The sequence below is a fragment of the Balaenoptera musculus genome, chromosome 2 (assembly GCF_009873245.2).
Source record: "Balaenoptera musculus isolate JJ_BM4_2016_0621 chromosome 2, mBalMus1.pri.v3, whole genome shotgun sequence".
Taxonomy (NCBI): domain Eukaryota; kingdom Metazoa; phylum Chordata; class Mammalia; order Artiodactyla; family Balaenopteridae; genus Balaenoptera; species Balaenoptera musculus.
The window spans coordinates 12255337-12327425 of record NC_045786.1 but is presented as its reverse complement, the minus strand read 5'-3'; the positions used below and the strand labels follow the sequence as shown (position 1 = coordinate 12327425).

The 72089-nt window shown below is 40.2% G+C and overlaps 1 protein-coding gene and 1 long non-coding RNA gene across 3 annotated transcripts; both read left to right on the top strand.

Annotated features, from left to right (window-relative positions):
- The first annotated feature begins 38590 nt into the window (after positions 1-38590).
- Positions 38591-41544, top strand: OTUD1 (OTU deubiquitinase 1). The gene has a single exon (XM_036844314.1). The coding sequence runs from the start codon at positions 38830-38832 to the stop codon at positions 40285-40287; it is 1458 nt and encodes a 485-aa protein (XP_036700209.1). The 5' UTR covers positions 38591-38829; the 3' UTR covers positions 40288-41544.
- Positions 41545-42399: 855 nt separating this feature from the next.
- Positions 42400-52320, top strand: LOC118891290. Of its 2 annotated transcripts, XR_005018930.1 has the most exons (4): positions 42400-42561; positions 42970-43102; positions 50165-50274; positions 52018-52320. It is a non-coding gene; the product is annotated as an uncharacterized LOC118891290 (long non-coding RNA). The 2 variants fall into 2 exon arrangements; XR_005018929.1 differs by having other exon boundaries at positions 42400-43102.
- Positions 52321-72089: the final 19769 nt, after the last annotated feature.

Below are 72089 nucleotides of genomic sequence, written 5' to 3'. Positions count from 1 at the left end.
GGTGACTCAAGAAGGTTTTCGTGGGGCTTCCCTGGTGGCGCAGTGGTTGAGAATCTGCCTGCCAATGCAGGGGACACGGGTTCAAGCCCTGGTCTGGGAAGATCCCACATGCCGCGGAGCAACTGGGCCCGTGAGCCACAACTACTGAGCCTGCGCGTCTGGAGCCTGTGCTCCGCAACAAGGGAGGCCGCGATAGTGAGAGGCCCGCGCACCGCGATGAAGAGTGGCCCCCGCTTGCCGCAACTAGAGAAAGCCCTCGCACAGAAACGAAGACCCAACACAGCCAAAAATAAAATGAATAAATAAATAAATTAAAAAAAAATACATCACTGCTTCTTCTGATTAGGGATTTTAAAAAGAAAAAAAAAAGAAGGCTTTTGTGGATTGTCTGGGGCCAGTTATAGTAATTCTAGGGGACTCGTTGGGACGCAGAAAAAGGTCTCCTGCAAAACCACATGGGGGATGGAGGACAAGGTGGGAAGGTGAGGAAGGAGCTATTTGGTTGTTTACATCTTTTTCAGGAAGCATGCCTGAACTCCACAAGGAAACAAGGCAGAGGATTCAGGGCTGACACTCGGAAAACCCCTCAGGACCAGGGGGCCTGAGCTGTTGGCAGTGCCTTCTCTTAGAATTCCAGCCCAAAGGTTTTCAAAAGACACTTTAGAAGATAGGATTAAATAGATGACAACCTATTTTTAAGAAGGTAGATAAAAAAATCTTTCCTCCAGAGGCATTCCATGTGAGTCCACTTGGATCACAAGATGAGTCACTTCTGAACATTTCCTGCAGCCTCCGAAATTCAGTAGCCAATTACTTCCACAGAGAACAAAGCTCAAGAGTGAAGGGAAGAATGGAAGAGCTTTGAAGGGCCATTTCCACTTGCTCGTAAACACTCTGAATGAAATGTAAGCTGTTCCAAGTGGTACCAGATTGATTGTATATTGCTCCATCTTTATCTTGGCTCTCCAGACAACACATTTTACTTGGGATTTAATTGTCCTTTACTTCCTCATACCTTCTCCTCCCAATCAATTAATAATCAGTAAGCCTTTAATTAAGCATTCTTTTTTTTTTTTAAATTTATTTATTAATTTATTTATTTTTGGCTGTATTGGGTCTTCGTTTCTGTGCGAGGGCTTTCTCTAGTTGCGGCGAGCGGGGGCCACTCTTCATCGCGGTGCGCGGGCCTCTCACTATCGCGGCCTCTCTTGTTGCGGAGCACAGGCTCCAGACGCGCAGGCTCAGTAATTGTGGCTCACGGGCCTAGTTGCTCCGCAGCATGTGGGATCTTCCCAGACCAGGGCTCGAACCCGTGTCCCCTGCATTGGCAGGCAGATTCTCAACCACTGCGCCACCAGGGAAGCCCAAGCATTCTTATATACAGCGTGTAAGACCCTTTGATAAAGACACTTGAATAAAATGTAACAAGGGGATGCACATTCCATTTGGGAACATATGTTTACTGTGACTCCTGAGTCGTTCTTTTTTTTTTTTTTTTTTCTTTACATTTTCCTGAGTTCTTAATCCGCTAATGTCAAAATGACCCATGGGGGGAAATGGTGCCCAACTGATGAACTGTTCCCTGCAACGTTTCAATGCAATTCCCAAACCCTATATACTCAAGAGTGGACCTTTCTGTGCAAACTTGTTATTGTTATTCTTCAAATCTGATCTATCTATGCCATATTACATAACAAATAATTGGCTACAAATGTATCCATGGTACAAACCTTGATTTCACCAAGAAAGAAAGTACATCATAATTACTAGGTTTCTCTTTGGTGATTAATCAGAGAACTTTGAACTTGCCTTCCACACAACATAGAGGAATATTCCCATGCCATTGCAGAACATTTGGTATCTCACTGCAAGAATGGGTTGCATCCTCCCCGAAATATTTTAGAAACTTCTGACTCTGTCAAATTGTTTAATACCTACAGGATAACACAAAATAATTTGAATAGTGTTTCAATTATAAATGCTTCAGAAGAAATCTAGTGATGTGAATATTACAAGGAAAAAAAATCCACGGTCCATTTATTGAACTCGCTGTGAAATAAGCACACTGCAAACAGTTGCTCTGATTCATGCCTCAAGGCTGTTCTACTTAAGCAGGCTCTCAAGATCCAACAAGTCATCTGGTGACTCAGGCAACTGCTGAGCAGAAAACAAAATTGCTCCGTCCAACATGTGTTTCTGAAGCATTTACTGGGTGTAGCTTTTATGATCCAGCTGAGTCCTTTTTTTGCAAGACTTGCAACAAATTATTGAATCAACAAAGCGAAACAAGTCCGTAGCATTCCAGAAGGATCCCCTAATCTAAATAAAAAATATACAAGTTACAACTAATCTGCACAAATGCGCATAGGGAGGATTGTGCTAGACCAATTTAATAAAAAGGCTAATGCTGGCAAAGCGCATTTAATTTGGTACAGTTTCATCAATTAGTTATACTTGACAAAATCAGAACATAAAAATATTTTAAAATTTGACAGTTTGGATTAATGAGATCAACTCAATGGACAATCTGCTTAAACAAATCTTATGCACTATTAAGGTTATTAAGAAAATTATAAGCTATGGTCTATAGTCTGACATCTTAAAGAATAGGAACTCAAAGCATTTTTATAATTACACCCTGAAACTTTATTCACCTTTTCACTGTTGGATATGATCACACGGGCAAACACAGATGGGATTTCTGAAAACTCAGGAATAAAAAGAATTGTGAATCATGAGAAAATGGCTCTACATTTTAACTTTTATAGTACTTATTTTCCCCCAGTTTTATTGAGATATAATTGACACAGAGCTCTGTATAAATTTAAGGTATCCCACATAATGACTTGACATATCTATCTATATATATTGCAAAATGATTTAGTACTTTTTTTGCATTTAATTTCTGTAGAACTTAATTTCTTAGCTTTGGAAATTTTTGTACTTAAAGCAAATACTTCTTGAAAGGCAATTATTAAATCGAGAATAAGAGAGTCTACAAGAAAATAATGACACAAAAAGAAGTTCACTTCCATTTTTATGTCAAATATTGAAACTATATTGGTGCTTAACTGTATATTGGGGTTTGTTAACTGCACTATTCTGAAACACTTCCATGCCTCCCCCGCAATTTTTATTTTGAAAACAAATAAACCAACAGCAACAACAAAAAAACTATAGAAAAGTTGATAGTACAATGAAGACATATATTCTTTACCTAAATTCACCACTTTTTAATATTTTATCACATTTGCCTCACATATTTATCTATCTATGCACATATTCATACAAATATATATATGAAATATTTTGACTTGATTAAATTCTTTGCTATTCATATATATACACACATACACACATATGGAAGGAAAGAGAGAAAGGGAGAATTGTTTAAGAACAAGGATATCTTTTCTAATTTTACTCTTTTTGCCTTTTTTTTTTGGCCGTGCCGAGCAGCATGTGGGATCTTAGTTCCCCGCACAGGGGTCAAACCTGCGCCCCCTGCACTGGAAGCGCTGAGAAAGATATCTTTTCTATAACCTATCCCAGTATAATGATCATACTTACGAAAATTAACATTAGTTATATAATACCATTTAATATACAGTCCGTATTTGAATTTCCTCTGTTGTTCCAAAAAATGTCTCATAGCTGGGTTTTTTGTTTTCCTAATCTGGGTTCCAACCAAGATTGCACTTGATTATTCTTCTTTAGTTCTAAATTTAGAGCAATTTCCCTGCCTTGAAAAACAAAATTCTACATCAATGACTTTTCTTCCCCAAGAATCTTGAACAATGTCCCACATTTTGGATTCCTCTAACATGTTTCTTCATTATTAGATTTAGATTAATCAAATTTGGTGGATATGCTTATGTTGCTGGAAAGCAGTATTTAAAAACAAATCTTGAAATTTCTTTTCTTGATATTATTGCTCCCCTAAATTTCTGGTGTATCAATAAACAAGTTTTGTTTTAAAAAATTATTCTATATAATAAACAGCATGGTCCTACTAGCAAATAGAACATGTGTTTCTTTAGTATATGTAGTTTTTGTGAGGCCAGAAGATGTGTCTCACAGACTTTCATTTTAAACCTTCCTGGGACTGCCCTGGTGGTCCAGGGGTTAAGACTCTGCCCTTCCAATGTAGGGGCTGTGGGTTCAATCCCTGGTTGGGGAGCTAAGATCCCACATGTGGGCGGCACAGCTGAAAAAAAATTAAAAAAAAGAAATAAAGAAAATAAACCTTCCTAATACCAAGCAAATGCCTGGTATACATAGTTCTTTACTCTCACTCATGCAGTGAGCACTCGTGGGCACGTGCACACAACTCATCATCTGAACCTTAATGAGTTTGCACAGTTGTTGAGAACACACAACATGAAAATAAACATCAAGTAAACAACACTACAGATAAAGGTACATGTTGGCTTATGACATTCTGATCTTTAACAATTTTTCTTTTTTTTAAGTAAATTTATCTATTTATTTATTTGGCTGTGTTGGGTCTTCGTTTCTGTGCGAGGGCTTTCTCTAGTTGCGGCGAGCGGCGGGCGGGGGCCACTCTTCATGGCGGTGCGCAGGCCAATCTTCATTGCGGTGCGCGGGCCTCTTACTGTCGTGGCCTCTCTTGTTGCGGAGCACAAGCCCCAGACGCGCAGGCTCAGTAGTTGTGGCTCACGGGCCCAGTTACTCCGCGGCATGTGGGATCTTCCCAGACAAGGACTCGAACCCGTGTCCCCTGCATTGGCAGGCAGATTCTCAACCACCACCAGGGAAGCCCAACAATTTTTCTTGTTATTAAAATTGCCATATGCCTTTGAGTTACTGGCTGTCACAATTAAACCTATACAATAAGCACAATTCCCTATGATTACCCCCAAACTGACTAGAGTTTTCAATGAAGCAAGGTTGCAATAGGGGAGATTAAATCTTCTAATAATTAATGAATTGGTCTAAACATCAACAAAAGTGGATTCTTGTCTCCATCAGTATTGTCACGATCATTATTGAATCACATTTCCTGGGTTACCACAAGGTTTATTACTCATCCAGATTATTAGGATCTGATGGAGATCTTTGACTTAACTTTGAGGTTGGGATCTCACCAGCTAATTTAACATTAGCCGTTCACTTACAGAAAGAAAGAATCCTAGAATCGTGAAACTGATAGAAATTTCAAAAGGACATTGTATACATTTCTTATCATTAGGTCAAAACTCTCCTATCTGGCAGCTGAATATCTACCCTATTTGTAACAATCCTTTGCATAGCTGTTTTCTATGGCCTTTTGGGTAAAGTACTCCATTGTGAGGATATTTTATATTTACCTTTAATTCTTTCTATATGTAACCGAGCAGTACCCCATGGGGGCCTTCCTGGGACAGGCTTTCCCCCATTATCTTCTGCTTTAGCTCCTCTCTGAAATACCTAGATAATAGTATTTGATGCACATTACCTGAGTTGTTTTGCAGATGTAAAAAAAAAAAACCCTCTCCAACAAATGGAAGATGTTAACTTCTTGATGACCATGAGCACCACAGCCCCCAGGCCTCCTGGAGCCTAAGGACTGATGATGTTAACCCCTGTGACACCGCCCCGCTACCTCACCGTCAGCCAATCAGAGAGTGGTGCACAAGCTGATCACACCCCCTGCGACCCCCCCCCCCCATTCCCCTGGCCCCGACTTACCTGGCTTTTTTTTTTTTTTTTAATTGTTAATGATTTATTTATATATTGCTCACAAGGGCTCTCTTTTGGTCAGTTTAATAATAAACTGTCTCCAATATTTATGAAAATCTTATGCTCAATCTTTGGGGTTTTTTTCTTGTATTATCTACAGAGATAGAAATCTTATATGGGCAATAAGAGTTACAAAGAATTTCCTTGCCATGGAGTGAGTTGTATATAACAAATTGAGTTCAAAATGTACCTAAGTGAAATAAATTGGATTAGAATGAATCTATTTAGAAACTTTATTTCATTTGAATTCAGATTCACTATGAAGTCAGAACAGTGCTGGCTTGATCTATTATGGCTTCTAAGACCACACCATCCTGTGGTCCCTCATGAGCTCAATGCCATGGCTTGGGGCTCAGTTGGGGCTGTCTCCCCTACACCCACCCCCACTGTCCCCTGCAGTCTGTGGCAAATGACATCCACAGTTCTTTCAATTCAGTTCAACCAACCTTTATGGAGCGTTAGGCTCTATGCTTAGTGGGTTTGGGGATTTTTGTTTGTTTGTTTGTTTTGTTTTGTTTTTTATTTTTTTAAATATCTTTATTGGAGTATAATTGCTTTACAATGGTGTGTTAGTTTCTGCTGTTATATTAAAGTGAATCAGCTATACATATACATATATCCCCATATCTCTTCCCTCTTGCGTCTCCCTCCCTCCCACCCCTCTAGGTGGTCACAAAGCACCGAGCTGATCTCCCTGTGCTATGTTACCTGGCTTTTAAAAGTGCTTTGCCAAAACCCTTCAGGGAGTTCGGGGCTTTTAGGCCATGAGCCACCCGTCTCCTTGCATGGCCTTGTAATAAACCTTTCTCTGCTCCAAACTCTGACCTTTCAGTTTGTTTGGCCTCACTGTGTGTCGGGCACACGAACTTGCATTAGCATATATGGTAGCTTAGAGACAATAGCTATCCTTAAGTTGAAAGTTTTTTCTCAAGTTTGGACTCACTCTCGTGGCTGCAGACAGAATAAACAACGTCTCGTTAGCCTTTCCTCATGGGTCTTGTTTCCCAAACCTTTAATCATTTTTATGGTTTTCCTTTAAACTCTCTCCAAGTTTTCTGTCCCCTTTTAGATACAAAGCCGAGAATTAAATATAGTATTTGCAAGGATATGATTAGTACCAAATTTAGAGGGCAATTACTGCACAGTTCTTACATTCTGTGCTCTAAGATTTGTTAATTGTTTTCAAAAATTGTCCGACTTTCCGTAAAAAACAACCAAGATCCCGAGGAGCAGTCTTGAATACTATATGGTCATGTTTTAAAACTCATATGACCTTCGTCCACTTTAGTGGGACGAAAGCCGTCAAAGCCCACCTAAGGGACTTCCCTGGTGGTGCAGTGGTTAAGAATCTGCCTGCCCACGCAAGGCGCACAGTTCGAGCCCTGGCCGGGGAAGATCCCACATGCCACAGAGCAACTAAGCCCGTGTGCCACAACTACTGAGCCTGAGCTCTAGAGCCTTCGAGCCACAACTACTGAGCCTGAGTGCCGCAACTACTGAAGCCCGTGCGCCTAGAGCCCACGCTCTGCAACAAGAGAACACCACAATGAGAAACCCGCGCACTGCAATGAAGAGTAGCCCCTGCTCGCCACAACTAGAGAAAGCTCGTGCACAGTAACAAAGACCCACCACAGCCAAAAATAAAAATAAATAAACAAATAAATAAATAAATAAATTTATTAAAAAAAAAAAAAGCCCACCTAAGTCTCACTTTCAGTGAAAAAGTTACTCAAAACTGCAGAAACATCTCAGAAAGAATTATAAGGATAATTCCTTTGAGCCACAATGCATTCATGTCTTAAGGTCTAGTTACTGCAAAATTACAGGCCCAGAAGAGCTGATGCAGATTTACATTACTGCTTACTCTGGAGTTAACCAACCAATGCACAACTGCTACACGCGTTCTGAGGAAGCTACACCAAAGTATTTTATATTTAAAAGGAAGATGACCCAACATTAAAAATCACAATGAACTCAAAACTCTGTTGATCATGACCTGATAACATGGTAACTTTCTGGAAAATTGCGGAAATTTTAATCATGTGCGAGTATGGGTTTGCAGTGAGAGCCTTTGCATCATTGCCACGCATTTCGTAACAGGGAAAGCTCCTGGTAGATAACTGAGGACTGTCTTTGGGAAACTCTAGCAATATGTTAATTTTCCTTGCTAGTAATATTAGCCAAGCTATCATTTACTGAGTGCTTACTATATGTCGGACACTTTATTACACCCTCTGTACCCATTTTGTCCTTTGAATCATATCAGCTTTGTGAGGGACATGTTATTAGTATAGCCTATTTATATATGAGCCAATTGAGGCCCAAATATACATGGTTAGTGAATGTCAGAAAGAGGATTCAGACCCAAGTATTTCCAACCCAGTATAACTATTGTTATACTGTCTGCGCATATTAAATTTCAGTAATTTAATAGTTTACTAAAAGCAGAACTCATTCTTATTTTAAAATGAAGTTCTCTGAAGATGTACAGCATTCATGTGTAAAATCAGAACAAAGGACTAGCATTTTTAGATGGGTTCCTGGTCCCAGAAGAATGTTTTAAAACCACTGCTCTACAGCACTTACGCATAAAATAGATAACAAGGATTTACTGTATAGCACTGGGAACTATATTCAGTATCTTGTAATAACCTATAATTTGGAAAAAAAAATGTATATAACTGAATCACTTTGCTGTATACCTGAAACGAATACAATATTGTAAACCAACTATACTTCTATATAAATAAATAAATAAATAAATAAGAATTACTGCTGGGATTTCTGTACTGGATGACCTTTATTTTTTGTAATTTTTAAAATTTTTGGCCATGCCGTGTGGCTTCAGGACCCAGACCAGGGATTGAACCCGGCCCCCCTGCAGTGGAAGGGAGGAGTCCTAACTACTGGACCACCAGGGAATTCCCTGGATGACTTTTAATGTTTTAGAACCTAGGCAAGGTTAAAAGACTGGAATTCATTTTAAAAGGCAATGTTGGCTGTTTGAAGGATGCTTCTCTGAAAGTGGCTTTGAGGACCACAGGCAGTACCTCCTGCCCATAAGCCCCAGAAGGAGGGACCCTATGCATGGGAGACCTCGCTCTGCTGTTCTCCAGCTGTAACCTCTAGGTGAGGAGATGGGGCCAAAGAGATGTGTCTGCCCAACACCCATGCCTTCTCCTTCTAGATTATGCTCCAAAGTACTCGGGACCCAGCTTTTCCTATCCACATGGCCTCAGGTTGATTTACAGGGTTTGTCCTGACTTCATTTGGGGTCTCTTTCCCCAGCAGCAGATTGTGCAGCCAGGACCCTGGTGGGTGATGCTTAGTCCAGAGCTCTGATCCACTAGAAGCACAAGAGCCTTCACTGCGTGGGAAGAGGAGGGCCAGCGAGGTACCTGTGCGGCCACCCTTGGCTTCTAATGCCAAGGAGTCAGAGACACCTCTGAGATGGAAGTCTCGCCTTCCAGGTCGTCACAAAGGTATGTTCATCAAAGAACACAGACTGAACGCAATCTGTTTAACAATGTGCTAGCTTGGTGTATAGTCAAATATTTAGTCATATGGCATGTGGGCTGCCATTTTTACTCACGCCCTGCCCTGCAGATAACGGGGGCAACCATGCGCTTGACTGCATAAAACAGTGTCTCTCCCAGAATCATTATGACTGTTGTCAAACCCAAGTTCCTGTGCCCACAGTGAGGCCAAACAAACTGAAATGTTGGAGCTGGAGCAGAGAAAGGTTAGTATAGCAAGGGTCAAGTAAGGAGAACAGGAAGCTCATGCCCCCAAAATCCAGAGTCCCCAGTGGTTTTCGGGGAAGAGATTTTATAGCCAAACTTTGGGCGGAGTGTTGCAGGGTGACTTTCTTCTGATTGGTTGGCAGTGAGGTTTGTGCTCCAAGAATCTTGCGCTCAGCCTGAAGTTACCACCCTCCAGCTTGGCGGGGGGCCTTAGTTCCTGGAGAAGAACTCAAAGGTGTATTGTTATGTATATTCCTTGAGGAGGAACTAGGCCTCTGTTTTCTCACTGCGCTATTGTTTCTTGACTGCTTTTCCTTTGTTTCTGCATTCTCTCCCTTCCCTGATTAGAAACTGTTTGAATCTGCCCTTTGGAACTCAGGGAAGGTCTAGGAGGCTGAAGCCTTTTTCTACAAACTAGAAACGGGGGACAAGGTAAGGCTTTTGTATCAGGGAGGACCCCTCAGGGTGCTGCTTGATTTCAATTACGCTTATAACAAAGGCACAAATGTTAGAGTGCTAATTTTCTGATGCACTTCATCAGCATAAAAATCCATTTTTGGAAGCAGTGGAGTCTGGACTGCCAGACCCTATTTGAACTCCCACTGTCGCATCCTTTACCCACTTGACCTTGGGGAAGCTTCTTTTGTAAGCCTGTCTGGAAACTGGCTGACCCAGGATTAAATGGGAACAGCCATGAAGTACTTTTGGCACCTGCTACATAGCAGTACTCACTGCAAGTGCTGGGACTAGTGGCTTGTAAATCCACAATTTTTGTCTTTGACCTGTTTTCACATTACCATTCACATTTAGGGCCGAAGACTGTAGAATAATTAAGCTGAAAGAATATGTAGTCGTTTTGTAGAACATAATATTTAGGAGAACAAACTTTGGGCTCAAAGAGACCTGAGTTCTGGTCTCCCTCTATCCCCTGCCAGGTGTATAAGTCACTGAACCTCTGTGAGACTCAGAGTCCTCAATTATAAAATGACATTAATAAGAGTAACTAAGTCATTGCACTATCATAAGGATTCAATGAGAAAAATTTGCAGAAACGCTTGTCACACAGAAAGTTGATTATCTTCTTTAAGTGTTATACTTCAAACCTATATTGAATTGCATTCAATATAATATTCATATTATATTGAATATATATATTGAATATAGAATATTCAATATTCTATTGAATTTTATTCAATAGACAATTTCTCTAATTTACTGGGATATTCTGAATATTGGTGAGGTCTACCAAATGAAGATCAAATTTGTGTGTAATTATTTGGCAAATGCAGGACAGATACTTTTTCTAAATGTTGTTGTTGTTATGTGGCTGGTTTTGTTTTCACTGGAGAATTGTATTATCCTCTGCTTTTGATTCCATTTATACTGCTGACAGAACCTTGTCTTTCATACTTGGACCTTCAAATGAAAGATAATTATCACCCAAACAAAATCATAAAATACGGTGTCATTTCCAGCCCTTTTAAAAGTCTAAGAAAATAGCAATCATATTTGAAGTCAAAGTAAAATGTGACAGAAGAGCTGAGAAAAAGAGAGGTATGTGCTTTTTTGAAGTCTTTGGAACTTTCCTTGACAGTCACATGCATGTCTTCCTTTCTTCCTTGTGAGCACTTTGTGAAGAGCCGTGACCTTGAATTCACTCAGAGGGACACAGAGACCCATGGAGCTTGGCTCAGTGCATGGGAATTCCGCAGACACACAAAGACCAAGAACTAGGGCTGCTCGGACACGGGCTGACACTACATTTGGATTGTGACTAGTACAGTTTGGAGAGATAAAGCGCCAGCGACTCGGATTCACTTTTCCTTTTCTCCTTCCTCTTCCAAAGAGATTACTTAATAGTCTGTTTACACACCTAGCACTTGCTCACTCTAATAATAGCCCCTGCGCCTGAATCCTCCAGCGTCATTGCCTGTCATACAGCGTCCTCAGCTGTTTCCACGACTTGCGTGGCTGGCTCAGTGCTATCTGGAAACCTCCAGGAATGTGCAGGGTAATGGGTGATTTTAATTTTAACCATGCATGACATGAGGGATCTTCTATTTATCTCCAGTGACCTGTCTTTAAAATACAGAGTGTAAGGATGAAAGAAAATCAGGAGAAAACTTTGGTGTGGACCCCTGTGCAATGATATATGTGGGTACATACAAATGTATTTTAAATATATTCATACAAAACGCACATTACTACTATTACTACAACATGTAGTAGTATCAATTTGCTTACACAATTGGGACAAATACCTGTATAGATTAAAACTGTTATTCAGTGGGCTTCTGGGGTGCTGAGAGTGTCCAGTTTCTTGATCCTGTGCTAGTTACATGAGTGATTTCAGTTTGTGAAAATCCACTGAACAAAAGACTTACTGTGTGTGCATTTTTCTGTATTACATTTCAAAAAACAGTTTTATTTATTTATTAATTTACTTGGCCACACCCTGCTGGCATGCAGGGTCTCCCCCTCCCCCCCCCCCCCCCCCCACCGACCAGGGATCGAATCTGAGCCCCCTGTAGTGGAAGGGCAGAGTCTTAACCACTGGACTGCCAGGGAAGTCCTCAACAAACAGTTTTAAACATTTACTATTTAATCTCAGTTTTTTGAGGAAAAATGTGATCAATTGCAACAGCACACCATATACACAAGACAATACATATCTGAACTGTATCGAAGACCAAATAAAGTTTGAAAATTTTACGAAGTCCAATAGACCTAAATCTCTCATTTAAAGGGGGTTCTATTTTATCTTTTAGAAATTTCCCTTCCCAAAACCAAAATAACATTTCTTATCTCCTCACAATTATAGCGATGTAATGAATTGAATTTTAAAATAACTCCTCCCTTTGGTCTAACGTATTTTTGATGTAAAAAAATCTTACAAACTAAACTGGTACATATTCTCTGCAGGGCAATATCTATAAAAATACAAGATGTTCATGAATTCAATGAAGAAACTTTGCTTTAGGAATTATTCTAGAAATACTCTGCGAAGTCTGTGGCAGTTTTGATATTTAGTCATTCATACACTCAACATGCAACTGACATATTTATTGAGTATCTACTCCATAGTAGGTGTGGGGCTGGGTTCTGGGGATACATTAGTGAACAAGACAGCTGTAGTCCAGCTTTTTTTTTTTTTCAAATTTATTAGTAACTTATTATATTATAGAGTATATGCTCCAAGTAAAAGAAAAGGATTTTAAGATTGGATAGTAAATACTTAGGTATTTTAAAACTTCACATAGTGTCTGTGTATAAGGAGACATTGAAAAAGTAAGGGTAGTATAAGATTGAGAAATTAAGGAAAAGCAAGCTGATATAACTACTGATACACTTACTGATGAGCCTCATTAAGAAGTTGGACAGTAGGGACCCTTGTTACCTCTTCTTGTCCCAAACATGGGCAAACGTCTAGGGGAAGAGCTTTCATTACTGCACTGCAGATGCGTTTCTGTCTTTCCATCCAGCCTGGCCACTACTGTTCTGCCTCTTCCAGGAAGCCACTTCTCCATCACCAAAACTGTTGGACCTGTGATTCAATAATTCCCTTCTTAGCCTGTTTGTATTGGTTCCCTTTGTCCCCGAGTCTCTCAGGGGTGACACAGAGGGTCCACGTGGAGTCTGCACATAGGTTGGGCTGTCTTTGTAGTCCAGCTTTGTTGGAGGACTCCCACAAATTTTATATGCTGGAAGAGAACACAGATGTCAAACAAGTCACATAATTCATGATTTGGTTACACATTTCATTTAAAATTACACACACACACAAAAGCCCCACAACATCTAAAACATGACAAATTATTCAAATTATATTTAATCAAATATTATTTAATCCCAAATGAAGGAGAAGTACAGACCATTATGATTATGAAAACATGCAATTAAAAGATGTGGACCAGTCTGGAGAAGCGAAATAGGAAAAAAAAATTTGGAACAAACTAAAGATCATGAAAGGTTAAAAGTTTTAAACCATTTTGACAAATCTGTAAATAGAATCATATACAGCTGTCTTAAAGAATTAGCTGAAAAGCGTGTAAATATGTCCAAGATAAATTATAAATTTGAGAAAGCAAGTTGCAAAATAGTATGTGCTGTGGTGTTGTACTATACTTGTAAATGAAACTAGTTATAACGTACAGTTTTATGTATCTAATACATAATGAAAATATAAAATATGAATATTTGTGTGTGTGTGTGTTTGCTTGTGGCTGGATGTTCACCATAATCTGCTTTTAACTTTTGCCTAGGCATCTGTGTAGACATTTCCCAGCTTTCTTTGCAGTGAGGTGTGGTCAAGTGACTACAATCTCACAATAGAATATGGCTTGGAGTAGTGGGTGGGTCTAGGGTCTTGCACTCTACATTCTCTTCTTCCTTTCCACCAACTGGAACCTGGACTTGATGGTGGCCTATCTCTAACTATGACAATATCATGGGGATGGCAGAGCAATGACTTGGAAGGAACCTGGGTCCTTAAATGACCATATGGAGTAGAATTTCCCTAACAGCTGGAAATTTCCCTAACAGGTGGAATTTTCACCTTAACATTTTTTTTTAAAATTAATTTATTTATATATTTATTTTTAGCTGTGTTGGGTCTTCGTTTCTGTGCAAGGGCTTTCTCTAGTTGCGACGAGCAGGGGCCACTCTTCATTACGGTGTGCGGGCCTCTCACTATCACAGCCTCTCTTGTTGCGGAACACAGGCTCCAGACACGCAGTCTCAGTAGTTGTGGCTCACTGGCCCAGTTGCTCCGAGGCATGTGAGATCTTCCCAGACCAGGGCTCGAACCCATGTCCCCTGCATTGGCAGGCAGATTCTCAACCAGTGCGCCACCAGGGAAGCCCACCTTAACATTTTTAAAAAGACTTTACTTTCTTGAGCAATTTTAGGTTTACAGAAAAATTGAAGAGAAAGTCTGTACTCATCATCCCCCCAAACTCCCTCTCAGTTTCTCCTATTATCAACATCACGCATTAATGTGGTATATTTGTTTCAGGGGATGATTATTATTAACTAAAGTTCATAATATTCATTAGGGTTCGCTCTTTGTGTCGTAGACTCTATAAGTTTTGACAGATGTAAAATGACAAGTATCTACCATTACAATACCATGCAGAGTAGCTTCATTTCCCTAAAAATGCCCCGTGCTCCACCTATTCATCCTTTCCCTGCCCCCCTCCTCAACCCCACAACCCCTGGTAACCACTGGCCTTGTCTCTGTTTCCATAGTTTTGCCTTTTCCAGAATGTTATACGTAGTTGGAGTCATGCGGTATATAGCCTTTTCTCACATCAACATTTTTAGGTGAGAGAAAAATAAATGTGTTTTTAAAGTCATTTATTCCCTTTGTAATAACAGCTTAATCTTTATCCTAATGAAGTTGGTAAAGGCGTAGAACAAATTTAGAAGACTGTATACTACATTAATAGAGACTTTGTCCCTAGGTGGGGTTTTGGGAAATTATCACTTTAGGATATTTATTTTACTTGTGACAGGGGCTCTCCCTGACTTAACTTGAATTGGACTCCTAAGCCTGATCTTGGGTTTCCCTCTCTGTCCTTGCGGAATCCAGTTTGAGCCTGAACACTGCTAAATCAGTTTAAAGAAAATACCCGACCCTTGGTATCTGATCAAATTCCTCATTCCCCACCCTCCACATTTTACCATTCTGGCCTGCCTTCAGCAAGAATTCTGTTGGGTCTAGTAAGAATTCCTTACAGTCGATGTTTCCTCTTAGTAATTTTTTGTCCACTGCCACCCCAGCCTGCTCCTTGCATGTGAATTCCCACTTGTTGTCGTTGGAGTGGAGTCTCTCCTTCTACGAAGCCCTGTTGTTGTAGCCCCTCCCCACCCCTTGAAAAAAGTCTGCCTTACCATCTTTAACAAGTGTCATGAATCATTTTTTAACGCTGTAATGTTTGAATTTTTAATGATTACTTATGATTTTGTGACTGGAAAAATAATATATACACATGTAGATTTAAAATTTGTCTTAAATTCAGAGGGATCCAAAGTAATCACGATATTAATATGAGTTTAATCTACCTACAGTGCTGTTATAACCGATTGACAGGTGTTATACAACTGACGCCAAAACATGCAAATATGACTCCACCCATGTGCAGGTAACAGCGCAGGGGAGTAATACAAAGAGAAGACTGCTTTTAAAGAAACTACACTGTAAGATAAAGATACAGAGCAAAAGCTGGAGGGCCTGGCAGCTAAACATTCATTGACCAGAGGCAAATTAGCTTGGAAAGGCTTAGATCTGGGACACTATCACATAGAGTGATTTTTTTTCGATGGCTGTGCAGAAGCTATTTTACCCCGGAACGCAGGGCTGAATAATCCCACTGGTAAGGGTTAGTGGTATGAACCAGTAAGCTTTAGGAGAAGGATGTAAAATGGTTTCAAGATAGTTTAAGAAATGTGAATACGCACCACTATTCTGCAAATACTTTGTATCAAGACTTTCTTACTTTTGCCTAAAAGTTTTGTTTGATTGTTTATGTATTTTTAATTCAACACACCTGGCTGACTGTGCCTTAAAGACACTTTAAAAGGAAAGTTGCCTTTCAAGGTTGTTATTGATATTTGTTCATGTTTACTGGTTGCTTTTGATGGGTCCAGTACAGTACTAAGCAAGTCTATGCCTATGGTCTCATGTCATCCGCACAACATCTGAGGTAGATACTAATATTAAACTCATGTCAGCTCTCCCAACAACCCTATGAGGCGGTTTCTATTATTATAAGATCCACTTCACAAATAAAGACCCTTCCCAAGGACGCATAGCAAGTAAGTGGGCAGAGCCAGTGTTTGAAGTCAGGTTTGTTTCCATTCCAGGCTTGAACTCTTACTCACGCTGCTTTGCCTAAGAAGAAATACAGGGGAAACGTTCTTGGGAGGATGGCCTCAAGAAGGAAAACCCCCTAATCGCAGACGCAGGAAGCTGGTGGACCTTCACTGTCCAGATGGGGAGGCTAAGTCATGTGGCTCTCATTCACGTGCTTGGTGGCTGAGCCAGTGCGTGGAACCAGGGCCTCCAGATGCGGAGGCCAGTCCTTTGCCATTTCTCTCTGTACTTGCAGACATTTGTGTGGTGGTGATGGGAAGCTTATCTGCCTACCGGAGAATGTCTGTAAGTCCTCCATTGTTGGTGAAAGACACCAGTCAGGTCCATATCTTCCATCCTCCTCTTACTTAACATTGAACTGTGTGGCTCTCTGAGCAAGAATTCCATGTCTAAAGTTATTACTGAGCTACGCCCATCATGTTAAGCCTCATTTTAAAATTTTGTTAAATGTATAATCTAGATAAAACGCTTGACTAAGCGCAGGTGGTTGCCAGGGGATGCGAGGCGGCATTCACGGAGCACAAACACCTTCCTAATATAGTTTTTCTAATAAAAAATAGAAAGCTGAGAAAGCAGTAAATTTAACTAGGGTGAGGGAATTGAAAAAATAAACCATGTTTCATGGACTTTTTTTTTTTTTTTACCATGTTCGATACCATTATTTAAACTCCAGTCAGTATCAGAGTCATCTTCTGATGGAGTCAGACTCCTAGAACTTGCCTCTGTGTATTTGGAGTGTCTTACGCCTGTGTTACTGTTAGCTATAAATAGATGATCTTCAAACCTACTTACTGATCAGGTGTGCAGGATAACTGCTGTGTCACTAAACATGCCTGTGGTGTCTTGTCAGGGACACAGGACGGAATACCACAGAAAGGCTGAGAGAAATGGACTCTAAACTCACCTGGCCCGGAACGTTCTACACACACACACACACACACACACACACACACGTCTTTTTCTACATGAGACAAAGTGATACCTAGTTGCATTACCGATTAACGTATCTTTCTAGAAGCCCCTCTAAGCATTCCTCATGATACAATTTGGGGGAAGACACTAGTGATCCCTGAACACCCACACCCAATACAGATTTCTCCCCTGTGGTTTGCTGTTGCAACCCCTCATCTGTTTCCCTTGAGAAAGAAAAAAAAAAAAAAAAATAGAGGAGCCACCACAATTCAGAAGCTGTCCTGGCATTCACAGCTGGGCCATGTTTTTCTGCTCTTAGACATAAACAGTCTCACGGCATATCAAGCTCAGACCAGGCTACTCTGAGACCAGGATAAAATGAGACAAAGCAAGGCCACTTCTTCATTTTGTCTCAGCCCAGACAGAGCCAGGCCACTATACAAGCCACAGAATAGCAAACATTCGCTCTCTTACTGAATGTGTAATGGCTGCGTCTGTACCCGGGCAGAGAAACGCCCCCGCTTTCTGGAAGCATCCAACGTGGAGCGAAGCCCCACTTCCTTAGACCCTCCCCCAAGTCACCCAACCAGGTTCTTCCAACCAGATTTTTTTCTAACGCCCTCTCACGGAGATGCTCCACAACTCCACATGCTGTGTGTTCTCTTCGCTGCGACGAGTAATAAACCCACTTGTTCAGCCACAGGTGGTCTTTGGCTGGAGGGAACTGACCCCTCATAGAGTGGACTAAATGTTTTAATTATTTTATCTGTTTACTTTTTCTCCCATTTCCTCAACTAGACCGCAGGCTTCCAGAGGTCAGAGACCATGCCTATTCTGTCCTCTATGATATTCAAAGTACCTAGGCCTTATCTGGACTATAGTAGATGCTCAGTATTTGCTGACTAATTGAAAGAAGGTTGGCGCGGGGGGGTAAGGGGGTGGGAATCGGGAGTAGATTCATATTCCCTGCATTCCTCACATCTCTCCTATAAGAGAGGAATTCAGCAATTAGGTAGTTGTCAGCCCGTGGGGAGGAAGTACTATCAACGTACACTGGAAAATGTACATAAAACCACATTATAAACCATACTTACTCTTATCCTAACATTACTGTTAGCGGTAATAAAAATCATTCCCCTCAAGTTTGGATTTCAACTGTTCCCATCAATAGCTGTGAAGATGTTTTCTTAGTTCTCCCTCCTATATTCTTTATTGCTTTAGTGTTTTGCTCTCTAATTACAAAAGCAATACCTATCTATTTCAGTATTTGGAAACTGTGGAAAATGTAGACATATGAAGTACAGAAAATAAACCCATGTCCTGTTCTCAAAGCAGGCTCCTTTTCCCCAAATTCAAGTTTACGTAACCTCGTGGTTTGGAAGTTGAGACTCAGTATTTAAGTATTTAGAGATTTAGAGAGCAATGCAAATTATGTGAGGTGGTTAAGAGAGGAATTTTCGAAGGTATTAATGAGAGGACTCAGGAATGCCAGCATCCTGCCCTGTCAATCAGCCAATCACCTTTCTGCCTCTTAGGCTTGCTCATCCCACCCTGAATCATGGCCACAGGAAACAAAGTTTCCCTTTATTATTTGTGCCTGAGCTTCAGAGAACCTGGGTAAAACTAGGCTGGCGTTGGTAGTTAGGCATAGAGCAATAGGACAGGTAGGGATGGGACAGGAATGGTGGTGGAGAAGTGGTGGTGTGTGTGGGGTGCTTCCTATCTCTCACTGCAGTCCAAGTCTTGTGGCCAGCCTTACATACAGTTCAGGAACTGTTAGCCATGACCAGCAGGCTCAGAAATACATATCTATATCTGTATCATCTATCTTTTCCATTCCCTTTCCATCCATGATAATTCCTTTCATTATCTTCCTCGATGGATTGCAATCCTTTGAACGAGTTCATCTGACCAGATTGCATATATTGGGAGAGCATCAATTGCAGTTGTGTACCTCCTTTCTTCTCTTACAAAATCGAGCCATATATTTATCAGACAAAAATCATTATCAAAAAGTTGATAATATAAAAACTGCACAGACCAGTGCTGTGGTTCTGATGTCAACAGGCAAAAACGTTAGTTGATACCAACAAAAAATATTGTAAGTAATACACAGACACTTTAGCACTATTTACTCATTATTGCTCACTACAATTTAGTGGTCACTCTGTACTTATGCATGATGTTAATTATGTGTTAGGTTGATAAAACTGGGGTTGTTAAAACTCTAGCATGTTGGAACACACTAGTAACCATCTGCGCCAGCTAATACATCTCAGGAATCCCTATGATGTCATCAGCAGCCAATCAGAGCTTCTGTTGGCATGTAGTCACTCGACTAAATAACTGTTTACTCCCTACCATGTGCCAGGCATGTACTGAGTACTGTCCCAAGGTAGATGAATGACACAGTCCCTTTGTGGAGAGCTCATAGTGAATTACCAGTGTAATAACCACACTGTCAGTGTATTACAATAAAAAGCAAAGAAATTGATATTTAACCAATTTGTGTAACCTTATGAAATTATGATTTTTACTCATCTTTAAAAAATATTAGAAGTAGCGCTAATTCCCCATTATTAGGTTCCTGGACTCCTGGTGGGGACCACTGATAATGTCACAAATTTCAGAAAATAACACCAATGTCTCCGTAGGTCAGAATCTCTATTCTCAGTTTTATTATTATTAGCTTATGGTTTTAAAAAGTCTTAAATATGAAAAACTCTTAGTTATCAGTTATAAAATGAGGAGAAACATAATAAAGTACTTTGAAGTTGTGAAACATACCTGAATTAAGTGGTATTGCTTCCAACTGGATCCCAAGATGCTGAAGTTCTTACAGTTTTTATCAGGATGGTCTTGGATGCAAAACTCCAGTCATCACTGTCATAAACTTAAAGTCAATCTTTAAAATAAGCGATTATTTAAAAACTTTATATATTAGGAACCCCCTTTCTATTCCTGTCAAAGATCATCACTCCATTTACTCAATTAATTGCTGATCTGACTCAACTAGATAAACACAACACTTACAGACTAACACACTCCCTTTCAGTTTCATAAGGTTTTCAGATGGGTCTTAGAAATTTCACTCCAAAAAGCACCCAAAGATCTTCAGAATCTGCTCTAATTAGACTCATCTTCGTCATAAAGATCTACTCATGAGACTGAATGGAATTTCCTTTCTCCCCAGGAAAGACCTTGGACCTGGGAGTTGTATGGTGCAAAAATAGAGTGTTTGCTCTGGAGTGGCACTGCCTAGGGTTCAACCCCTCTCTTGCCACTTACTGTATATTCTGTACCTTAATTCTCTCACCTGTAAAGTGGTATAAATAATAGCACTTATCTCATAAAATGATTGTGAGGGTGAGCTGAGCTAATACATGGAATATTCTTAAACAGTGCCTGGAACATACTGAGGGTTCAATAATGTTAGTCATTAGTATGTGGTTTTACTCAAAATTGTTCTGTTAAAAATGATATTTCCTGATGTGAAGGTAATCAGAAAATTTCTCAAGTAGTGGCTTGAGGAGAGGTGGGCTCCCCAAATAAGTTTTATTTTTTGATTTGTTTTTTAATAAAGGTCCTTTGATCTTGGCTTATTAATGAGTAAACAGAGATCCAACAGAGAGTGCCTTTCTTCCTAGATGGCTTTTCAGTAGTAATGCAAAAATTGCTATGTACTTAAAAGTTTGCTTCCTGAGCCTAGTGGTTTTTTTCCCCCAAGTATCAAATAATGACTGATAGAATTTATTGACGTAGTAAGAATATTCTGCCTACGTCTAGCTATCATACTCACAAAGAATCCATTAAATGAATCAATATATGTTCATGGTAGCCAAGATGCAAAGAAATTCAATACCCCTAATGTTGTAGTGAAGGGACCACAGCTTTAGCAACATTTATTGACTCATCTTGCATCTCTCTGAGTCATTTGTAACCTCCCAAAAGTTAATCCTCTTCTGAGAAAATGTCCAAGTAAGTGATACAGTGAGGTATTTTTGAGGCTCTGATCTCACAGAGCAAGAGATAGAGGAAATTTCTCTCTGGAAAAAAGGAGAAGAAAAAAGCCCTATAGAAAAGGAGAAGTTTCTATTTTCCACCAAGTATTTTGAGATTGTTTTCCTATCCTCTTTTTTTTTTTTAGCTCTGGAGACTCATGAGTACCTGAATGGGAAGGAGAGATTGCATTCAGATTTTTTTAAAAAAATGACTTAGCAATCCAAAAATGTTTAACCAGAAACTATTTTAATGAGTGATAAATCTTTACATTAGTGAGATTTACAGAGTGACGGCAGAAGTTTTGTGGTGCAAGCCAATTTAGTATAGTGTAGGTTAGAAAGTCTTATGGAATGACAAGAATAGCTTTTTTCTATTTGGAGGATTACTCAAATATCTCGGTGGAGATTGCTTCCTTTAGACTCTCAATTTCATTTTTTTAAATAGATTTATTTATTTTATTTATTTTTGGCTGTGTTGGGTCTTCGTTGCTGTGTGCGGGCTTTCTCCAGATGCGGTGAGTGGGAGCTACTCTTAGTTGCGGTGCGCATGCTTCTCATTGCTGTGGCTTCTCTTGTTGCAGAGCACGGGCTCTAGGCACGTGGGCTTCAGTAGTTGCAGCATGTGGGCTCAGTAGTTGTGGCTCACAGGTTTAGCTGCTCCGCGGCACGTGGCATCTTCCTGGACCAGGGCTCGAACCCGTGTCCCCTGCATCGGCAGGCGGATTCTCAACCACTGCGCCACCAGGGAAGCCCGAGACACATTTTGAGGAAGGAAGTAAAAGGATAAAAACTGTGTTGATAAAATGCCTAGTAATTCATTCTCTTTTAGCAGCTTTATTGAGATATAATTCACATACGGTACAATTCAGCAGTTTAAAGCATACACTCAATGTTTAAAAATATATTTACAGAGTTGTGCAACCATCACTGTAATACAATTTTAGAACATATTCACCATCTCCCAAAGAAACTTTGTACCCATTGGCGGGCACTCCCACTTCCCCATCCCCCCTCATTTCCCCGCCCAAAGACCTAGGCAACCACTAATATACTTTGTCTCCATAGATTTGTGTTTATTTTGGTTAAAGATTGTCCAGCGGTGAGAAGTTTATCTTTTTTTTTTTTTTGGCCTCGAGGCATGTGGGATCTTATTTCCCCCACCAGGGATTGAACCCGTGCCCCCTGCTGTGGAAGCGCGGAACCCTAACCACTGAACAGCCAGGGAATTCCTATATCTAATTGCAGTTTTGATTTACATTTCCCTAAAGACAATGGTGTTGAGTATCTTTTCATGTGCTTACATTTCCTTTGGAGAAATGTTTATTAAAACCCTTTGCTTATTTTTAAAATTAGTTTGTCTTTTTATTGTCGAGTATAAGAGGTCTTTTACACATTCTGGAGAAACCCCTTATCAGATATGTGATTTGCAAATATTTCTCCCAGTCTGTGGGTTGTGCTTTCACTTAGTAATTATTCTTTTGACCACTCCTTATCCCTGGAAACTCCAAGTCTTCAATCCAGTTCAAGGCTACATCAACAGATCCGACTCTCCCTCCCTCCTTAAACTTGAGCATCTTTACTTGCAACCCTCCCTATTTTTTTTTTTTTCAGCAGGCAGTCTAATAATCCATTCCCACTTCACTATATGTCTTCTTCCACAAAAACAAGTAGTTCTGGTAAATTTACCTCCTCTAATCCTTGGCTTCCTTCAGAAAATGTGATCTCAGATCTCCGTGGGAAAGCCTACACACAGTCTAAAGACAGGTACTCTCCTTTATTTGTAACAAGAAATGTTTTCAATTTTCTGCTTGAGAAGGTGTTCCAGACATTTGGTTCAAAAAAATTCAGAAGGCTAAAGGCCTCTCTCTCATTTTCAGGCATTAATTTTGAACTAAGTCATTATCTGAGGCTTGTCACATTGTTTTCATCAAGAATAAAGAATAGGGAATTCCCTGGTGGTCCAGTGGTTAGGACTCGGCGCTCTCACTGCTGGGGCCTGGGTTCGATCTCTGGTCCGGGAACTAAGATCCTGCAAGCCTCTTGGCCTGGCCAAAAAATAAAATAAAATAAAGAAAAATTTTTACCACTCAAGAGTAGAACTATAACCAGGTATCATGGTATATATAAGTAAATTCAAAGAAGAGTCCTGATTAAGGACTCTTCTATAATAATGAGTGCAATTAATTACACTCATTATTAGTATCTACTTTAAGGTTTAAGATTCATCTACCTCTTTTAGTTCTAAATGTATATATGAATATTTATATCTCTATGACATGATAGATGTGATTACAGTTTCCTTGGGTTAAAAAAAAAATACCTACACCAACATTAAAGATACTCTAATCATGACATATATAACTAGGTGCCTATTAACCTACTATTAAAAATTAATCATAAGCATACATAGTATTTATAATTTCTTCTTTGCTCCACAGTCCTCAAAGTTTAATACAATGGAGTAAATATCCTTTCCCATTTTATAGGCCGTGAAATGAAAGCATAGGCTGCAGTCTAAGATGTGAGAGGCATTTATATATGTACACATAGTAAATATAAGTACAGATTTGTTTTGTTTTAGTCTTTTTAGGTATATGTGAACTTCCTCAAACTGAAAAGATGTATTGTTTTCATGAGGAAAGTGCCAGTTCCTCTTTAAACATTGATTTATTCAACAAACATAGTATTTTTTTTTAAACAGCAATATTGCCTTTTATTTATTTATTTTTATATATATTTATTTATTTTTGGCTGCGTTGGATCTTCGTTGCAGCATGTGGGCTTTCTCTAGTTGTGGTGAGCGGGGGCTACTCTTAGTTGCGGTGCACGGGCTTCTCATTGCGGTGGCTTCTCTTGTTGCGGAGCACGAGCTCTAGAGAGCACAGGCTCAATAGTTGCAGCACAAGGGCATTGTTGCTCTGCGGCATGTGGGATCTTCCCGGACCAGGGCTCGAACCCGTGTCCCGTGCATTGGCAGGCGGATTCTTAACCACTGTGCCACTAGGGGATCCCAACAATCATCGTATTAATGGAGAGCCTAAGTGAAGATTCAACAGGGAAAAGGAACTGATCATTTCCTGACCTTTACAAAGCTTGTTTGTAATCCAGGAAATGGGCAAGTAACGGAATGGTACCCAGACTTGCATGGAATAAGCATCACCTAAACTGAGACCTCATGGGTGAATCAGTTACCCAGATGAAGCATTCAAGCAAAGGGAGCAGAATGTGCAAAAGCCTAGAGGTTAGAGAGACAGGGTCCCATTAGGGGACTTAATGTCATTTCTTATGACTGGAGGATAAAGGGGAGACAAATCATGAGTGTTGGGAGGTGAGGGCTGAAAAGAAAGCCAAGAGCCTGACCACTAAGCCCACTAAACTGTTAGGAAAAGCCATGGGGAGCCGCACAGGATCTGAAGCAGAGGAGGGTAACAGGATGAGATCTGTAGTTTAGAGATATAAGAGTAATGATAATAACAATAATGATTGCTAACATTTATTGTGTTGCTAACATACCAGACAGTATGCTAAATGTTTTATATCATACACTTTCTAATATATTTTCTTTTTTAAAAAATATTTATTTTCTTTGCTTATTTTTTTGGCTGCATCAGGTCTTAGTTGTAGTGCAAGGGGTCTTCGTCGAGGTGTGCAGGATCTTTCGTTGCAGCGCAGGCTCTTCCTTGTGGTGCACGGGTTTCTCTCTAGCTGTGGCGTGTGGGTTTTCTCTCTCTAGTTGTGGCGCGTGGGCCCCAGGACGTGTGGGCTTTGTAGTTTGCGGCACACAGGCTTCTCTAGTTGAGGCGCGCGTGCAAGCTCAATAACTGTGGTGTGCAGGCTTAGCTGCCCTGTGGCATGTGGGATCTTAGTTCCCCGACCAGGGATCAAACCTGTGTCCCCTGCATTGGAAGGTGGATTCTTTACCACTGGACCACCAGGGAAGTCCCTCTAATATATTTTCAAGTAAGATGACTGTAGCTGGCACTAAAAGCTATATACATTTTGTTATAATTGTCAGAAACTGGAAAGGAGAAACACATTTTAGTTTACTTAAGTAGGGCTTTGTTCAATAATCACCAGTGCAAGTGTGACTTTATGTGAAGAATGGACCCCAGCTTTAGAGAACATAATTTGAAAATGTAAACAAACAGGATACTTTTCATTTTGAGAACAGAATTATTTGGGGAAAGTGGTTAAACTACAGAGTAGTTTTGAATAAGTTTGAATTATTTTTAATTGATTTCCCTATAGTGCAGTTTTGTGTCAGCGTAATAACTGTGTGCGTGTGTGTGTGTGTGTAAGTGGTAAGTGGTAAATGGGGATTTGGTGGAAAGGCCTTGGAAGAATGTTACAAATGTGTGCCTTGGATGGAAGTATACATAAAGTTTTGAGAAGACATAAAACCATCAGGAAGATAGCATCTTCATACTGAGTTGTTTCTCAAAGACATTGTTGAAATGAAGAGCTATAGAAACTATCATGAAGTAACTTTGCCAGCTATAGTCTGGACATACTCCCAGAAGTGACATAAAAATATTTAGTAACCGAAAGGATACAAGTACCAATTAATCAAAAAGTATTCAGATCGCAGAGCTGGAGGCTCCCTGCTGGTTTCTGGGTGCTGCGGATATCCAGGGGGGCTGAAGGATGGACCATAGATGTTAGAGCAGCTGGGAGACCTTGGAGGTCATAGGGAGTCGGCTGTTTCTCAAGGAATATGGAACTATTTCAATATTTTATTACAAACTAGTATGACCACAGCAGTAGGTATTGGCTTAATATTAGCTGTACATATTCCTATTTTTAGTATGAATAGGAAGAGCTATCCAAAGACAGCAAGATGGTAAGCATCTGCACAAGGTACAGGAAAAATGTGCTCAGAGAACACTGCATTTGAAAACAATCAGTAAATTTAACATCCTTCAAATAGTCTTATGTTCCAAAGAAAATGAATCAGAACCTCAAAACAGAGCATAAGCAGAGCCCAACTTTTTAAAAAAAGTGTAACATTCATCATGATGGAGATAGATTGCACTCAACATTGGAGGAACCATAGCTTCGGTTCTCTACTAAATAAGGACGTAAAATTGTCAGAATGAACTCCCATTTTCAAATATTTATTGAGCTCTTAGAATACACAAGAACGTCAAGAGCAAAAATAACATTCTGCGTTAGTAAGGACCTTTTCCTTGTCAAAGTGTATGTCAGGAGGTGAAAGAGTAGAAGTTGGAAAGCGAGGATGTTTCAGGTCTATCACTTGCTGCTGGATGATCTCCGACAAGTTGATGTATTAGAATACTGGTTTAACTGCTTCCATAGAGATCAAAATAACAGTGGCTTAAATAAAGTACATTACTTCGTTTCTCTCTCACTTAAAAGTCCAAGCTGGTAGGCAGCTTCATGGGGTCATTGGAGGACTCGGGTTTTGCCAAGGTGTGGTCTTACCTGCATTGTGGAAGCTGACTCAACACTACATCTGTGTTCCTGCCTGCTGGGAATGGGGGGAATATAGGGCAGTGGAAGGTATTCCTTTAAAAGGCAGGACCTACAAAGTACACTCATCAATTCTAGTCACATTCCATTGGCTATTATTCCGCTTGGCCGTACCTAGCTGCAAGGGAAGCTGAGAACCGAAATCTCTAGATGACTAGTCATGCACTCACCTAAAACTATGGAGGTTCTAGTATTAAAAGGAGAAAAAGGGAGTCCCCTGGTGGTCCAGTGGTTATGACTTGGTGCTTTCTACCGTGGGCCTGGGTTCAATCCCTGGTCGGGGAATTAAGATCCCATAAGCCACGCATCATGGCCAAAAACCAAAATAAAAATAAAAGGAGAAAGAAAAACTTGGTTATTGGGGAACAATTAGCAGAGTCTGCCACCTTTAGCTACTCTGAGCCTCAGTTTCACCTTTGTGAAATGTAGACAATTATATTAAATGATCAGTGTGCAGAAAACACCTAGCCCAGTGCCTTGCACATGCTCAACAGTAACCCTAAGTCTTGGGCCTGTGGGCGTGTTTGATGCTGCAGCATAGGTCAAATCCTGGACCTGGTTTCATGGAAGGCTGGGAGAATGGATCCAGGCTTCTAGCTAGGGAGGAAATGTCAGAAAAGGGTATTTAGGGACTTCCCTGGTGGTCCAGTGGTTAAGACTCCATGCTTCCACTGTAGGGGACATGGGTTTGCTCCCTGGTTGGGGAACCAAGATCCCGCATGAGGCACACATGTGGCCAAAAAAAAAAAGGGAAGGTGTCTTAAAAAAAGATGCTGGGCAGTGACAAATATGACAAATGCCCTCTATAGTGTATGTGTGCTGTAGCTCATTTAACTTGCACACAATTATGACTATTAGCTTATTAGGCAATTGTCATTTTAAATAGGGTGTGCTCTTTTTTTTTTAATTGAAGTATAGTTGACATACAATATTACATAACTGGCAGCTGTTCAATATAGTGATTCACAATTTTTAAACTTTATACTCCATTTATAGTTATAAACTATTGGCTATATTCCCTGTGTTGTACAATATATCCTTGTAGCTTGTTTTATACACAGTGATTGTACCTCTTAATCCACATAGGGTGTGCTCCTAACAAAACTGTGAAGTCGACAGTATGTTTGACCTCACACTTAAACTCTTAGTATCATTTTCTTCAATCACAGACTCTCTACATATATTTTTCTGTGTTTCATCTGAGAAACTTGCTGTTACCTAATCACCTTATCTTTTTTTTTTTTTTTTAATTTTCGCTGGGTTGATAGAAAAAGGGAACTCTCTTGAGGCCTCCAATTCTGTTATGTATTTGGTTGCCCACATTTTGAATCCAGCCCAGGTACTGTTACTCAGGCATTTGTATTGAAATGCTCTAAGAAATTGTATTTTGGGGGAAGGCTAGGATATTACATAATCCAGTTACCCCATTTATACTTTTCAATCTTTTTTTTAAAGCTGTTTTCATATCATTTCTTATGGCATAAAGTCATATAATTTTAAGGTCAAAAGGAATCATGGAGATCATTAAACCCTCATCTTATAGATGAAATAATGAAGGGCCAGGGAGATGTAATGATTTGCTCCAAGTCAATCATTTAGTTTTGACGTTGAGAGTAGAATTCAGAGCTCCCAATTCTAGCTTCCATTAGCAAATTATAAGACTCCTACACCAAATATCAGAGATCCTGGGTTTTCATGGATATAACAGAGGAATGAGGGCTGGGGGAGAAAGTAGGAAAACATATGAAAATAACTATTTTCTCTTCAGTCAGAATTGATGGAGTGACCACACATGCTATTTTGTCTGGGACACTTCTGATTTACCCCTAACGTCTGGAATAATTATTAAGAGGAACCCCTTTCCCTCTCAAAAGTTTACCGGTTCAGAACATAAATTATAGGTTAGCTCACTTAATGAAAAATTTCTTTATTCGTCAATGATTCCATTTGCCCAGCAAATGTATTGATGTAAAAGAGTTAGCTTATACTGTAATACAATGATTAATCAGAGTAAAACTGAAGCTGTAATGCTGTGGTTTTCCAATTCCAAGTCACAACCATTGGTGGGCCACGAAATGAATTTGGCGTTATAATCCTTTAAAAGGAGGAATAGAATAGTACATAAAATAGAGTGCATATACTTAGTGAAGGGAAGTGGGGTTTTTTGTTTGTTTGTTTTGAGGGGGAGGGGGACCGTACCACTCAGCTTGCAGGATCTTAGTTCCCCGACTAGGGATTGAAAGAGCCGAACCCTAACCACTGGGCTGCCAGGGAATTCCCCTTGTTATTTTTTGAAACTTGTTTTGGTTATACATACATATAGTAGTGTACTTGTTCTCAATGGAAAACCTATTTCTTGTTGTGGGCCACAGTAAAAAAAAAGTGGGGGAGCCGCTGCATAGAGAAATCCAGGACTTAAAAGAGCTCTACAAAACTAGATGTAAGCTTATGGTAGTTTATACCACTTTGCAGTCAGCTACTAGATGAACTGGCTGTATCAACAAGGTAACTAAAATTGACACACTTTGAGACACAGTAAAGAATAAATATTAGAGTTTTCACTGCAATTATAGAGTCAGAGGAAGCAATAATCACCTTAAAGTGTATATTTTTTAGTTGCTTTAGTTGTCTTCATATTCCAAGGTATTATTAAGCAGATAACAGAAAACAAATCCACCTGCTGCAAATACTATTTGGCACTTACGGAGTGCCTTTATGTGAGACTGTTACAAGATTTCTAAAAGACTCAAGGATAACTGATTTATTAAAATGCTATTAGAGAAAAATGTTGTAGAAGTGTATTTTTAATATGAAAGATATTTTGACATATCAAGTAAAAAAATAGTATACTTTTCTTTTAGTCATCATACCATAGATACGGCATGGTATCTATGGTATGATCCCATTCTTGTCAAAAATAGTGTGTGTGTGTGTGTGTGTGTGTGTGTGTGTGTGTGTATCAGGATTCGTCAGTCTTCGTACTGTTGACAATTTGGGCCAGATAATTATTTGTTGTAGGGCTGTCCTATACACTATAGGACACGTAGAAGCATCCTTGGCCTCTACCCACTAGATGCAAGCAGCAGTACCACCACACCCAGCCCCCAACACACACTCACCAGTTTCTCCAGTTGTGACAACAAAAAATGTCTCCAGACCTTGCCAAGCCACCTCAGTTGAGAACCACTGATACAGATATAACTGACTAAGGAGTTGTCTCTTTAGTGGATGGACTTTTTTTTTTAAATTTTCTATCTCTTTCACTTGTTTAAAGATTCTGATTTTTCTATGTAATGAGCATGTATTATTTTCATAATAAAAATCCCATAAAACTGTATTTATATTGAAAAAAATGTATTGGTTTCATAGCAGTTATTTTTATAACTTTGATGACTGAGATTCTTAAGCAGAAAGATGTTCCTGGAAAATCAAGTAGGAAGCTCACATGTACAATTGCTGTGGTCAAGTATAATTTCTTTCATTTTGTTTCCATTCATTCTTTCATTCATTCATTCAAAAATGTCTACTTATTAGCACCATGTCTGTAAGTGTACATATGATACAGAGAGAGCCTTTAGAAATACAATAAGTGCTATTTTCCGTGTCTCACAGAAAATTGGAGTTACAAAATATATTTTGTCGATACAACAATTTCCAAAACAAATCAGATTCACTGACATTCAAAACCTCCCCATGTTTTGAAGGTAAGCCTTCTCATGAATTACCTTCTAAAATGTTTATAAGAAATTGTCCCTCACATAAAGGTGCAAATGTAAGTGCAAAGATGTTCTCTGTGACACTGCTTGACTAGTAAGTGACAAAGTTAAAACAATCTAAATGTCATTAAAAATATATTATCACACATCCACACTTCGGAATTTTTTTTCTAGACATTAGAAGAATGAGGTAGAGCTGTATATTGTGACATGAAAAATGTTCAGTATAGACTAGTTAAGGAAAAAGCATAAGGCAGAGAAAATATGCACAGTATTATCCTACTGTGAAAAAATTTTACAGGCACATATATATATATGGATATACAATCTATATATGCTTATAAAAGTTCCAGAAATATCTAAAACAAATTGTTAACAGCGCTTCCCTCTGGAGTGTGAAATAGGGGAGATGGGATGGAAGGGAATTTCGCTTTTATTTTTACATGTTTGCATTGCATTACTTTTTTACAACACACATATACAATGGAATACTACTCAGCCGTAAGAAGAACAAAATAATGCCATTTGCAGCAACATGGATGCAACTAGAGATTATCACACTAACTGAAGTGAGTCAAAAGAGAAAGACAAATAGCATATGATATCACTTATATGTGGAATCTAAAATATGGCACTATTGAACTTATCTACAAAACAGAAACAGACTCACAGACATAGAGAACAGACTTGTGGTTGCCAAGGGGGAGGCGGGTGGGGGAGGGAAGGATTGGGAGTTTGGGGTTAGCAGATGTAAACTAGTATATATAGGATGGATAAACAACAAGGTCCTACTGTATAGCACAGGGAACTGTATTCAATATCCTGTGATAAACTATAATGGAAAAGAATATTTTAAAAAAGAATGTAAGAAAGAAAGAAAGAATATTAAACGTGATTTATTAAAACGTGAAGTAACTTCATGTCTACCCTCCATCTTTTCCTTTTCTTAAGTCTTGGCAAAATAGTTACATAATGGTTGGCCAGTTTTACAATTGACTTCTTAGTCATTAAGGGTGTATCACTCAGCCTGGCCTTCTACCCATATAGAGGCAGAGCAGTGTTACAAGGTACCTCCTCCCTCCCCATTCGTCTCTAGGAGGGGTAAGCCACGCTATCATGTTCATTTGCTTACAGCTATTTAACTACTATGCAAACATTGAAGATTGTGGATATTTAAAATGTTGGCCTACAACTACCAGACAACTGGGTTGTAATAGAACCACCCTTGGCAACAGATTACCGCATACACTGCATTGTTATTTAACGTTGGTGTGTGTATGGTGTCTTGTTTTCCCTACCTTATGTTAAGTCCTTTATAAACAGGGGCTGTCTTAATCCATTCAGGCTGCTATAACAAAATACCACAGACTGGGTAGCTTATAAACAACGGACATTTATTTCTCATGGTTCTGGAGGCTGGAAGCCTGAGGGCCCTCTTCTGGGTTGCAGATAATCTTGTTTTGTCCTCACAAGGTGAGAGGCGTTAGGGACCTCTGGGGCCTCTTTTATAAACACTTATCCTGTTGCTGAGCTCTCTACCTTTGTGATCTAAGCACTTTTCAAGTCCCTACTTCCTAATACCATCTTCTTTGCAGGGATTTCCTCGAATGAATTCTGTGGAGATACAAACATTCAAACCATATCCTTGACCAAAGGCTATATTTCTCATTCTCCCTCTGCAACTAGCAGGCCTAGTTATTATTAGTAGATCTCATCATTATACTGGTTAAGGCAACCAGAAGCAGGCAACAGAGTACGGAACAAACTGTGTCTGGTCTAACTACCCCTTTCCTAACATAATCCCAAATCTGATGAACGGAATTCAGGAAACAACTCAGGTTTGGGGCTTCTCCCCTTCGTGCTGGAATGATTCAAACACTGTGTGTGGGAACTGATTATTCTGTGCAAATGATGTGATCTGAACCTCTACGCGAATGACAGCTCTGACTTCCTTTCTCTCAATAGTCCACTGAATCCCCAAGATGAAAAATGCCGTTGCATAGGTAGCGACTGGAACCATATTCTAATCACCAGGGGAACTGTGGGCTCTTTATCAAAAGGATCTGCACATTTTCCAAGCCTAAATATAGGAGTCAATGATTATGTATACTCTCCAGCTTTTTCTCCATTCTTCGTTCTATTTTTTTTTTCCTACAAAAAGCAAAAACTTCTTCATTACCTGATCTAGTTATCATCAATTGATTTAGATTTCCTGGAGTTATAAGATCTTTAGATAATAGGATTTTCAGCGATACTAATATAATTTCAGAAGAGCCATAACGTTTAAATAATTGAGAGGAGCTTTCACTTCTGCCTGAAAATTTCACTTCCAGCGAGTGACATGTCAGCACAGCAGTGGAAATATGTCAGCACTGGAAATATGCTAGAGAAAGAATATTGTGGTGTTTTCATGAGGTGGTGCCCTTTATTTATTTATTTGTTCACTTTAAATTGTCAGTTCAATAGCATGAATATATATCAACCTACACAATACTTCCCAAGTTGCTTGCCTTTATTGCTTATGTTCCATTTTATTTGACAATATTCAGAGAATATTTACTGAGGGCCTGTTGTGTCTCAGGCACTTTTTGGAATCTTTCCCACACATATTATATATTTTAAGTTTGGTTGGTTCTATATATGGTTAAACTGGGACATATTCCCATATGCTTTATGCATATTAGTGCTCATTAAATGTTTATTGAAAAGAATATAAAATTATTTTTTATATCATGATGACTACATAAAAAGCTTAAGAAAAAACAAAATTATAAATTCAAGTAGTATTTCACTAGCCCAGCTCTTCAAATATCCCTTTCACTTGGGCATAAATGATTTGGTTTCAGTAAGTTTCAACTCCTTTATATCATATAACAATTATACTTAAATGCTATATACAGTACCGTGCATTTGTTAGAAAAATCATTGAGATACATAAAATGCCCATGATTTATGAAATAATGTCACAAAGTAAGTGTTGTTGCTGCTGAGACATTTATAAATAATACATAATCATCTTTTTATATCAAGCACTTAGCACAGTACCTTGCTCATAGTAGGTTTTTTCTTTTAAAAACAGCTTCATTTAGATGTAATTCACATGCCATAAAATTCATCTTTTAAAAATGTTCAGGACTCCCCTGGTGGGGCAGTGGTTAAGAATCCGCCTGCCAATGCAGGGGACATGGGTTCGATCCCTTATCTGGGAAGATCCCGCATGCCATGGAGCAACTAAGCCTGTACGCCACAACTACTGAAGCCCACGCACCTAGAGCCCATGCAGCAACAAAGACCCAAAGCAGCCAAAAATAAAAAAATAAAATAAATAAAATAAAATAAGAATGTTCAGTTTAGTGGTTTCTAGTGTACTCACAGAGTTGTGCAATCATCACCATAATCTAATTTTAAACATTTTCATGACTCCAAAAAGAAATCCATTCCCATTGGTAGTGACTCCCTGTTCCCCCTTCTCCCCAGTTCCTGGCAACTACTAATCTATTTCCTACCTCTATAGATTTGCCTATTCTGGACACTTCATACAAATGAAATTATACAACATGTGGCCTTTCGTGCTTGGTTTCTTTCATTTACAATAATGTTTTCAAGGTTCACCCATGTTGCAGCATGTATCAGTACTTCATTCTTTTTATGGCTGCATAGTATTTCATTGTGTGGCTATACCACATTTTGTTTGCCCATTCATTAGTTGATGGACAACTGGGTTGTTTCCACTTTTTGGCAATTATGAATAATGCTACTATGAACACTGATATATACATTTTTGTGTGGACATACATTTTCATATCTCTTGGTTATATGCCTAGCAGTGTAATTACCGGATCCTATGGTAATTCTATGTGTAAACTTTTGAAGAATCACCAAATTGTTTTTCAAAATGTTTTCAAAGTTCCATTTTAAAATTCTACAAGCAATGTATAAGGGTTCTAATTTCTCCACATTTTCACCAACACTTGCTATCGTCTGTCTTTTTTTATTTCAGCCATCCTAGTGGGTATGAGGTAGATCTCACTGTAGGTTTTGATTTGCATTTCCCTAGCGACTAATGATGTTGAGTATTTTTTCATGTGCTTATTGGCTGTTTGTATATCTTCTTTGGAGGAATGTCTATACAAATTATGTGTCCATTTAAAAGTTGGGTTATTTGTGTTTCTACTATTGAATTATAAGACTTTTTAATACATTCTTTATATATTTCAAAGTCCCTTATCAGATATATGACTTGTAAATATCGTTTCCCATTCTTCTGTTTGTCTTTTCACTTTATGGTGTCCTCTGAAGCACAAAGTTTTTAGTTTTGATGAAGTCCAACTTACTATTCTTTTCTTTTGTTGTCTTTTTTGGTGTCACATCTAAGAAACAATTGCCTGATCCATGCGCACTGAGATTTCTGCCTCAAATTTCTTCTACGGATTTGATAATCTTAGCTCTTACTTTTGATCCATTTTAAGTTAATTTTTTGAAGGTCCAGCTTCATTCTTTTGTATGTAGATATCCAGTTGTCCCAGCACCATTTGTTGAAAAAGCTATTCTTTCTCCTATTGAATTGTCTTGCCACCCAGTCAAAGACAATTGATCATACACATATGGCTTTATTTCTGGACTCTCAGTTCTATTCCACCAATCTATATGTTTACCTTTATGCCAGTACCACACGGTCTTGATGACTGTAGCTTTGTAGTAAGTCCTGGAATTGGGAAGCATGAGTCTTCCAACTTTATTCTTTTTCAAGATGATTTTTCATATTAGGTTTGTAAATAAATGATGATTTAATGGGTGACTAAATGAATGAATGTTAGCTTCTTTTTTTTTGGCCACACTATGCGGCAAGCGGGATCTTTAGTTCCCCGACCAGGGATCGAATCTGTGCTCCCTGTAGTGGAAGCCTGGGATCTTAACCACTGGACCGCCAGGCAAGTCCAAATTGTTTGCATTTTTAAAAGTTTTATTTTGGTAGGAAGGGAAGAGGTTGGGAATTTTTTTTCTTTAAAGGAATGCAGCTAAGATACATACATACATGTATGTATCTTCAAAAAACATGCTGGGATTGGGTCCTATTTTACAAAGATGCCTTTAGTGGTTAGGTTTCTGCTGCCTGGGCTGCAGGACAGAATCTGTGTCTGAATTCCCTGTAATTGGCACCATGCTGGGAGCAAAGCTGGTGCTCAATAAATATTCATTGATTAAATGCCTTGTCCTTTTTGTTTTGTTTTAACCTATTGATTGTCTTGTTGCTAACTTTTGGTGGCTAGTTGCTGAAATTTTCTGTTTTTTCTAGCCTATTCAAGAAGCCTATTTTTCTAAACTTCTGCCAGTTTTCTGCGTGGCACCGAAATATGCTAGACAGATGACTTTCCAGAAGACAATCATTAGGAATTCTTTTCAGATGGCACTTCAAGGAACTGAACTTGCCTCCCCCTCTTTCATACCCTAATCTCTTTGCTACCACTTGCAGGCCTTGCCTTCTCTTACACTCCAAGGGCAGAAAACAACTCCCATTTCCAAGACTGGCAATTATCCCTGCTTTGAGTCTCTTGAAGTACCTACCACCTCCTCTAGGAAGATTTTCCAGACCAAGATACAGAGTGGATGCTGATTCTCACAGTGAATATGCATTGAGGTATATAGTCTACCATCCCCACACAGACTAAAAGAAAAAATTGAAAAAAGCGGCTTCACGTATATTAAAGTTTTGAATCTTCACATCTTTGTTGATATTTGTTCCTGTTTAAAAAAAAAAAGAAAGAAAGAATAGGCCCGAAGATGGTCGCACAACAACAAACCAAGACTTAATTGCAGTTTCAACCTTCTGCTGAAATGTAAAAATCTTAATCATATATGGGAAAATCATCTGAAAAAGTATATATATATATATATATATATATATATATATATCTGAATCCCTTTGCTGTACACCTGAAACTAACACAACATTGTAACTCAACTATACTCCAAAATAAATAAATTAAAAAATAAAGGAAATAGCTATGAAAAATTTTTTAAAAATGTAATCTTAATCAACCGGTTTGGAATTATTCTGATCAGCACCACTGAGCTCACCTGTCATGTAGGCCTTCTCCATTCCCCAGAGGAAGAAGCAGTCTGCATGATAAAACACTCACCCGCCGCCACCCCACACCAAAGTCCTGACCTAAAAATAATTCTTTCTTCTTTTTTGCTAATAACGCCCTTACCCCACCCTTCTTCCTATAAAAAAAACTTTCCATTTTCTACAACAGGTGGAAGCACCCTTCTAGCTGCTGGATGGGATGTTGCCTGATGGAATTAAGCCCGAATCTCTTAATAAAGCCAATCAGATCATCAAATTTACTCACGAATTTTTTTTGACATTCCTAATTTGGTACATCAGACCTAGCCTGTCTTCTGTGTACCTAGCCTTGTTTTTGTCTTTTTTTTCCCCCTGTGTTTACTCCAGTCTGTTCAAAACACATTCTTGCTTTAGGATTTACATTTTTTAATAGTTTCCTTATCTCCCTCCATGCTCCTGTTTGCTAGCTCGGCTAGGCACACGATGGCTACTCAGTAAATACGATTTAGGGGTTATTTTATTGTTAATTGTTTTGTCTTCTGTTTCAGAACGCCAGCTACTGAAAGGCTACAGGTAGAGCTCAGGGTGAACTGCTGAATACACAGAGCAACAGATAACCCTCAAAGCAGTGATGAAATCTAAGTAATTTCCCTTTTATAGTTAGCTAGTGAGGTCTACAAGCTCCCAATGGGGTGTCACAGAAGTTGAAAAGACGGTTAGACTTTTAAGTGGTTGTTTTTCCTTCTGAGTTGATTTGCCTAACAGGTTCATGTGACCCGAGCAAACGCTGCTGGGATCAGGAAACCGGGATCGTAATTCTGGCTTCTCCAGTGTCTTGGGAACTCCTCTTCCATTAATTCATTCATTCAGTAAATATTTATTAGTTCCAACTACGTGCCAGGCTCTGTGCTAGGGTTCGTAATTCTAACACACCTTTGGTTTCCAAGACTAAGTCTTCCATTCATGGAATTTACGTTTCAGCGGAAGGGTCGGGGGAGGCGTACGCCACAACGTAAGCTATTTCCTCATCAGTAAAACGGTGGGACAGCTTCCTAGGTTCCCTTTGAACGTTTAGGGCCTATTAGTTTAGCATGTGATCAAAGCTCAGAATATAGCAAGAGCTGCCTACTACTGTACAGTCAGTACACGGTTGATCATGTGCGTATTACGGCTTTCCTTTACAAACAGGGACAACTAACACAATTGGGTACAACTATGTTCAAAATTCTATTCAATTTTAACACATTCGCGATGCATCACGACCCTCTCTACTTTGCCTCTGACCCATGGTTAGCAGCTGCCCCTAGTTTCAAAAGGCTCTGTTAGGCATTTGGTATTTCGCCCGTCTTGTATTTGCTCGTCGTCACGGGTTAGGGCTGCAGAAAAGTTGGTTTCGGTTTAGCAGGGCAGCAAGGTGCTGGGGAGAAAGGGAGGCGTCACGCTACGTTAACAATACAACCCAAGGGACTGAATGAAGAAGACGGCAGTGGTGCTATGACCAGGCAGAGGCCGTGCAGCTTTCAGGGCAGCTCTCCGTTCTCCATACCGAAGGAGGAAGCTTCTTCCGAAACGCGCACTTTCAGCATTCTAGCCCGCCCCAAGCAGTGCCCATCCCGCCACGACCGCTGCAGCAGCGCAGAAAAGCGCGGCGTCTAAAACTACGGCTGAGGTGGGGCAGCGGCAAGGAGCCCCTTGACCGTACAGAGAGCTCCGACCCTCCGCGCTCTCCCGCCCGCGCGCCCGCGGGCCACGCCCATGACGTCGCCGAACAGGGCGGGGCGAGCAGGAGGGGCAGGACGAACCCCGGCGGTTGAATGGGGCGACGCGACGAGCCGCGCATTCCAGCGGGGGCACGTGACGCGGCCGCGCGGCCTGAGGTAAACAACCGCGGCCCCGCCTCCTGGCCCCTCAGCGAGCCGCGCGCTGCTCCTCGCCGGTGGGACGCGCTCCAGCAGGGCGGGCGGCTCCCTCAGAGAGTCCCCAGCGGCCGCCGCGGGCCGGAGCAGCGGCAGCGGGCGCACGCGTCCCGGGTCTGCGGGCCGAGCGCGCCGGCAGGGGTCGAGCGCGCGTCCCCTCCCCGCCCCCACCGCGTGCTGTGGCGCAGCAGGAATTTGGCGGGGCCCCGGGCGCTATATGCGGCTCCTGACGCGCCGGCGGCCCTTTGGTCATTTCTATTCTCGGGGCACTGGGTCACCGCGCTCGGCCGGCCCCCTCCCCCGGGCCCGGAGGGTGTGTCCCCTCACCGGGGCTCGGCGCGCCTATAAGGGGCCGAGCGGCGGGCAGGGACATGCAGCTCTACAGCAGCGTCTGCACCCACTACCCAGCCGGGGGCCCGGGTCCCACGGCCGCAGCCACCGCTCCGCCCGCCGCCGCCGCCGCCCCGTTCAAGGTCTCGCTGCAGCCCCCGGGACCCGCCGGCAGCGCGCCAGAGCCCGATACCGGTGAGTGCCAGCCGGCCGCGGCCGCCGAGCCCCGCGAAGCCGCGGCCGCCCCCGCCGCCAAGATGCCCGCCTTCTCCTCCTGCTTCGAGATGGTGTCTGGGGCCGCCGCCCCCGCCTCGGCCGCCGCCGCCGCCGCCGCCGCCGGGCCGCCCGGCGGGTCCTGCAAGCCGCCGCTGCCGCCGCACTACACGTCCACGGCGCAGATCACCGTGCGGGCCCTGGGCGCCGACCGGCTCCTGCTGCGCGGCCCGGAGCCCGGCGCCGCGGCGCCCGCCGCCCCGCGCGGCCGCTGCCTCCTGCTGGCCCCGCCGCCCGGCGCGCCGGTCCCGCCGCGGCGGGGCTCCTCGGCCTGGCTCCTGGAGGAGCTGCTGAGGCCCGACGGCCCCGAGCCCGCCGGCCTGGACGCGGCCCGCGAGGGGCCCGACAGAAACTTCCGACTAAGCGAACACCGCCAGGCCCTGGCCGCCGCCAAGCACCGCGGCCCCGCGCCGCCCCCGGGGAGCCCGGAAGCCGGCCCCGGCCCGTGGGCCGAGGAGCGCCCGGCGGAGAGGAGCCTCCGGGGCTGGGACAGGGCCGGTGACCGCGGCGACCCTCCTCCCAGCGCCGACGAGCCGCGGCGGCCCGACCCGGAGGCCGAGGGGCCTCCGGCGCGGAGCGGCGAGGCGGTTCCGGGCGGCGCGGCCGAGGCGGCGATCGTCTCCAGGTCGGATCCCAAGGACGAGAAGCTGGCCCTGTACCTGGCCGAGGTGGAGAGGCAGGACAAGTACCTGCGGCAGAGGAACAAGTACCGATTTCACATCATTCCCGACGGCAACTGCCTCTACCGAGCGGTCAGCAAGGCGGTGTACGGGGACCAGAGCCTGCACCGAGAGCTGCGAGAGCAGACGGTGCACCACATCGCCGACCACCTCGACCACTTTAGCCCCCTGATTGAGGGCGACGTGGGGGAGTTTATCATCGCCGCTGCCCAGGACGGGGCGTGGGCCGGGTACCCTGAACTTCTGGCCATGGGGCAGATGCTGAACGTGAATGTACATCTAACTACTGGCGGGAGGCTGGAGAGCCCCACGGTGTCTACCATGATTCACTATTTGGGCCCAGAGGATTCCCTAAGGCCTAGCATTTGGCTCAGTTGGCTCAGTAACGGACATTACGACGCGGTGTTTGATCACTCCTATCCGAATCCGGAGTATGACACTTGGTGCAGGCAGACTCAAGTGCAAAGAAAACGCGACGAAGAACTCGCCAAGTCCATGGCCATATCCCTATCCAAAATGTATATTGAACAAAACGCATGCTCTTGAAGTGTCTGAAGCCCTCCACCCTGGGAAAATTGCAGACCTAATTTGTGTTTGGAGAATTACGTGAACTCTAATCAGGGTAATAGCACTTTTAAACTTTGAAGTAGATTTACTGTAGGTGTAATGCCTTAATCATGTTTTTGAATGTTTTCTCCTCAGAGCTGAAGGTTGCTGGGCACCTAAGTGATGTTTCATGATAGCTTTGGGTGATCCTACTGCTATTTATCATTTGCTGTATAAAGTTGGCACTACTTAATTTGCAAGCTGATTTCTCACAGTGTAAATTTTGTTCATTCCTGGTAATCTATTTTCTATAAAAATGTATTTTTGCACAACATTTTTAACAATTGGTGTATCTTCATCTATGACGTGTTCCATTTTGACACACAGCTTTCCGGCGTAAATCCAGAGAAGTGCTTTATATGAAGTTTATTATTTTGAACAGAGTTTGTGATTTAGTATTTTTTGTTGTTGAATTTGAATTTTACAGTTCGTAAGTAATTATTTAAAATGGATATTGATGCATTCATATTACCAGATGATTGGCCCATTCCGTTTTGATGAAACAGATTTGTTGTTTGGAAAATCATTATTTTTCTAGAAATGGTCAACCTTTTAAAGAGAAAATACTTAAGGGGAGGTTATGGGAAGAATTTTTTTTTTCCTTTAAAGAATAGTACCAGCTCTTACTTGAATGAAAGTCTGATATTTGCTGATGGCAGAGTGATTATTCTGTACTCTGGTTGAGGTTTAGAGTAGATTGTCTGGTGCTCTCAATTGTTTTTATTTATATTTGTCATTTTGTTGAAAAAATAATTGTAACGTGATAGAAGACTTTGTGACGAGATAAGCCTCCTGCTTTATATATAGCCTCTTGGATTCAACCGAGAGATTGAAAAACTAATGGCATAAATGCCCCCAACCAACCTTGGCAGTTATTTTCCAGCAGAAGAATACTGTCTTCATAGTCTATTCCTTTTAAATTCTTTCACAAGGCAAAATAGGATTGCCCTGTATTATGTACAAATAAAAATGTCTGTATACAAGAGCTTGTATGGTTTGCTGGGTCAAACAATGTTTCCAACCTAAAACCTATCTCATTTCCACTTTAACTACTTTTAGTCGTATTTATTAAGTAATGCAGTTTGTACTTTTTTATTTTGTAACATTTTGTGATTTTTTTGTACAATATCGTATTTGTACAATTGAGCAATTCTCAGCTGATGGAATGAATGAATAAAATGTGTAATTTTACTTTTACGTCTTTTTGGCTAAAGTGATTTTTAAATGATAAAATGACATCTGTAGGAACCTTTCTTACATGTATACAATTTTTTTTCATGTGTAAAGATGTCAGAATTATGAGAGGTTTCTTAAGTTCTCACGTAAACAGGATAGGACAACCAGTAATTTCAGAGGATAAGTGTCAATGAAATGTAATATAAAGGTGGAGTAACTCAGGAAATTGCTCTCATTATTTCTCATTGTAATTCCTAAGACTATAGATGTACCAATGGCTAATGAACAGGGAAGTGCAAGTACTGTGTTAACCAGCACAATGTCTAAGTATAGTTTTGTGTGCCACTCACTGTCAGCACAGATTTTAATGTTTTAAAGAGTGAACAAAGCAGTGGCCTTACTTTTATCCAGTCTGGCCTCTTGAGATCAAGGGAATGCATTAATTTTAAGATGTGTTATCAGATTAGTTGAGAAGCGTGTCTGTATACATAATGCTGGTAGTGTCTGTATATATAGTGCTGGTATGCCTATTGCAGAATAAGCACAGCTAGTTTGGATTTTTTAGTTTTAAGTTGATGTCATGATTATAGACAATTGACTTTGAGTTCCTTGCTTGACTGTGGAAGGATGGTCAAGGACCAATGGAGGGACTTCCCTGGTGGCGCTGTGGTTAAGAATCCGCTTGCCAATGCAGGGGACACGGGTTCGAGCCCTGGTCCGGGAAGATCTCACATGCTGTGGAGCAGCTAAGCCCATGAGCCACAACTACTGAAGCCCATGTGCCCAGAGCCCGTGCTCTGCAAGAAGAGTAACCACCACCATGAGAAACCCACGCACCGCAACGAAGAGTTGCCCCCCTCACCACAACTAGAGAAAGCCCGCGTGCAGCAACGAAGACCCAACACAGCCATAAATAAATAAATAAATAAATAAATAAATAAATAAATAAATACAAGTGGAAGGATCCCATTGGTTATCAAGGAAAGGCAATTGGTCAAAGGTTTAAATGTTACCTAATCATGAATCTCTGGTTTTTAGGTAAGATAAGGTTTGCTTCATGGCTTCCCTAATTATGTAACTTGGGAAGAAAGAAATACTTCTATTTGAATTACGCAGCTAAACGTGGTTTTCCCCCTTTTCTCCACCTTGTTTAGAGACGTATAAAATTTGGGGATGCTTAAAGTTTACAGAAGGAATGAATAGATTTGATTAGGTATAAGTTCCTAAAAGGCATCTGTAAGCCCATTACTATTTTGAGGAAACAGTTCTCTCTATGTTGTTCTGTTTCATTTTCAAATTAGGATCCCAAGTCCTTGATTTAGATTCCCAAGGAGGGTGATACGTTTAAATAAAATTCAGTGGGTCCCAAGATTGTATTACGTGGCACCATGTTATTTTGGTTGTCTTGCCTGAAAGGTTTATGTTTTTCTCATCCTCTTTCTATAGTTTTTCGTTGTCGTCGTTGTTCGGAAGAAATGTAATATTCATCACTCCCTATGCTCCATGTTTATTTTCTACTGCCGTACCAGTTTTGTTTGTAGTAGCAATTCTGGATCACCGAGGACTTGAACAGTGGAAGGTATGGAAATGTGGTTGACTCTGATTTCCTTTTAGCAGACAGATTTATTAAAACAGTTCATTCCTTCAGTTACTCATATAGCAGCTAAGAGGCTCAAAACCGTGTGAAGGAAGCAGTTGATGCTATGAGCTAAAGTTTCTTTAGAGTTTACTCCCCCATAAATTATGATGGGGGAGTATAGAATCTAGAAGTAAATCCAATTGTGTTTTCAGGTAAAGTAGTATGAAAATCATGTTAGTAACTTAAAATTTTATTGAATGGGTACCTAGATAAAAACTATGAGACAAATAACTATTAGTGTGATTTTTTTTTTTTAATTACTGTCATTTAAAAACTAAAATGGCCTAGTAGGTCAGGATTTCGGTGAAAACCTAAAACCTAATTCCTTGATCCTTTTGTTCATTTTCCACTCACATTTTTCTCTAAGATAAAACAGACTCATGGTAGCATTTTTAATTGAACTGAGTAGTAAACCACTATTGATAAGTTGCAGGAGGGCATGTACCTGTGATTCTTCAGTTACATTTCTCTAAACTGGTAGTCCATATGCTTTATATAGTAACATTTCATTAGGCACAAAGCCTTTTCTCAGAAACCACATTTTATAGAGGAGAGGAAATGCATTAGCATCCTTTGAACATCAGAATTGGTTATCTTCAGCTTGGGTAAATATAGTCTTATACTGCAATGTTTTTGTCATAATTTTTATACTGAAAAAAAAAAGGCATCGAGATAATCTCACTACTTTATGTGGTTTTCCTCTTTCCCAAAGAGATGAGAAAGTTTAAACTCTAAAATTTTACCGTGCTATTCATTGTGCTCATATGAAGGAAGTGCATTGAGAATAAAAATAGATTTCAGACCTTTGGACATCGGATAAGTTAATATGTAGGTAGTTGTACTGGAATAATTCAAGAGTGTATCCTTCAAATGTGTAACGTATTCAAATTTAAGTTATTTGTCACATGAGATCATAAGTCCAGACCTTATTATTTATTTATTTTTAAATTTTTATTGGTGGATAGTTGATTTACAATGTTGTGTTAGTTTCAGGTGTACAGCAAAGTGAATCAGTTATACATATACATATATCCACTCTTTTTTTAGTGTTTATTTCTTTTGACATCCCTAGAGTGTCTATAACTATCTCAAAGAGGCACTGAGAAACTAGATGGCATTTAATTCAGTTTCATTCCCCGAATGTACTAAGTGCAATGGGCATGGGCTCTATTATGTTCCCTCATGAGTCTCCTGGGTTCCAGCCCAGTACCTAGCAGAGTAAATGTTCAGTAAATACTCACTGAATGAAGAAATTTTTTTTTTAAATAAGGCATCTCATTATTATTTAACTTTGCATACCTTTTATTGAATGGGCCATGTCTTTTTTTATATATAAATTTATTTATTTTGTTTATTTTATTTTTGGCTGCGTTGGGTTTCTGTTGCTGCACGTGGGCTTTTCTCCGGTTGCGGCAAGTGGGGGCTACTCTTCATTGCGGTGCGCGGACTTCTCATTGTGGTGGCTTCTCTTGTTGCAGACCACGGGCTCTAGGCATGTTGGCTTCAGTAGTTGTGGCACATGGGCTCAGTAGTTGTGGCTCTAGGGCGCAGGCTCAGTAGTTGTGGTGCACGGGCTTGGTTGCTCCACGGCATGTGGGATCTTCCCGGACCAGGGCTCGAACCCGTGTCCCGTGCATTGGCAGGCGGATTCTTAACCACTGCGCCACCAGGGAAGCCCCTGAAGGAAGAAATTGAAGGGAAGTATGAGCTTGGGAATATTTAGTTGGTGGATGTGAAAATTAAAGATGATTTGACTCTACAATTACTGGGAATCATCACTGCCAAAGTAATTCTGAGCATTTTAAACTGAAGTAGTATAAAAAGAGTATTAAAGTATTGAATTCTATAATGGGAAAAAATAGGTTTTGAAACCAGAAATAAGAATTTATTGATTTTATCTTTGTGTCATCTTCCAAATCTTGAGGCCTCAGCTCAGAAAGATTATTTAAAAGTAGAACTTCACTAATTTGAAGTGATTTTGAAGGTGTTGCCATATCCAAAGGGAGTTGCTCTGACTTGCTTTAGGGGTAACATCCAACCCAAGTCCAGTCTACAGCAATTCCTAGTTTTGCTATGTTTTCTTTCTGTGGCTTGGTTGGGGAAGAAATGTTGCACAGATTTCAAGCATGCTTTAGGACTGTTGTGTTCAATAGTCCTGGCTGCATGCTTATGCCATTGGTATGAGGCCTGGGCAAGTAGCATGAATCAGATCAAAACAGACCTATTGGGAGAAAAATCAGTGTATTTCTTCCTACTGTAAATTAGGCCAGTGGCAATAATTCTGTGAGTAATGTTTAGAGAGTTCACGGTCATCAGATTATTTGTAGTAAAATGTTATCTAGCCTGCTTTCTCACAAGTGAATTTTCTAAATAATTGAACAGTCCATTTATGTGTAAAATAAAAAACAGAAAGACTGCTTTTGATAAAATTCTTTAAAAAGTAATCTATGGGGCTTCCCTGGTGGCGCAGTGGTTAAGAATTCACCTGCCAATGCAGGGGACACGGGTTCGAGCCCTGGTCCGGGAAGATCCCACGTGCTGCGGAACAACTAAGCCCGTGCACTACAACTACTGAGCCTGCGCTCTAGGGCCCATGCGCCTAGAGCCCGAGCTCCGCAACAAGAGAAGCCACCACAATGAGAAGCCTGCGCACCGCAGCAAAGAGTAGCCCCTGCTCGCTGCAACTAGAGAAAAGCCTGGGTGCAGCAACAAAGACCCAGTGCAACCAAAAATAAAGTAAATAAAATAAATAAATTAAAAAACCCACCATTCACTTTATAGCAGTATACCATATATACTCAATAAATATTTTTTTTAAAAAAGGAATCTATGGTACACTTATTTGCCTTTGTAAAATAACAATACAGTTTAATCTTCCCTTAATGACTGAGGGGCCTCATGATGGCATGGGTCAATGGCCGTGAAGCCTTGGCAGATTGCTGAGATGTGACAGTCCCTTTGTACTTTAAAGGCTCTCAGAGAGTTGGGACTTTTATCTTTGTGTTTTATTCTTTCCTGTCTCCTCCCTCACTTTCTGATTGTTCCTCTCACCACTGTCTCTTTCCAGCCTTAATTCTCCATCATAATTTCCCATGTTGAATTAGAGACACCATCAAACATGCTTGTCAGAACTGACTCTAAGATAATAGGAAATGGGTTTCTCATTCGTGACCAGGATGCTCTGCTATGAGTAATGTGCTTAAGCTTTAGTTTTTGGTCAACCAGAGAGCTTTTTTGCCTTTGTCTTCTTCTTTGCATTCTTTAGTGGTATCCTGGAAATGCTGAATTTGTCTGATTAAGGGACTTGTGAATGTGTGCAGTGGCACATTAAAACAAAAAAAAAAAACAAAACAACATGGGTTAGTTGTCCTAATCCTCAAAATTGGAGTTGACTTGTCATTGCCTGGTTAGTATTTTGCTCCATCTCTGGCATATGGAATCCTTTATAGCATGTACCTGCCATTGTCTTCCTTTTGCTTATGCATTTTTATCGATAGTGTTTATGTTTCCTAATGGTGTATTTTAAAAATATATCAAAGTTTTAACTTTTTAAATAGTCAAATCTTTTGAATTTTTGTGATTCTTTTTTTTCTTCCAGTTTTATTGAGATATAATTGACATACAGCCTTGTATAAGTTTAAGGTGTATAGCATAACGATTTGACTTACATACATCGTGAAATGATTACCACGGTAAGTTTAGTGAACATCCTTCATCTGATAGATACAAAATTAAAGAAATAGAAAAAATAATTTTTTCCGCTGTGATGAGAACTCTTAGGATTTCCTCTCAACAACTTTCATGTATAGCATACAGAAGTGTTAATTATATTTATCATGTTGTACATTACATCCCTACTACTAAGTTATAACTGGAATTTTATACCCTTTGTCTTCATCCAGTTCCTCCTCCCCTGACCCCTGACCTCTGGTAACCACAAATTGATCACTTTCTTTGTGAGTTTGTTTGTTTGTTTTTGAAGTACAATTGACCTACAACACTATATTAGTTACTGGTGCATAACATAGTGATTTAATATTTCTATACCTTTCAAAATGATCACCATGATTAGTCTAGTTACCATGCTATGCATTTTTGTATTTAGTTTTCCAGTCCACCAAGATGTGCTAATGATGAAGTAATTCAAATATCAGGTCTTCATCGAAGACTCCAAATCACAGTACACATAGATCTAGTACAAATAAGAATTTTTAAAAAATTTCCTCTCTCTAATACTTCTTTAATAAATGTATATTATGTCTGCATTGTGTAAATAAGTTAGTCTTCCTCATCCTGGCCTTCCCTTTCCTTGAAAGTAAAATTTTTTTCCTCATACTGATTACAATGGTTGAACAGGTTCAGTAGGCACCTTGCATTAGTATGCTGACAAATAGAATTTAGGCAATTTTTGACAATAGACAATAGAATGACAATTTTTTAAATTTAATTTTTATTTTATATTAGAGTGTAGGTGGTTTACAATGTTGTGTTAGTTTCAGGCGTACAGCAAAGGGATTCAATTATACATCGCTTCTCAGCCTTTTGGCTAAGATCAAGTGCACTTATACTTATACATATATCCATTCTTTTTCAGATTCTTCTCCCATATAAGAATCTTCTCTCATATAGGTTATTACAGAATATTGAGTAGAGTTCCCTGTGCTAGACAGTAGGTCCTTGTTGATTATCTATTTTATATATAGTAGTGTGTATATGTTAATCCCAAACTCCCAATTTATCCCTCCCCCCACCTTTCCCCTTTGGTTACCATAAGTTTGTTTTCAAATAGACAATGACAATTTGAAAAAAGTCCAGTGGTATATGTGCATTTTTATATTTTAAAGCAGTTAAAGTAGAACCCTCTCCCTTTCTTCCCACTCCCTGCCCTACTCCCTCCCAGCCTTTTTATACTTTGAACTGGAATGATTTTAGGAAGTGTTGATGTCAAGTAGATTGGCAATGTGTAGAGAGGCAGTCTCAGTGATTTTACTTGAAGTAATGATTGAGTCTAAACGAATGTTCCACTTAGATTGGAAGTTCTCTGAATAATTTTAGCAATGGACTATGTGGTTGCATTTCTTAGCTTATCAAAGTACAACAAAGTGGTGTGCAAAATAGGTAATTGTGGAGGGAATTTATGCCAATGTGTCACAGAACACCTGTGCAGCCAATTTGTAAAATAAACTCAAATAAGGCTTTCAGTTCTAATGACAAACAGGAAACATTCACACTTTTTGTTTCTTGCAGTGAAATTTGAGCTATACTTGTGATGTAATAGGAATGAAAGAAGTAGAACACAGTCAGGAAACACTTGGCTGTCATTTCACTGCCTTTGCCATCTTGTTGAAAAGTGCAAACCTGGGGGAGTAAACAATTATGCTTTTTACTTTAAACAATGCTCATGTCTCTATAAACAGTAGGTGCCTGAGACAGACACCCCAGTAATTCCAGGTATATACAGAATTCCTCAGTAATTCCAGCTTATACAGAATTCCAGGACAAAGAAGAGAGAGATTTAAGATGTATGTTGAACTTTTCCATAGAAGATAGTTCTCTGACAGATTTTTCATTACCTTTTCATTTTATTGATTGACTGTTGGCAGATGTCACTACTACTCAGAATTGTGGCAATTTGTAAAGAGATGGCTATAGTGATTTAGAAAACAACTTGACCCTACAGGAATAGACAGCATAATTTTAACAGTTAAGCTAAGCTGTTGTAATAAAAAGAAATTAAGAAGAAAATTCTTTAAAAAGAAAATTATAATATTGAAGTATCTGGGAATAAAGTGAATAAAATATACATTAACTTGTTTTGCATTATAAAGATATAAAAGTAGAATTAATAGTTGCCATAATTTAGGGTTCCTGATCAGCTCCTCAACAATGTGTTTGCCACAGATTAAATATATACATGTTGCAAAGCCTTCCCTATTTTGAGAAGGCTGCTATTTTTCTATTTCTATTCTTAATTGTTCTTTAGTATATCAGAAATATCTCGATAATCTGGCCTTCAACACAAGCCTTGGTTTTCTTCAGAAAGTATATAAAACGTTTTCCTTTTTAGGTTTTTATGGATCATGCTTCTTTAGGATGTTGCTGGTTTTACTTTTCCCTCTTTCTCTATTTTTTCAGAAATTAATTAATTTTTGGCTGCGTTGGGTCTTTGTTGCTATGTGTGGGCTTTCTCTAGTTGTGGCGAGCAGGGGTTACTCTGTATTGCGGTGCACGGGCTTCTCATTGCGGTGGCTTCTCTTGTTGTGGAGCACAGGCTCTAGGTGCACGGGCTTCAGTAGTTGTGACAGGCGGGCTCAGTAGTTGTGGCTCACAGGCTCTAGAGCGCAGGCTCAGTAGTTGTGGTGCATGGGCTTAGCTGCTCCGCGGCATGTGGGATCTTCCTGGACCAGGGATCGAACCCGTGTCCCCTGAACTGGCAGGCGGATTCTTAACTACTGCGCCACCAGGGAAATCCCCTTCTTTCTCTATTTTTGAATTATTTTTCTTTTATATTGTCCTGCTTGGTTTTCTTTTAGAATAGTTTTATGTGGTCTACTCTGCTTAAAATTAAGTGGTCTTTCCTAATTTTCACTAATTTACTAAGTCTTTAAAAGAAAATAAGGAAACTTCACCTCAGCCGCTAAAAAAGAAAACAAACAAACATACCATTAGTGGGTACTTAGTGGGCTAGAGGCTCCATATAATAGTCATATTTATAATTTAAGGATGAGGCTTCCCCTCTCAAGTTAAGGTTAATAAGAATATTCATATACATGGGTCAGAGCAGCCGACTGCAAAGATAACTCACGCCAAGAGATGGTCACTAAAGTTCTTTTTGAGCAGGATGGGGTGGTTCTCCCAGTTAAGTCAGGGCAGCTGTACTACAAGCATATTCTTAGCAGGAGTAATCAAAAGTAATTGATATAAAGAAAGCTATAACTGACCCAAGTATCTATATCCAAATTATCTATCTATATGTCTGTCTGTCTATCCATCCTGTTGCAGGAATGTAGTGTCACAAGAGAAGAGTGGTGGTCTGTATGATGTCTAGAGAAAAGACAGCCAAGGAACACAGATGGCAATACATGGGTCAGTGTATCTCTACTTTTATTGAGGTGAGAAGGTGCTCTGGGCAAGCCATGCTAATGTGCTGAATAGAGAAGAAAAATAAAGGAAAATAGTTCTTGGAAATAGGAAGTAAATATTCATTGAATAATATTGAATGAAACAAATTCATTCAACAAATATTGACTGCCAGGAGTAGGTACTGTGCTAAGTACTGTGTAAACTCATAGGTTATATGGTAGATCTTTAATAAATAGAGGCTATAATAATCGTATCTTGCACAAATTATTTTGCTCATTAAGAAAGGTCTTTGGAGTCAAGTTGGCTGGGGTTCAAACTGAGGCATTTTACATCCTATCTAAAGCAAAGAAGGGACACTGACAAATGAAAAAGAAACAACAAGTGGAAAGGAAAAACAAAGGAGACAGAATGCAGTGAATGGAAGAAAAGCTAAAATAAGAAAAAAGTAAATCTATAATTGATATCTTCAGAGAGATAGTATCAAGATCCTGGAGAAGGAATTGCTATTTTTAGAAAGAACTCTTGTGAATTAAAAATAGCACAGCTGAAGTTAACTAATAGCACAGGTGAAGTTTGGAAGATAAATTGGAGGAAATCTCTCAGAAAGTGGAACAAGGAGACATGGAATGGAAAATAGGGACAAAATAAGAAAATGAGATTAATCTTGGAAGCCCAATATTTGACTAATAGGTTTTCCAGAGGTAGAACAAAGACAATGGTTGAGAAGAAAGACTATACAAAAGATTTCCCAGAACTCAAGAATAGTCGTCTCCAGATTGTAAAGTCCCACAGAGTGTCCACAGGGTCTTTGTGGACAGCCATACAAGTGTGTCTATGGATTAAGATGAGATTAGTGCTCCCTAAAGTGGTGCAGTGCACAACATGTACAACTGTGTGTGGCCACCAAATGAATGCAAAAAGACCCATGCCACAGCATTTCAACTAGAAATTTCAGAGTATTAGGCATAAAAAAATAACCTCAAATCCTTCAGAGAGGAAAAATAAGTCACATCCAGAACCTTAGAACAAGAATGGCATCAGACTTCTCAAGAGAAACATCATAACAGAAGACCATGGAAAAATGCTTTGCAAATTCTGAGGGAAAATGATTTCCAAGCTATAATTCTATACCTAGCTATATCAGTTAGTATTCTTAATTGTCAACAGCAGAATCTATATAGTTAGTTTAAGCAGATAAGAAATTTATTAACTTCAGATTGCTTAGGTGGTTTATGGAATTTTCTGCTGAGCCAGAGAATGCAGGCTTGTATACCAAGGTGCCAGGTCCACACCCAAAGACCACTGTGGGAGTTGCACTTGAGAAGACATCTCCACTACCACACCTGGCACAGACAGCACAGCTGGCTGCATGATGAAGAAGCTTCACTCTTGAGCCATCCCTCCCCTCCAGACTAGATGTCTCTATTTCCATCATTTTCCAAAAAGATGGATTCTGCAAACAACTACTATCTCACGTTGCTTACTTCTGAACTGAAGTCTCATAGAGGTATGTGTCATTAGAAGAGCTTAGGCTGCATACCTCCTTCTGCCAACCCCAGTAGCAAAAGAGCACATTCAAGATTCTACCTTGGAAAAGTGAGACTCAATGTGTGGGAAATTTACCAAGGGAAGGTGATTAAAAGATCTTGGTTGGTATGGAAAATAAACAATATTTACTACACCCACCAAACTATTAAGAATGAGGGTAGAATAAACATACTTTCAGACATTCAAGTCTCAAAACAACGTACCACCCCCTCAACTTTTCTCAGAAATCTGCTGAAAGAAGTTCTACCTACACGAGGCTGTAAACCAAGGAAAATTAAGACACAGGATCCGGGAAACAGGCATCCATCTCAGATGAGACAAAGGGAATCCCCATCATGGTGGTGGCAAGAACCTTCAAGTTAAAGACTGGGCAGCGGGTCAGCCTGGAGCAGGAGGACTCTGGGCTTCAGGAGGCCTGGCTGTACGAAGACAGTTTACCTAACGAGTGTGAGTGTTGTTGGTGGGGATTGACACTGTGTCGAATAATTTTGGGATAGGCCAGTGAGAGGAAGAGAAAACTAAGCAAATGGAAGAAAAGACAATTACTACTTTTAGGGCAAACAAAAAGTTATACAAGGAAAGGAAATATAACCAAAACCCATTAAGTATGTGTATTGAACTGTGAAAGATAATTTCATAATCATATACACCCTGAATATTGATTTAGCAAAAATGAAATATATAATTATATTGAGAATGGAGGGGGAGTATGTGTATGTGTGTGGGGTGAGGTAAGAGTTAAATTCTTGTTTTCCATAGTAGAAAATTAATATATAATATCTAAAAGTAAAAATCAAGAAGAATTTAAGTATTTCTATTAAACTTAATGGTACCATGTGTGTATATGAATATAAATTACATTTATATTAATAATTCACATGACTATAATATAAGCACATTATTTTGTTTTATTTATTTATTTTTGGCCTTGCTGTATGGCTTGCGGGATCTTAGTTCCCTGACCAGGGATCGAACCCGGGCCCTTGGCTGTGAGAGCATGGAATCCTAACCACTGGACCACCAGGGAATTCCCTAAGCACATTATATTAAAATATAGAGGCAGAAAAAGACCTGTATGCAGAAAACTATAAGATACTGATGAAAGAAATCAAAGACGACACAAACAGATGGAGAGATATACCATGTTCTTGGACTGGAAGAATCAATATTGTGAAAATGACTATACAACCCAAAGCAATCTACAGATTCAGTGCAATCCCTATCAAATTACCAATGGCATTTTTCACAGAATTAGACAAAAAATTTTACAATTTGTATGGAAACACAAAAGACCCCGAGTAGCCAAAGCAATCTTGAGAAAGAAAAACGGAGCTGCAGGAATCAGGCTCCCTGACTTCAGACTATACTACAAAGCTACAGTAATCTACACAGTATGGTACTGGCACAAAAACATGGAACAGGATAGAAAGCCCAGAGATAAACCCACGCACCAATGTTCACCTAATCTATGACAAAGGAGGCAAGAATATACAGTGGAGAAAAGACAGTCTCTTCAATAAGTGGTGCTGGGAAAACTGGACAGCTACATGTAAAAGAATGAAATTAGAACACTCCCTAACACCATACACAAAAACTCAAAATGGATTAAACACCTAAATGTGAAGCCAGACACTACAAAACTCTTAGAGGAAAACATAGGAAAAACGCTCTCTGACATAAATCGCAGCAAGATCTTTTATGACCCACCTCCTAGAGAAATGGAAATAAAAACAAAACTAAACAAATGGGACCTAATGAAACTTAAAAGCTTTTGCACAGCAAAGGAAACCATAAACAAGACGAAAAGACAACCCTCAGAATGGGAGAAAATATTTTCAAATGAAGCAACTGACAAGGCATTAATCTCCAAAATATACAAGGAGCTCATGCAGCTCAATATTAAAACAAACTACCCAATCCAAAAATGGACAGAAGACCTAAATAGACATTTCTCCAAAGAAGACATACAGATGGCCAGCAAACACTTGAAAAGATGCTCAACATCACTAATTATTGGAGAAATATAAGTCAAAACTACAATGAGGTATCACCTCACACTGGTCAGAATGGCCATCATCAAAAAATCTACAGACAATAAATGCTGGAGAGGGTGTGGAGAAAAGGGAACCCTCTTACACTGTTGCTGGGAATGTAAATTGATACAGCCACTATAGAGAGCAGTATGGAGGTTCCTTAAAAAACTAAAAATAGAACTACCATATGACCCAGCAATCCCACTCCTAGGCATATACCCAGAGAAAACCATAATTCAAAAAGATACATGCACCGCAATGTTCACTGTAGCACTATTTACAAAAGCCAGGACATGGAAGCAACCTAAATGTTCATCAACAGAGGAGTGGATAAAGAAGATGTGGTACATATATACAATGGAATATTACTCAGCCATAAAAAGGAACGAAATTGTGTCATTTGCAATTGTGTCATTGGACCTAGAGATGGTCATAAGTGAAGTAAGTGAAGAGTGAAGTAAGTCAGAAAGAGAAAAACAAATATCGTATATTAATGCATATATGTGAAATCTAGAAAAATGGTATAGATCTTCTGGTATAGATGATCTTGCAAAGCAGAAATAGAGACACAAACTTAGTGAACAAATATATGGATACCAAGGGGAAAACGGGGCAGGGGATGAAATGAGAGATTGGGATTGACATATATACACTACTATGTATAAAATAAATAACTAATGAGAACATATTGTACAGCACAGGGAACTCCATACTCTGTGGTGACCTAAATGGGAAGGACATCCAAAAAGGAGGGGATATATGTATATGTATGGATGATTCAATTTGCTGTACAGCAGAAACTGACACAGCAGTGTAAAGCAACTATACTCCAATAACAATAAATAAATAAATATAAATACACACACACACACACACACACAGAGAAAATAAAATATGGAGGCAAATACCAGAATAAAGGTTAAAAGAGTGAAACTAGTTACCTCTGGGGAGTGGGAGGGTTGTAGCAGGGACAGTTGTTTTCCATTTTAAACTATTGAACTATTTGATTTAAAAAATATGTAAATAATAAAAATTACAGAGTAAATTCAATATATTAAAGATTCTTGCAAGCTCCATGTCGCAGATTCTAGCTCAGTGCTGTTTTTTTGTTTGTTTGTTTTATTGAAGTATAGTTGATTTACAATGTTGTGTTAGTTTCAGGTGTACAGCAAAGTGATTTGGTTGTATGTATATTTTTTTCAGATTATTTACCATTATAAGTTATTACAAGATATTGAATATAGTTCCCTGTGTTATACAGTAAATCCTTGTTGCTTATCTATTTTACGTATAATAGTTTGTATCTGTTAATCCCATACTCCTAATTTATCCCTCCCCCCATTCCCTATGGTAACCATAAGTTTTTCTGTGTCTGTGAGTCTGTTTCTGTTTTGTATATAGATTCATTTATATTATTTTTTAGATTCCACATATAAGTGTATCATATAATATTTGTCTTTCTCTGTCTTATTTCACTTAGTATGATATTCTCTAGGTCCATCCACGTTGCCGCAAATGGCATTATTTCATTGTTTTTTAAGGGTAATATTCCATTGTGTCTTTTTTTTTTTAAATAAAAAGTTAAAAAAATAGGCTTTATTTTTTTTAGAGCAGTTTTATGTTTACAGCAAAATCAAGAGGAAAGTACAGAGATTTCCCATATTTTATTTTATTTTATTTTTTTAATTTTAATTTTTATTTTTTTTAAAAACATCTTTATTGAAGTATAATTGCCTTACAATGGTGTGTTAGCTTCTGCTTTATAACAAAGTGAATCAGTTATACATATACAGTATGTTCCCATTTCTCTTCCCTCTTGCATCTCCCTCCCTCCCACCCTCCCCATCCCACCCCTCTAGGTGATCACAAAGCACCAAGCTGATCTCCCTGTGCTATGCGGCTGCTTCCCACTAGTTATCTATTTTACATTTGGTAGTGTATATATGTCCATGACACTCTCTTACCCTGTCACATCTCACCCCACCCCCTCCCCATATACTCAAGTCCATTCTCTAGTAGGTCTGTGTCTTTATTCCCGTCTTGCCACTAGGTTCTTCATGGCCTTTTTTTTTTCCTTTTTTTTCCCTTAGATTCCGTATATATGTGTTAGCATACTGTATTTGTTTTTCTCTTTCTGACTTGCTTCACTCTGTATGACAGATTCTAACTCCATCCACCTCATTACAAATACCTCCATTTCATTTCTTTTTATGGCTGAGTAATATTCCATTGTATATATGTGCCACATCTTCTTTATCCATTCATCTGTCGATGGACATTTAGGTTGCTTCCAGGTCCTGGCTATTGTAAATAGAGCTGCAATGAACATTTTGGTACATGACTCTTTTTGACCTATGGTTTTCTCAGGGTATATGCCCAGTAGTGGGATTGCTGGGTCGTATGGTAGTTCTATTTGTAGTTTTTTAAGGAACCTCCATACTGTTCTCCATAGTGGCTGTATCAATTTACATTCCCACCAACAGTGCAAGAGTGTTCCCTTTCCTCCACACCCTCTCCAGCATTTATTGTTTCTAGATTTTTTGATGATGGCCATTCTGACCGGTGTGAGATGATATCTCATTGTAGTTTTGATTTGCATTTCTCTAATGATTAATGATGTTGAGCATTCTTTCATGTGTCTGTAGGCCATCTGTATATCTTCTTTGGAGAAATGTCTATTTAGGTCTTCTGCCCATTTTTGGATTGGGTTGTTCGTTTTTTTGTTATTGAGCTGCATGAGCTGCTTGTAAATCTTGGAGATTAATCCTTTGTCAGTTGCTTCATTTGCAAATATTTTCTCCCATTCTGATGGTTGTCTTTTGGTCTTGTTTATGGTTTCCTTTGCTGTGCAAAAGCTTTTAAGTTTCATTAGGTCCCATTTGTTTATTTGTGTTCTTATTTCCATTTCTCTGGGAGCTGGGTCAAAAAGAATCTTGCTGTGATGTATGTCATAGAGTGTTCTGCCTATGTTTTCCTCTAAGAGTTTGATAGTGTCTGGCCTTACACTTAGGTCTTTAATCCATTTTGAGTTTATTTTTGTGCATGGTGTCAGGGAGTGTTCTAATTTCATACTTTTACATGTACCTGTCCAATTTTCCCAGCACCACTTATTGAAGAGGCTGTCTTTTCTCCACTGTATATGTTTGCCTCCTTTATCAAAGATAAGGTGACCATATGTGCGTGGGTTTATCTCTGGGCTTTCTATCCTGTTCCATTGATCTATATTTCTGTTTTTGTGCCAGTACCAAACTGTCTTGGTTACTGAAGCTTTGTAATATAGTCTGAAGTCAGGGAGCCTGATTCCCCCAGCTCCATTTTTCGTTCTCAAGATTGCTTTGGCTATTCGGGGTCTTTTGTGTTTCCATACAAATTGTGAAATTTTTTGTTCTAGTTCTGTGAAAAATGCCAGTGGTAGTTTGATAGGGATTGCATTGAATCTGTAGATTGCTTTGGGTAGTAGAGTCATTTTCACAATGTTGATTCTTCCAATCCAGGAACATGGTATATCTCTCCATCTATTTGTATCATCTTTAATTTCTTTCATCAGTGTCTTATAATTTTCTGCATACAGGTCTTTTGTCTCCTTAGGTAGGTTTATTCCTAGATATTTTATTCTTTTTGTTGCAATGGTAAACGGGAGTGTTTTCTTAATTTCACTTTCAGATTTTTCGTCATTAGTGTATAGAAATGCAAGAGATTTCTGTGCATTAATTTTGTATCCTGCTACTTTACCAAATTCATTGATTAGCTCTAGGAGTTTTCTGGTAGCATCTTTAGGATTCTCTATGTATAGTATCATGTCATCTGCAAATAGTGACAGCTTTACTTCTTCTTTTCCGATTTGGATTCCTTTTATTTCTTTGTCTTCTCTGATTGCTGTGGCTAACACTTCCAAAACTATGTTGAATAATAGTGGTGAGAGTGGGCAACCTTGTCTTGTTCCTGATCTTAGTGGAAATGGTTTCAGTTTTTCACCATTGAGGACAATGTTGGCTGTGGGTTTGTCATATATGGCCTTTATTATGTTGAGGAAGGTTCCCTCTATGCCTACTTTCTGCAGGGCTTTTATCATAAATGGGTGTTGAATTTTGTCGAAAGCTTTCTCTGCATCTATTGAGATGATCATATGGTTTTTCTCCTTCAATTTGTTAATATGGTGTATCACATTGATTGATTTGCGTATGTTGAAGAATCCTTGCATTCCTGGGATAAACCCCACTTGATCATGGTGTATGATCCTTTTAATGTGCTGTTGGATTCTGTTTGCTAGTATTTTGTTGAGGATTTTTGCATCTATGTTCATCAGTGATATTGGCCTGTAGTTTTCTTTCTTTGTGACATCTTTGTCTGGTTTTGGTATCAGGGTGATGGTGGCCTCGTAGAATGAGTTTGGGAGTGTTCCTCCCTCTGCTATATTTTGGAAGAGTTTGAGAAGGATAGGTGTTAGCTCTTCTCTAAATGTTTGATAGAATTCGCCTGTGAAGCCATCTGGTCCTGGGCTTTTGTTTGTTGGAAGGTTTTTAATCACAGTTTCAATTTCAGTGCTTGTGATTGGTCTGTTCATATCTTCTATTTCTTCCTGGTTCAGTCTCGGCAGTTTGTGCATTTCTAAGAATCTGTCCATTTCTTCCAGGTTGTCCATTTTATTGGCATAGAGTTGCTTGTAGTAATCTCTCATGATCTTTTGTATTTCTGCAGTGTCAGTGGTTACTTCTCCTTTTTCATTTCTAATTCTATTGATTTGAGTCTTCTCCCTTTTTCTCTTGATGAGTCTGGCTAATGGTTTATCAATTTTGTTTATCTTCTCAAAGAACCAGCTTTTAGTTTCATTGATTTTTGCTATTGTTTCCTTCATTTCTTTTTCATTTATTTCTGACCTAATCTTTATGATTTCTTTCCTTCTGCTGGCTTTGGGGTTTTTTTGTTCTTCTTTCTCTAATTGCTTTAGGTGCAAGGTTAGGTTGTTTATTCAAGATGTTTCCTGTTTCTTGAGGTAGGCTTGTATTGCTATAAACTTCCCTCTTAGCACTGCTTTTGCTGCGTCCCATAGGTTTTGGGTCGTCGTATCTCCATTGTCATTTGTTTCTAGGTATTTTTTGATTTCCCCTTTGATTTCTTCAGTGATCACTTCGTTATTAAGTAGTGTATTGTGTAGCCTCCATGTGTTTGTTTGTATTTTTTACAGATCTTTTCCTGTAATTGATATCTAGTGTCATAGCGTTGTGGTCGGAAAAGATACTTGATACGATATCAATTTTCTTAAATTTACCAAGGCTTGATTTGTGACCCAAGATATGATCTATCCTGGAGAATGTTCCATGAGCACTTGAGAAAAATGTGTATTCTGTTGTTTTTGGGTGGAATGTCCTATAAATATCAATTAAGTCCATCTTGTTTAATGTATCATTTAAAGCTTGTGTTTCCTTATTTATTTTCATTTTGGATGATCTGTCCATTGGTGAAAGTGGGGTGTTAAAGTCCCCTTCTATGATTGTGTTGCTGTCGATTTCCCCTTTTATGGCTGTTAGTATTTGCCTTATGTATTGAGGTGCTCCTATGTTGGGTGCATAAATATTTACAATTGTTATACCTTCCTCTTGGATCGATCCCTTGATCATTATATAGTGTCCTTCTTTGTCTCTTGTAATAGTCTTTATTTTAAAGTCTATTTTTTTTTTAAATTAATAGCTACTCTATTTATTTAGTTATTTATTTATTTTTAGCTGTGTTGGCTCTTCGTTTCATGCGAGGGCTTTCTCTACTTGCGGCAAGCAGGGGCCACTCTTCATCGTGGTGCGGGGGCCACTCTTCATCGCGGTGCGCGGGCCTCTCACTATCGCGGCCCCTCCCATTGCGGAGCACAGGCTCCAGACGCGCAGGCTCAGCAGTTGTGGCTCACGGGCCCAGTTACTCTGCGGCATGTGGGATCTTCCCAGAACAGGGCTCAAACGCGTGTCCCCTGCATTAGCAGGCAGATTCTCAACCACTGCACCACCAGGGAAGCCCTTAAAGTTTATTTTGTCAGATATGAGAATTGCTACTCCAGCTTTCTTTTGATTTCCATTTGCATGGAATATGTTTTTCCATCCCCTCACTTTCAGTCTGTATGTGTCTCTAGGTCTGAAGTGGGTCTCTTGTAGACAGCATATATATGGGTCTTGTTTTTGTATCCATTCAGCCAGCCTGTGTCTTTTGGTGGGAGCATTTAATCCATTTACATTCAAGGTAATTATCGATATGTATGTTCCTATTCCCATTTTCTTAAATGTTTTGGGTTTGTTATTGTAGGTGTTTTCCTTCTCTTGTGTTTCTTGCCTAGAGAAGTTCCTTTAGCATTTGTTGTAAAGCTGGTTTGGTGGTGCTGAACTCTCTCAGCTTTTGCTTGTCTGTAAAGGTTTTAATTTCTCCATCACATCTGAATGAGATCCTTGCTGGGTAGAGTAATCTTGGTTGTAGGTTTTTCTCCTTCATCACTTTAAGTATATCCTGCCACTCCCTTCTGGCTTGCAGAGTTTCTGCTGAAAGATCAGATGTTAACCTTATGGGGATTCCCTTGTGTGTTATTTGTTGTTTTTCCCTTGCTGCCTTTAATATGTTTTCCTTATATTTAATTTTTGACAGTTTGATTAATATGTGTCTTGGCGTGTTTCTCCTTGGGTTTATCCTGTATGGGACTCTCTGTGCTTCCAGGACTTGATTAACTATTTCCTTTCCCATATTAGGGAAGTTTTCAACTATAATCTCTTCAAATATTTTCTCAGTCCCTTTCTTTTTCTCTTCTTCTTCTGGGACCCCTATAATTCGAATGTTGCTGCGTTTAATGTTGTCCCAGAGGTCTCTGAGACTGTCCTCAGTTCTTTTCATTCTTTTTTCTTTATCCTGCTCTGCAGTAGTTATTTCCACCATTTTATCTTCCAGGTCACTTATCCTTTCTTCTTCCTCAGTTATTCTGCTATTGATCCCATCTAGAGTATTTTTAATTTCATTTATTGTGTTTTTCATCATTGCTTGGTTCCTCTTTAGTTCTTCTACGTCCTTGTTAAATGTTTCTTGCATTTTGTCTATTCTATTTCCAAGATTTTGGATCATCCTTACTATCATTATTCTGAATTCTTTTTCAGGTAGACTACCTATTTCCTCTTCATTTGTTAAGTCTGGTGTGTTTTGACCCTGCTCCTTCATCTGCTGTGTGTTTTTCTGTCGTCTCATTTTGCTTATCTTACTGTGTTTGGGGTCTCCTTTTCACAGGCTGCAGGTTCGTAGTTCCCGTTGTTTTTGGTATCTGTCCCCAGTGGCTAAGGTTGGTTCAGTGGGTTGTGTAGGCTTCCTGGTGGAGGGAACTAGTGCCTGAGTTCTGGTGGATGAGGCTGGATCTTGTCTTTCTGGTGGGCACGTCCACGTCTGGTGGTGTATTTTGGGGTGTCTGTGGCCTTATTATGATTTTAGGCAGCCTCTGCTAATGGATGGGGCTGTGTTCCTGTCTTGCTAGTTGTTTGGCATAGGGTGTTCAGCACTGTAGCTTGCTGGTCATTGAGTGATGCTGGGTCTTGATGTTGAGATGGAGATCTCTGAGAGATTTTTGCCGTTTGGTATTACGTGGAGCTGGGAGGTCTCTTGTGGACCAGTGTCCTGAAGTTGGCTCTCCCACCTCAGAGGTACGGCCCTGATGCCTGGCTGGAGCACCAAGAGCCTTTCGTCCACACGGCTCAGAGTAAAAGGGAGAAAAAATAGAAAGAAAGAAAGAGGCTATAATATAGTGAAGTAAAATAAAGCTATTATAAAGCAAAGCTATACAGACAAAATCTCACCCAGAAGCATATACATATACACTCACAAAAAAAGGAAAAGGGGAAAAATTAATATATCCTGCTCCCAAAGTCCACCTCCTGAATTTGGGATGATTCGTTGTCTATTCAGGTATTCAACAGATGCAGGCACATCAAGTTGTTTGTGGAGTTTTAATCCGCTGCTTCTGAGGCTGCTGGGAGAGATTTCCCCTTCTCTTCTCTGTTCGCACAGCTCCTGGAGATCAGCTTTGGATTTGGCCCCGCCTCTGCGTGTAGGTCGCCTGAGGGCGTCTGTTCCCCGCCCAGACAGGACGGGGTTAAAGGAGCAGCTGCTTCGGGGGCTCTGGCTCACCCAGGCCGCGGGGAGGGAGGGGTACAGAGGAGGCGGGGCGAGCCTGCGGCGTCAGAGGCCGGCGTGACGTTGCAGCAGCCTGAGGCGCGCAGTGCGTTCTCCCGGGGAAGTTGTCCCCGGATCACGGGACCCTGGCAGTGGCGGGCTGCACAGGCTCCCGGGAGGGGCGGTGTGGAGAGTGACCTGTGCTCGCACACAGGATTTTTGGAGGCGGCAGCAGCAGCCCCAGCATCTCACGCCCGTCTCTGGGGTCCGCGCTGACCGCCGCGGCTCGCGCCAGTCTCTGGAGTTCGTTTAGGCGGCACTCTGAATCCCCTCTCCTTGTGCGCCGTGAAACAAAGAGGCAAGAAAAATTCTCTTGCCTCTTCGGCAGCTGCAGACTTTTTCCCGGACTCCCTCCCAGCCAGCTGTGGTGCGCCAACCCCTTCAGGCTGTGTTCACGCCGCCAACCCCAGTCCTCTCCCTGCGATCCAACCGAAGCCCGAGCCTCAGCTCCCAGCCCCGCCCGCCCCGGCGGGGGAGCAGACAAGCCTCTCGGGCTGCTGACTACTGCTCGGCGCCGAGCCTCTGTGCGGGAGTCTCTCCGTTTTTCCCTCTGCGCCCCTGTTGCTGTGGGATCCGCGCTGATAGCCGCGGCTCGCGCCAGTCTCTGAAGTTCGTTTAGGCGGCGCTCTGAATCCCCTCTCCTCGCGCACCAGGAAACAAAGAGGGAAGAAAAAGTCTCTTGCCTCTTCGGCAGCTGCAGACTTTTTCCCGGACTCCCTCCCGGCTAGCTGTGGTGCGCTAACCCCTTCAGGCTGTGTTCACGCCGCCAACCCCAGTCCTCTCCCTGCGATCCGACCGAAGCCGAGCCTCAGCTCCCAGCCCCGCCCGCCCCGGCGGGGGAGCAGACAAGCCTCTCGGGCTGGTGAGTGCTGGTCGGCACCGCTCCTCCGTGCGGGAACCTCTCCGCTTTGCCCTCCGCACCCCTGTGGCTGCGCTCTCCTCCGTGGCTCCGAAGCTTCCCCCCTCTGCCACCCACAGTCTCTGCCCGCGAAGGGGCTCCTAGTGTGTGGACACCTTACCTCCTTCACAGCTCCCTCCCACTGGTGCAGGTGCTGTCCCTATTCTTTTGTCTCTGTTATTTCTTTTTTCTTTTGCCCTACCCAAGTATGGGGGGAGTTTCTTACCTTTTGGGAGGTCTGACGTTTTCTGCCAGCGTTCAGTGGGTGTTCTGTAGGAGCAGTTCCACGTGTAGATGTATTTCTACTGTATCTGTGGGAAGGAAGGTGATCTCCGCGTCTTACTCTTCCGCCATCTTCTCTCCTCCCCCTCCATTGTGTCTCTTAATCCCATGTGCCTATCTCACTTCTCCCCTCTTCCCCCTCCTCACTGGTAACCACTAGTTTGTTTTCTGTATCCGTGAATCTATTTCAGTTTTGTTATATTCACTAGCTTTATTTTTTAGATTCCACATATAAGTGATGACATAGAGTATTTGTCTTTGTCTGACTTATTTCACTTAGCATAATACTGTCTAGGTCCATCCATGTTGCTGCAAATGGCAGTATTTTATTCTTTTTATGGCTCAGTAATATTCCATTGTTATACCACATCTTCTTTACCCATTCATCTGTTGATGGACACTTAGGTTGCTTCCATATCTTGGCTATTGTAAATAATGCTGCTATGAGCATTGGAGTGCATGTATCTTTTCAAATTAGTGTTCTCATGTGCTTTGGACATATACCCAGGCGTGGAATAGCTAGATCATGTGGTATTTCTATTTTTAGTTTTTACAGGAACCTCCATACTGTTCTCCATAGTGGCTGCACCAATTTACAATCCCACCAGCAGTGTACACGGTTTCCCTTTTCAGGGAGTGATTTTCCTTGATGTATCTTGGCTTAAGATATAATTTTGTGTTTTTTCTTATAGAATTAAACATGCTAATTATAGAAAATACAAATATCTTAGATATGTTTTGGTAAGATCCCATAGGATAATTCTGCTAGAAGTGAAAGGGTTTGGGATTTGAGATCAGAGCTGTATTAAGACCTTGCCACTGGAATTGTGTGTGACTTTAGACAGGGAGAGAGTTCCTTATTCTCCCCGAACTTTGGTTGATGTCTTCACCTTTTAAATTGGGTGAATATGGTTGACACCTTTTGGGTTTCTCAGTTCTCACCCCCTTTCTCTGGAAACTTCCCTTTGCCCTTGTCCATTGGAATCAACCACTGGCAAGACTTCCGCCCCCCCTCTCATGGCTGATTCTACCTAGGTGTGCACGTCTGATTGCAGCCAGACTCAGTTTCTTTCATTTGGAAATTTGGCACATCTGTGGGCCTGGAATAGTAACCTTTGAATTTAGGGGACCATATGTGTAATCTCTTCCACAGAGTCCTGGAGGAGCAGAGAAAGTAGGGCGTTTGCAGAAAGAGAGAAGCATGAAGTAATTGTGCAGAGAGATCTGGGTGATATATGGAGAGAGAGTCCTGAGATTTTCATTTTCTGACACTGACCCCTTTCGAAGGCCCCACTGCCTTTCTGCATCCTTGTAATAAATTAACCTTTTTCCCTTAAGCTGTTTCAAGTTAGTTTTCATTACTTACAAATTGAGTCTTATTTCACGCAGGATAAAAGCAGCTGTCTGTAGAGCTTATGCACTCCCCCATATTGCCTGGCCCTACCTCCACACTTGGACTTTGGTCCTTGCTCTGTGGATATTTCACCCATCACCTCGTCTCCTTGCACCACTGGCTGCCCTCACCTCCTCTGCAGTGTGGCTTCAGCATGGCACCCATCATGGTGGGAGTTGTAGTGGTTTCAGTGACATTGGATTGGAGCCCAAGGAGTATAATACAACTTCTTCCGCTTCTTCTGGACTCCAAGGAAACACTGAAACATAGGTCAGAGGATCTGGCTTCTCCAGCACCTACTTAACGGGCTAGCAACCCAACCTGCAAGCGTGGTATAGTCCATCAGTTGGCTTTTGCTACAAAGCCCCAAACTTAATGCTTTTAAACAACAAACACTTATTTCTCACAATTCTAAGGATGATCGGGCCGTTCTTTTAGTCTGGGCTCATCTGGGACTGGCTGATGTAGAATGGAGTCACAGGTCTGTTGGTTGGCAGGCTGATTGGTCTTGTCGGGCGGGGGGGCTTCACCCACATGTCTGGCAGTTGGGTCAGTGTCAGCTGAGACAACTTCATGAGTGTCTCATCACCCAGCAGATCAGCCCAGGGTCATTTTCATGGTGGCAGAAGTTCCCAGCAGTAAGAGAGGGCAAGCCCGGATGCTCAAGCACTTTTCAAGTTTTCTGTTCAGCATCATATTTGCTAATGTCCCCTTGGCCAAAGTCACATGACCAAACCAAGGTTCAAGGGCTGGAGAAATAAATTCCTCCTCTTTTTTTTTTAACATCTTTATTGGAGTATAATTGCTTTACAAAAATTCCTCCTCTCGTTAGGAATTGCTGTGCATTCACATTTCGAAGGGCCATGCAGTCAGGAATGGGAGGAATTACTGCAACCATTCTTGCAAACAATCTACCGCAGGGTGTTAATGCCTGCTTAGGGTGAACTTTGACACTAGAAGGTAGAACGACAAGCTCCACAGGCCAAACCCTCTCTCTCTTCTTCTTCCCCAGTGGACTATTCTGAGGTGCACTGGTTCCACATACTCACCTTGGAGATGTCCTGGGTGACCGTGCAGCTGTCTTGGGAGATTTCCTTCCTCCCTTATTCCTCATTCCCTCCGCTTGCTGCCCTGGTATTATACTCGCCCACAAAGCATTGCAAAGAGGGTTTTATTCAGCTTTGTTTCATAGGTATTCTGAGTTAAGACACTATTATATCAGATTCTTGAGAAGATTAAAGGGTATATGTTTCTGGGATCTACTCTATAAATTGTAACTTTTATTATTCTTATTACTAACAAAAATATTTCACAACAGTAAAATCTGAATGAACTTTAAGAGCTGTTATTATATAGGCGACATTCTCAAATCACACTGCGGCAAAATTAGAAATTAGTAAGTTTAAAGAAAACACAACCTGATGGAAATAAACAAGCAAACAAAAGACGAAACCCACAAAGGCTCCTATATAGTATCTGGTCAATAATACAAACAACAGAGTATTTACAAAATAGATGGAAAAAATAATATTTAAAAATCTCCATGGGGACATCCCTGGTGGCTCAGTGCTTAAGAATCTGCCTGCCAATGCAGGGGACATGGGTTCGAGCCCTAGTCCAGAAGATCCCACATGCCACAGAGCAACTAAGCCCCTGCACTCACAACTACTGAGCCTGTGCTCTAGAGCCCACGAGCCACAACTACTGAAGCCCGCGTGTCACAACTACTGAAGCCCATGCGCCTAGAGCCCGTGCTCTGTAACAAGAGAAATCACAGCAATGAGAAGCCCACGCACTGCAACAAAGAGTAGCCTCCGCTTGCTGCAACTAGAGAAAGCCCGTGTGCAGCAAAGAAGACCCAATGCAGCCAAAAATAAATAAATTAATTTATTTTAAAAAATTTATATAAAAATAATCTCCATGGTATGTAGCCAGAATTATTCACATGATTAAATTCCTTATTCGTATTGATAAACAAACAAACAAAAAAGAAAACAAAAAGACATAATGTATTTGACTTAAAATTTCAGAGAAAAGAACAAAAACATACCCAAGGAGAGAGACAAACAAGATAGCGGGGGTGTGCGGGAATCCACTTTTAGTGGCTCATGAGAGCTGTTTTTCAGTTTTCAGGAACTTGGTGAAGTGGTTGTTAAACTCAGGCATTATTTAAAATAGCATTATATAAACTTAAATCCACTGTATAAAAAACAAAAGCAATAAATACTCAAGTCATCACTTCCTATTTTACTCCATTTCACTATTGTATATGGCCTTGAGTTCATTTATGTCTTTGGATATGCATGGTGGAAATACGATGTAATAGTGTCCTACTGAGCTTCTATTCCCAATTCTGCATTCACTGATATCCCATTGGTGGCTGGAAATCAGCCACGGTGGAAGTATTTACACCACAGTATTTGGCAGTGCTACCAATCAGAGTCATTGCTTTCTCCTCCTCCTCCTCCTTTTCCACAGAGCTGTTGTTAAACATTTACCAGCTTACCACTGACCAGAGGTAAATAATCTTTTTTTAAGGAACATGAATTTTCCAGCGTGAGATTAGCAGAAAAATGAAGATAAAGCATTAAAATATTTATAAAGTTTGCACTCATTTCAGTGCTCTGGGATGCTCTAAATCTCAGGGATACATTTCTTTGGTTGGGATGCTTGCAGTTAAATCAGTTCTAATTAATGCAAGACGGACCTTAATACTCAAGAGTGACCCAGATCTCAAACTGTTTCTCTGGATTGCTGATGAGTAAGGACTGGTAATGAGTAAGTAACTATAGATGTTTCTAGCCAAGTCTCTGGGTGCCTCTGGGCTATCCAGGATCTAGAAATGGGGGAAATGTACAGATGTATAAGTATGGATTTTGGTCAAATGAAATACTCTTATACATTTTTTTTCTATAAAGCATGAGAAAAATTTAACTAGGTTGTTGACTATTAGTGAAAAAAATAATGTATAGCAACAGTGATTAAATCTCTTTTTCAGTATGGGGGTTATTTTCTTTGGATTCGAAATAATTCTTAGTAAAAAATTCTTTACAGCAATTTGTGTTAAAGACATTTTAACCTGTAAGCTTAATTTGAAAAATAAATTAATGTTAATTTAAAATAGAGAATTAGGTGAACAGTGTTGGCTTGAATAAAAAACAGTGTGAGCCGACATATGGTTCCATTAGATACCAGTAGTTTATTCCTGTTTGTTTTTTCAAATTCACTTTGAATTAAATTTGGGAAGAAAAGGTTCTCTTACTTCACTTTGTATACCTGATTAAGTTTTCTTTAAGTTTCACCATGTTAACATTTAAATGTAACACAGAAATGGATTTTGGAGGAAGAGAAATTGCAGCATTATGAAAGTTAACTGACACATTTTCTCCTTTATGCCCAAGTTGTGTTATGCTCCTGGGAAGCAAAGAAAAATATATTAGAGCAATTTACCCCTATATGAGAAGTATTATTTTTGAGCAGGCTATGCCTCAGTTTCTAAGAACTACTCAATTTGTGCCCAAGTTTCTTGTGGCCTATAGTATATATTCCATCTTTTAATTTCCTCACTTGATTTTTTTTTTTTAAGTTACTATTAGACTTTAGATTTTTTTTTAAACCAAGACTTTTCCTTATGATAGGGATTATTTTAAAAAATTCTCTTTAAATAATGGTAAGATTTATTTTCAAAGCAGTTAGATTTTCAACTCGAAAACAATACATTTCCAAAGATGTCAACGAACCAAGTCTGACATCTGAACTTTCCTTTTAATTTGTTCTTGGCATTGTTGGCTCTTATGCATTCCCTGGGTTTATTAGAGCATGTGAAGCTCTTGTGACCCTCAGTTGATGTAATAAAACTCGTTAATGTACATTTGTCTTATTGTTCTGCACATTTGCCAATTCTGCACACTCGAGTCATTCAGATCTAAATTTAAAAGATTATATTTTGAAAGTAACAAACTAAATGATCCTGTCTAAATATATTAAAATATTTAAGCATCTGGATTTACTTTCAGTCTAGATTAAAGATCTCTGGGAAATAGGACTCTAGATTTTTTTCATTTGCCTTTGAGAGATAATCTAGCTGACTTATAATATATATGAAAGTGGAGTTTCAGGCTGAATGGGATCTAGTGAGAATCGGGCTACTCTAGCAAACAAAATAGGAATGAAAGAAAGACACTGTGGATCATACCTCATCCTGGATCATGAAAATATATCACTGATCTGATTAGGTAAGAGCTCAATTTGAGCCTTTAAGCATGATTTGAAGAGTCTCCTTCGAGAATCCAGATAGCTCTTTCACCTGCCAAACCAAGTATAAATAAATATTAGTTAAATAAGAGATAGGTAAGAAAATCATAATCTAGAATAATAGTCTATGTTTTCAAACTAAACTTATATTTTTACCTGAAATCTTTTACTTTTCTAAATGTAAATTTAAGTAACAATCTGGGTTACTTTACTCTGGGATTTACCCAAGTAAAATTGAGGGCTTTATCTGCAGTCTATTTTTGTATCACGATAATTTACCCACTGGGGGACTCCCCTAGGTGGTTCAGTGGTAAAGAATCTTGCTTACAATGCAGGGGACAAGGGTTCGATCCCTGGTCAGCGAACTAAGATCCCATATGCCGTGGGGCAACTAAGCCCCGTGCGCCACAACTACTGAGCTCGCACACCTCAGCTAGAGCTGGCGTGCCACACGCTACAGAACCCACACGCTCTGGAAACTAGAGAGAGGCCTGTACACCATAGGGAAAGATCCCGCATGCCTCAGCGAAGATCCCGCATGCCGCAACTAAGACCCAACGCAGCCAAAAATAAAATATAAATAAATAAATAATAAATTAAAAAATAAATTTACCCATTGGAAGCAAGTTTGACATCTTGAGGATAAAGCAGTGTCTTCTGATGAAGACAGAATTCGGCACTTTAATAAGCCTGCCCGTTGACCAACTGAAATCCAGTAACTGAGTAATGTTTGTCAGCTATTCACAGATCATGCCTGTACTGACATTTCTCAGTCTTTTAATCTGACTAACTGCTGGCTATTGAGTTCATTAAATGCACTTGTAGATCAAAAATGTAGTGAGCTTAGCAAAATGACAAGGAATGACTGTTTACTTAAATTCTAAAAGCAGATTCTTTTAAAAAAATACCTTTTGTATGGATTTTAAAGAACCTCTCATTGATGTTATGATTAATTAACAATCAAATCTGTCATCACCAGAAGAGCTACTACTACTTGATTGATTTTAACTAATAGATATCAGCCAACTGATGATCCTTAGTACGAACATGATGCCCTCATAGAGTATACTATTTGGCTAATATATTCTGGATATTATGGCAGGATTTTGCATTCAGTTGTCAGCCAAAAAAAGAAAAACTAAGAGTCTTTCACAAAATACCAAAGGGGGTTGGGTGGGAGTGGAGTGAACTTTCTTTGCTTGAACACAGCAGAGATAAAGATAAATAATAGACATGTTTACCTGCACCGACGACCAACTAGTTGCCATCCAGATGAACACATGAAAATAAATTTGTTATGTTCTGGCACTATGGGTTTTGGGAAACTGATTTCTATGTGAAAAGTTAAGAAAGTGTTATTCATTCATTTATTCAACAGATATTTATGCAATGAGATACTATGTGAGTGGAGATGTGGGCAGAGGACAGGCCATATAGAGTCTTGTAGGCTATGGCAAGGAGTTTGGACTTTATAATCAGCAAATCAGGAAGAAGTTGAAGGATTTTATATTTTATTTTTCCTCCGTCACTCAGGGCTCCTCTCTCCCCGCTCCCTCAGGGCTCCTCTCTCCCCCGCCACCTCCCTCAGAGCTCCCTCCAAGAAGTTGAAGGATTTTAAATAGGACAGTAAAAAATAAAACCTTTGACTTAGTGTCTAGAAATATCACTGTGCTGAGTAGAGAATAAACTGCAGTAAGGTAAGAGGAAGGGGCTATTGCAATAGTCAGGGCAAGAAGGCTGGCAGCGTGAATCAGGTGAGGGGCAATGACCACGGAGAGAAGCTGACCGACTCAGGTTGTATAGGTCCAGAAACTGGTAGTGAGTGAACAGAGAATCTGAGCTCCACCCAATACCTAGAGATATTTTTCTTAGGTGAAAGGTGATCTTTACCCTCTTTTATTTTTCACCTGAAGTTTTGGAAGAGATCTATACATCATTGCCATCTCATCTATCTATAGTAAGACAATGAACAGAAGTATACTACTGGGTATGCAAAACAGACAACAGAACCTATAGACTCATTAAATATTAAACATGATGTCCTGCCTTAACTTTTTAAAGTTCCAAGTGAATAATACAGGATATAGTTCCTGTGTTGCTGTGGTCAGTTGTCTACTGAGTGGAGCTGTATCATGCAAGGAGGTCACACAGGGTATGAAACCTCCAGGAACAAATGGTAAGATTGCCTGAGCAGCGGTCCTATATTCCGGGAACATCACCAAAGGATTTCTGATTCTGGTATACGAATTCTGAGAAGTCAATTTGGTTGAGTTTTTTGATTTGGTGATTTCAGGTGAGGTTGGTGTGGCTGAGGAGAGAAGTCATCACTTCTTTTATGGCATTCCTGCTGCCTGCTTAGCACTCCATGTTTAAACATGTTTTTTTTTTTTATCTATTTGAGGAGATAATTCATACACATGGGAAACAATGAACAAAATAGCTTGAACACTGAGTATCACAATATGGTGGAAAGAGCATGGACTTCAAAATCAGACACAATAGCTTTCAAATCTTGCTTCTTTCTCCTACCAAGTGCATGATTTTAGATTAAATTAAAATGTAAATTATTAACCTCATGAGTCTTTCTCTTTTAGCTTTATCTGAGGGAAAAAATGGAGATTTGGATGCCTTTTTTCCCCCAGTCTAAGATTAAATAGAAAAACCTGAATGGAAATTAAAAGAAAACTTGAACAATAAAAGGTACTTAAAGTATGTTTTTAAGTTTCAAGAGAGTGATTTTGAATTTCAGAGCAAGGAAAGCTTCCTTACATTGAAGGAGTTAGGGTAACAGTTGATAAGGAAACAGCACACCCATTTGTTCCGATTGCCTCAAGGTTGGAGATGTGTGGCACAAAGTTTAGACGTGTTAGCTTTTGCGTTATTGAATAATCAGAGACTAGGAAGGCATAAAATGTGCAAATCAGGCGAGTGTAAAAGGAATTAGAAAGGGAACGATGAGTTACGAGCTTGTAGTAAATAGGAAACTATTAGTCTCAGAAGGTTGATTAGAATGTGGATAAGCCTGTGGGAGAAGGGGTGTGACAGGAAACTGGAAATATCTATTACCTTTCTCTTCTCCACTGAAATTCTCTTCCCCGGCCAGGATCCGGGCTAGGAGAGCGAGCCAAACCAGATGATCTTTCTGTTTTCCTTTTCCTGGTTCAGTTTCTGAAGGACTCTGACTCAGCCAGAGTAACTCAAAAGGTCTCTGCTTTCAGCAGCAGGTTCTACTGCCAACTTCTGTCTCCACAT

What these genes read in the sequence shown, in the direction of transcription:
- OTUD1 (XM_036844314.1), top strand. Translation starts at nt 38,830, where the DNA reads ATGCAGCTCTACAGCAGCGTCTGCACCCACTACCCAGCCGGGGGCCCG.